This window comes from Hakea prostrata, chromosome 2, assembly GCF_041222555.1.
Source record: "Hakea prostrata isolate BN-2017 chromosome 2, UWA_Hpros_2, whole genome shotgun sequence".
NCBI lineage: Eukaryota > Viridiplantae > Streptophyta > Magnoliopsida > Proteales > Proteaceae > Hakea > Hakea prostrata.
The window spans coordinates 38198549-38270637 of NC_142601.1; the positions used below are offsets into that span (position 1 = coordinate 38198549).

At 39.8% G+C, this 72089-nt stretch overlaps 1 protein-coding gene across 4 annotated transcripts; it reads right to left on the reverse strand.

The window, feature by feature from the left end:
- Nucleotides 1-11452: 11452 nt before the first annotated feature.
- LOC149024311 (ADP-ribosylation factor 2-like) lies at nucleotides 11453-18541 on the reverse strand. Of its 4 annotated transcripts, none has more exons than XM_089144611.1 (7): nucleotides 18421-18541; nucleotides 18137-18294; nucleotides 17054-17124; nucleotides 16276-16395; nucleotides 15956-16074; nucleotides 12680-12761; nucleotides 11453-11846 (listed from the first exon to the last, which is right to left on the reverse strand). In XM_089144611.1, exons 2-7 carry the CDS (start codon nucleotides 18282-18284, stop codon nucleotides 11841-11843), a joined length of 546 nt encoding a protein of 181 aa, XP_089000737.1. In that variant the 5' UTR covers nucleotides 18285-18294; nucleotides 18421-18541; the 3' UTR covers nucleotides 11453-11840. The 4 variants fall into 4 exon arrangements, with proteins under 4 accessions (XP_089000737.1, XP_089000735.1, XP_089000736.1 ...); XM_089144609.1 differs by having other exon boundaries at nucleotides 18137-18318; XM_089144610.1 differs by having other exon boundaries at nucleotides 18137-18343.
- Between the last annotated feature and the right edge of the window lie 53548 nt (nucleotides 18542-72089).

Sequence of the window (72089 nt, forward strand, 5' to 3'; positions counted from 1 at the left end):
AAATCTAGACCCTTCGGCCTACATTGAAGAGATAACATTTCCAAGTTATCATGAGAAAGAAATTTCCTATATTGAAGCAGAGCGTTGTTGGATGGATCCGATAGTCGAATATTTGAGAGATGACAAACTACCCGAGGATCCGAAAGAGGCAAGATTGATCAAGATACGATCAGCAAGATTTGTCATTCAGAATGGAAGACTATACAAAAGATCTTATTCTGGACCTCTTATGAGATGTATAGGTCCCGAAGGAGCAAATTCAGCTTTGGCTGAAGTTCATGAAGGAATTTGTGGAGCTCATATGGGTGGACGAGCCCTGGCACACAAAATTCTAAGACTTGGTTTATATTGGCCTAAGATCCAAGAGGCTGCTATGGAGTATGTTCGTCGATGTAGCAATTGTCAAATTCATGCTACGGTATCAAAGCGCCCAGCGGAAACCATGACTTCAATTCTATATCTCATCCCCTTTGCGATGTGGGGAATTGATATCATGGACAAGTTCACCAAGGCATCAGGCGGACGGGAATATCTGATAGTAGCAATTGATTACTTCACAAAATGGGTTGAAGCCAGTGCCCTGGCAACAATTACTAAGAAAAAAGTGGAGAAATTCGTGCTTGAGTCAATCATATATCGCTTTGGGATTCCAAAGATTATTGTTACTGACCATGGTACTCAGTTCGACTGTCCACAATTTGAGCAATTTTGTGGAACTTATATGATCGAGCATTGTATGTCCTCAGTGGCATACCCCCAGAGCAATGGACAGGTAGAAGTTACTAACCGAACGCTGCTGGAAGGGATAAAGAGAAGACTTGAAGCTGACAAGGCCTTATGGGTCGAAAAACTTCATAATGTACTGTGGGCTTATAGAACTACGGTTCGAACACCGACATGAGAAACTCCATTCAAGTTAGCATATGGGTCCGAAGCGTTGGCACCTGTGGAGATAATGGCAGGGACATTACGGGATCGAGAGTTCGAGGAGAAAGCAAACAACCAAGGACTACATGATAGTCTTGATTTGTTGGACGAAGTTCGGGCAAAGGCAATAGCACGAACTTAACATTATCAAAGAAGGATAGCGTCACATTACAATACCCGAGTAAAGAATCGTCGGTACTTAGCAGGAGATTTGGTGTTGAGAAACACCTTAGCTTCGACCCGCGCCACCAAAGAAAATTGGACCCTTCCTGGGAAGGACCTTATATGGTTGTAAAACCAGTCGGTTCAGGAGCTTATAGGCTGAAGAACATCAACACCCAGAAAGAGTTGGATCTTTCGTGGAATGCCAGGCATCTCAAAATTTTTTATCCTTGACGATGATTTCAATTTTGTTTGTGATGTAACCATTTTCAACTCAATCAATGCAATTTTTGGCTTTCAACAAATTATCTTTTGATTGGGGGGCATCATACACCACATTCAAGAACAAGATCCGACTATAAGGCATCGGTTTAAAACCCGAGTGAGTTCCTTCAAGACTTATTGTATTTCTCTGGAAATCCTTGAGTAAAGGCATCAGTTTAAAACCCGAGTGAGTTCCTTCAAGACTTATTGTATTTCTCCGAAAATCCTTAAGTAAAGGCATCGGTTTAAAACCCGAGTGAATTCCTTCAAAGACTTATTGAATTTCTCCGGAAATCTTTAAGTAGAGGCATTGTTCTAAACAACTAAGACCTAGTGCAACAGCGATTTAAGTGACTAGCAAAGTTCAGGATGAAGTTAATTTCTTATTTCTTCAAAAGACCGAAAGAGGCCAATCTTTACATCAAACATGAGATTACAAGAGTTGGATACAATCTTCGGTCAGAAAAGAAAGTCATCATCGGTGATAATTAAGAAGTCATACAAGATCAGCACAACTTTGCTAGAACAAACACATGAGTCAGGCATCGGTATGGATTCAAGAAAAAGAAGGGGAGAAATGAGGATTGCAAAAAGCATTTCAGTATGTATAAAATCCTCTGCAATTTCATACTCTTTGTCCAGCTTGTCCAGAAGAAGTATGGTCCTCGACCAAACTTGCATTCAAGGCGATCTCTTCATAATTGAATCCTTTTAGGGGAGAATAAACAGGAGAATCTTCCAGGTAATGCATAATATCCGGATCAGAAGGTGGAGGATCAGTCTTATTTTTGGTCCAGTCAGGAGAAGGAAGACCCAGGTTGGTAAACACTTCAGGATGGCAAACAACACTGTGGGGAGTCGTATCAAAATGAGGATCTATCCTTAATATCGATTCCCATACTTCGTTATCACCATCCCGGTACGCCTGCAAGTTATAAGCATTCAGCATATCAACAAAGGGCTTACTGTGTAAATACTTGAAGATGCAGGCTCTGCGAACGTCAGTTGGAAGGGATTCGGGCAAAGGAATGACAGCTTGCCTTTGAGGTAACGCTTCAGATCCTTTGGCTCCTGACTTTCCAACCCCTCGCTCCAGTTGTCGGATCTTCTCCCTGGCATCATCCAAGTCCGACTGAAGACGCTCGATCACCGAATTCTTTTCTCCTACAACCTCCCAAGCTAATTTCCTAAGGCGAGCAATCTCAGCGTCTTTAGCTTTAGAGATTTCCCGAAGCTTGGAAACTTCATTGCTCAGCTTCCTGAGCCTAGAGGCTGCTTCCACTTGGTTGTGGAAGTTACCAGTAAGATTCTTGCAAACAACTTCCGAGTTAAACAGGAGCAGAAAAGTAACCTTCAGAATCAAAAGATATTGAAGAAAGACTTACATCACCATTGACTTCAAAAAGACCTCGTTTGGAAGTTTGGAAAGAACTGCGCTTTCAGAAGGCATTCGAGCAGCAGTGCACCATTCCAACACTTTGTCAAACTCGTTTGACACTAATTCAGGCGAAGGATGAGCTACATCAAGAAAAGGATGAGCTGCATCACTTGCCAACCGACGACGCTTCCTAGTGGCAAAATCCTCCGGCTCCAAAGGAGAGGTAAAGGATGCCAAACAAGCTCTAGAGTTGGAAATAGAAGCAGCACCTGCTGGGACCGCCCCTTCATCAGATGCCAACATAGTTGCCTCAGATGCCCGAAGAGTCTCCTTTGGGGATGCACAAACGGTCTCTGCAGCAGGGGCATCAGTAGCGCCATCAACGGCGCCATCAACAACGGAGTGATCAAGATCTTCCTGGGAAGAACGAGCGATCACTTCAGGCAGAAGAGACGTAGGGGTGACATCGGTAGAAGCTATGGGAATCTGACTTGAAAATTCACCAACAACAGTCGCCTTACGTCTAGAGGATTCACTAGATGAAACCACCTCACTGGCCCCAACCGCCGCCGATGGAACGATTTTCTTACAAGATTTCGCTGTGATAAAGTTCGGATCGATTCTGGGAGCCACTGTGTACACAGAAAGAGCCGTATCAGTACAAAACACCCAACAACACAAAACACGAAGGAAAACCCTAGTTCTCTGTCAGATATGAATTACTCAGAATACCCATTAAATAAACCCCAAGTATTACTACTGTAAAGTTTACTCGGGGGGCAGGAGAAGAGATTGGTGATAGCAAAAAGCTCACTTGTTTAGAAGCTGATAGAGTTATTGTTGGAGTACGAGGAATACGGAAGTAAGCAGGAGGACGGAATGTCGCTTTTGCAAATCTAACTTGTAGATAGCAGGATAGACGGAGAGTACCCTCGAAGGCCTTAAATAAGCCTCAGGTATTAAGACGACGGTTGAGAGCCAAAGGCAACCAATGGCCCTGATCGAAAAGATGCTTCGAAATCCTCAACAAGTGAGATCAACGATCAAAAGGAGGCCACGTGGAAATAGGCACCTGATACGAGAATACCTCCAATCGTCACACCGCCATTGGGATAATGGATGTATTACCAATTCATTGGAAACAGTAAATGGTATACCAAAGCAAGAAAACATTTGGACTTCGTAGGTAGCAGAAGGGAAACGTGTGGACTTTGCAATTAATGAAGGAGTAAGGAAGAATAAAGGCTAAGGCATCTTTCCAAAACATCTCTTCATGATATCTTTACAAGATTATCATTCGTCGAGGAATGCGAAGTTAAATGATAAGTTTTATCATTTATATTTTGATAATCAAGACAAGCTTTCAATAGGAGACGAGGAAGTATTACGGCAAACATGGAAGAAGTATCTATTCATTAACAAAGAGGGTCAATCTTTACAAAAAAAAAAAAAAGAAGAGGATAACTCCCTAAGCTTCTTCCCATTGTTGCCTGAGGAGTCTTGCACAGGAGAGCCTTTCTCAGGATCTTGAGAAGAGCCTTCCTCAGGATTGTCGTTGTCGGAGTCCTCTTCAGCAGCAGCTTGTGACTCGGCCTGTGACTTTTCCTCTTGGAGTGGCGGTTCATCAGCAAGATATTCCTCATATTCTGGGTCAGCTGGAAAAGGATCATCCTCTTCCTGAGCCCAGTCAGGGAGATCCATGTTTAACTTCCCGAAGACCTCTCTGTGACAGACCTCACGAAAGGGAGTTGTATCGAAGGAAGGGTTGGATTCAAGAATTTTTTCCCAGATGTCATTTTGCCCCAAACGGTAAGCTTGGATGTTGAAGGCACCCAACAGTTTGGAGAAAGGTACGTTGTTCAGGTACTTTCGAACACAATCCTTTCGAAGCTCCGGCTTGATATGCTCGGGTTTGCTAGGAATCGCCAACTTCAAGTATTCTTCGTTCTCTGCACACTTAAACTCAAGTCTGTCACCAAACAATGTGGCAGCTGCTTTCTGCTTCTTAGCCTCGCGCTCCGCAGCAACAGTGCGAGCCGTTGAGTCGAGAGCCTTCTTTAGGGAGTTCATCTCCTCTTCATGCTTTCTCTGCAGCTCCTTAGCAGCTGCTGACAGCAGGTCTATCTCAGAATTGGCCTTGGCCAAATTCTCTTCACAGGTTTGTAGCAAGGAGCCGTTGCGGCCAACCCGGCTCAATGCTTCCATGTGCTGATAAAAGCTCAACACAGCATTCCTGAGGAAGAGGAGATTATCAAAAGAAGTCATAAGAAATTATGAAAACATAAACAAGCAGGAAAATAGGTACCTGGTGGACTGACTAACAAGGGCATCATCGTCCAAGGCTTCAAATTCCCGACAATCAGAAGGTATAAGACTGAGGGAGCTCCATTTTGCAGCTTTCTCAGGGTCTTGTATCACCCTATCAGTCAGCTTTAAGGTCCACTGAGGGGTGAAGACCTCACAATCTTCGGAAATTTTGGATTTTTTATGGGAGGAAGCATCAACTATATCGTGCTTCCTTTTGGTTCGAGCGGAGGAGGAGACGTTTGTACTCTCCACCATCGGTTTCTTCCCTTTACCCAAAGCATCAGCCACGGGCCTGATGTTCTTGATACCCCTGTAAGAGGGGTCGGGAGAGGGAACAGAAGCTTCTTGATCGGTAGTTAAGGCTCTAGGCGACCGTTGCTCAGCTGTCACAACGGCCCTAGCGGCCTTCACTCGCAGGTTCTCAGGCTTCATTCTTGGAGGCACTGCAAAGAAGAACAAGAGTCAGAATTATGAAAAGACACATCACTTTAATTTTGAAGGATGGTGGTTAGAAGCTCACAATGAGCCAAGCCCCAGTACTGAAGGATGGAGTTATACTCCTCCTCAAGTCCATGTATCTCCTAATACCATGGAATCGATTTGATCTTCCTGACAGCCGCCTCGTCTTCTTTGGATAAGGGAAGGCCCCGGTTACTTTCAGAATAAGAAGTACACTGCCTCCAGGCGGTCGGGAAGTTGAGATCTGATTGAGGCATTCGACAGAAAAAGTATTTTTCGCGCCATCTTTTGTGGTAGGAAGGGCAAGTTCCTTTGGCAAGAATGTTGCCCCTCCAATCAAGTTCAGCCTTATTGCGTTTGGAAAGAAAAACCCAGCCGGGAGGATGGGAGACAGAAAGAAGATGAAAGTGCACAAAAAGAGAAAGAGATGGCGTAACGCCAAGTTTAAAACATAAACCCAAGAAGCCGACGATGAGACGCCAGCTATTGGGAAGGAGCATTCCAGGGCAAATGTCCCAGTGATTTAGAATGGCTGAAAACAAAGGATTGAAAAAAGGAAAGCGAACCCCGCTTTCCAGTGCATCTATGTACAGGGAAAACTCGCCCGGAAGGGTCGAATCAACCTTCTCATCAGAATGGGGAGCCCTAATATGATAAGAAGAAGGAAAATCAAAATCTTGGATTGCTGAAAGAAGGGTTTCCTCCTTGAAAGCGGAGGGGCCAGAGCCAGGTCCGCCATTAGACCTGGAGGTTTGCTTTGACTGCCTAGAAGACTCGACAGTCACCCTAGGAGTCTTGGAAGATCCAGACTCAGGAGAGGCGGAAGAAGTTTCGGCTTTTCTTTCTAAACTTTTTTGGGAAACTTCAGCAAATTCATGCTAGAGGACAGTTAGGGTTTTGTTATCACTATCCGACTGCTCGGAAGGAAGGGAAGCAAAAGCTTCGTTACCACTACTGACACTAGGTACCAGGGAAACCCTATTATCCTCCATTACTAGTTTCAGTAAGGTACAAAAAAAAAAATACTGGAGACAGGAAGTTTAAACTTTGCAAAAGGATCAGTAAACTTACTGATTCAGTGAAGCAAAGGCTCAAGAGCGAGAAGGCGCGAAGCAGACGACGAAGGTTCAAATTCCAGACAAGAAGAATGAAACCTACGAAGACAACGAACCGCTTTTAAAATACCCGCACGAGTGTTGGGGGATCTGAACGATCGAGATTGATTCAGCATCAACGATCGAGATTAGAAGACGTTTTGAAAGTTTGAACTCACGAATCCAAAACAGGCTTTCGGAAACCGTCGCTTGGGTTACGTGAGCCACGATAGATCGACTGCAAAGAGACGCGTGGCATTGCCCTCACAACGCTCGAGGAAAAGTGACCACCGCATTAAATGTGATATGACATTTATTGGGATACGCAGAGATTATTGCCTGACGAAGAACCCAGTTAAAAATCAAGCCCTCGGGATCGACCGAACGCTTGGTCTGGGGGGCTCGTGATACGGAGGAAATATGATCGAATCGGGTTCATACTCGGTTTGACCCTCGACGCCGGTCGAGACGGAGGGAATCGACTCACTTCCGAGCGAACTGGATCCAGAAGATAGCTTGCTGAGGAAGAAAACTAAAGCAGCTACAAGCACGCCCTAATCCGACTTATGGATTAGGTTAATTAACCTAATGACGGCATGCACAAATTGGCGGCTGTCACTTATCATTATCGAAGGGATAATCATCGGATAACCTGGAGGTTATCTCAGGAGTCCTCTACTAGTTCAAACTAGTAGAAGTCTATCGCTCAACGGATCTAACTGTTAAGATCCAACGACTACTCAAAGAAAGTTCGAGTGCATCCAACGAAGGAGATTCAAAGGTACACTCTATATAAACCTTACTTGCCTACGAGGTGAAGAGGACTCAGATCCACATACACACTGGTAGACGTAAACTATCAGAGGCTTACGATCTAGATCACTTTCCCCGTTCTTCATTCCTTAGCTCTGTGCTTCTAGCAGAGCCGTTTGTGATTAAGTTCATCAACTAACTTAGCCTTCGGAGGTGGACTACCGACCCCCTCTGTCGGGCCATGTCTGACGCTTTCGTTTTGCAGGTCATCACAAGGAGATCTAAGGGCTGAGCAGATTTTGGACGCATCAAGTAGAATCAAATTTTAGGAGAAAGAAAGAACAACTAAATAAAAAAGAAAAAAATTATACTTTATTAAATGAATATTAGAAAAATCGTGGTGAATGTGAGAGAGAGAGAGAGAGAGGAATAATTTGAGAAAGAGATAGTGAATACTGATAACTGTGGAGAAGATTTCGAAAAATTCCAATGTCTGCTAATTACTCCAATATTTTGTGAGACGTGTGAGAAAAAAAGAGAGAAGAAATATGAATAAAAGATGAGATTCATTAGAGAATAAATAGGAATGAAAATATGAGAGAGAATATAGGGAGAAATTCATGGAAAGTGAGTTAATTTTTAATTAGAATTTAACCCTTTATTCCTTAAAACTAGGGGTTTAATGATAACCATTTGATTATGATTAAGAATGACATTTGTACCCATCATCTATATCTTAGATTTTTTTAAAAAATTTTTGGAGGGGGCCAAATAGTGGTATTTCACACGTAAAGTGAGAAAAATTAGGAAAATATGTAGGCATTTTTAAAATTTCAAAAATCCGGGGGGGGGGGGGGGATGGCCCCCTCCGGTCCCTACGTGGCTCCGCCACTGGCCCTTGATTATACTTTAAGCATATATTTTTCCTAGTCCTGTGTGATACATTTTAAGCATGTACAATATAGAAACATAAATTAAAATGTAAGAAAGGATAATAGCAAACTATTAGATGCTACAGAAAAAATTAAAAATTGAAACCTTGAATCCTACACTATATCTTATGAATTTTTTATTATCACATCGAGGATTCATATGTTTTCAGCTTACCACTAAAATGAAAATTTTAAAAACATTATCAGTAAAATCTAAATTATTAAAAAAATGACAATTATCAATGAAATAATTAATAAATAAAAAAATCATTGATAAAACTTTCAAAGAAACCTATACTAATAACACTTAATAATATAATATCTTATCACTTGTTTAATTTTAAGATTCAATAAATCATATACCTTAATCACAATACACTTACATTGCAAGATGGACAAGACAGACTCTATTATTTATAGAAAGTAAGCGTGGGAATGTCGATTATCCTTTTCACCTTGGACTAGAAAGCATAATGGTATATAATTTGTCATATTTCATTTCAAAACACAATTACATTGAATGAAGTCGTGCTGATAACATATTATAAAATAAAGAAGATATATTAAATACAAAGAAGAAAATTAGGACAAGATGAATTAAACTCTTCTATTGAGTTTAGTGCATTGCATATTTATAGTAGAAGTAACATATTCTCTGATACGGAAATATTAGAATTTACAACGAAATACAATATATGACTTTTGCACACAATAAGATGATCTTGATATGGAATGATACATTATTGTGATATTCAGTTAATATGGGAATGTGAATCTCCAAGATTGTATGCTGAGGTGGCTGAGATTTTCATTTGGAAACATTTTTTTATATGATTCTTTGGAGATGATGGCATCCATAAATAAATATTATTCATAACAGATTTTTTTTTTTGTATTTTATATTTATGGGTATGGGAGAATCCTTTTGCCCATAGCTATCCTCACGTGACACAAAACATTAAAATCAATTTTCAAATCAACAATCAATAACCAGAATTCATTGACAAGATGACAAAATGTGTCTTGTTTTTCCCTGTATGGTATAAAACCGGTACACATTATCTGTGTAGCTAAATCCTTAATTTTACAATCAAGTAGATTAGAATCATATAGATTGAACCAAATCAATACAAATCCTATTGGAAGGGATAGTAGTTTTTTTTGGATGAAAACAATTTGTTGAGTTTTCCAGCAATGTGAAAATTGCCCTGCAATAACCAAATTGCTCAGAGTGTCAATTCTAGGACCTACCGGGCAGAACAGACCAAGCGTGCCAACCACAGCTTGGCCCAGCCCATTTATTAAATGTGTGATCCCATTGCGGGGACCTTCGAAATCTCTTTGGTACGAGTTTGAATATCAATAATTTTCTGCTCAAACATACCATTTTGTGTCTGTTGGTGTCGAATTTGCCGGAGTTGTAGACTGTGATTCACACCAAACTTTTCAAATCTGGTTCAACCTGATGCGAGATCCACTCACTTGCAAAACCATTGGAGAAGCGGTTAGAAACAGAGCCGATCAGCTGAATCGGTATTCCGTCTTCGATAGCCAAGTCAGTAAGAGCAAAGAATAATTGTTCTAGAGCTGGAGTGAGCTCTAAGCTTTTGATTATCTGAAAGTGGGAAGTTTGCCAGATTTGAGCGAATGAAAGAAAGTGTTACCTTTTGCTCGTGTTTAATCCCTACCCTATGTATAGATTCTTCTTACTGACCAAGCCTGACTGTAAATTGAGTGCCATGGAATCAATGGTTATGATTAGATTCTTACATGACCTGTGGTCTAACCTCATAAATGTTTGGACCGTCAGTTGGTCTAATGCAAACCCGTGATGGGTGATTTATCCACAACTATGTCAATTCATACCATATTCTCCCCCCTCACAAAAAATAAAAAAAAAATAAAAAAAATCATACCATATATGGTCTACCAAAACCAAACAGTGCCACAATATCGTATCATTCTATACAGAAAAGATATGATACGGCATCAGTATAATATAATTCTTAAATGGTACGATAATAGCGTGGACAATGATACAGAGGAACCATACCGCACGGATACCGTTCCAAATATCACAATCATTTTATACCGAATAAATATAATACAACAATCGTATAAAATACTTGCACCATTTGGAATTCGGTGTATGATAACAATATTACTAAGTATCGTATCGATACCATTATCAAATACCAATTCCATACTGAATTGACATATATAAATGGCTGCATGGCACTACACTTTTTCAAACGTATAAATTCCCATTGTCATTGAAATTAGGCCTGTAAACGGACCGGATTCGGCTCGGATACACCAGTATCCGAATCCGAATCCGATTAGCAAATCCGCTATCCGAATCCGAAACTTTATCGGATATCCAATAATAATCCGATCCGATAAAATATCCGATTATTGATAGATAATTGTCCCTTTTTTACATTTTTTATTATAAATTTATAATTTCCGATTACCGAATACCGGTATCCGAATCCGATTACCGGTATCCGAATCCGATTATCATCTATTTTTAAAGAAAAAATGTTAAATACTTTACTCTATCCGGATAAAAATTTATCCGGATATTATCCGATCCGATAAGCAAATATCCAAATCCGAATCCGGTTGCTTAGCGGACGGATACGGATATTTTCCGGTAAGAAAATTTTTGGATACAAATACCTTAAACGAATACGAATGCGAATGCGAATTCGGAGGCGGATTTCGGTTATCCATTTACAGGTCTAATTGAAATAGGGCTATAGCCCAATTTTACATTGCTTAAGCCCTGATTATAGCCTAACTGAGCCAGACCATGCCTGGCCCGAGGCCCAATATTTGAACAGTCAGGCTGTACAACAGTTATGAACCATGAGGCCCCAGGTAAGTCTCACCTAGTCCCACCAAGTCTGATCGGTTGATACACCTAGTCCTCTACCTAATTCACATCCCGAAAGTGGAAGTGCTTCATGTATAACGGTGCTAATAAACCTATACAAAGATAATAAGACCAATGAGATCTTAGGTTCAAACATCCGTCCCCCACACCTCCTCCCCATCCACCCTTTTACATAGGCCCCCACTCCTTGCAACTGGTTTAATGATGACAAAAAGGTGGGGGAGGGGGTATGGAATTTGACAGCCATAAACAGATTCAGGCAGGGCAGACTGAGCAGCAAACCAAAAACCAACAGGAACCAGATCAAGCTATTGATAGGATAAACCAACTTGGCCAAATTCGACAACAAATGGTTGAGATAGCATCCATTGATGGAAAAGCAAAGACTACCTATTTCATAAAACGTAGCTTAAATGGGCATCTGAAAATTCCAGCACAATAAGAAAACTAAGTACAAACTATATCTGAAAAATCAAAACAATTTCAGAGTAATACAGAATATGACCATGAATCCTGTTTGAGATACAAAAGGAATAGCACTGGAAAAACCCCCGGGGGGACGGTGAAGCAATTCAGCAATTCCTCAATAGAAGGTACGTGACCAGCAATCACATGCACGCAAAACCCCATGTAATTCCCTAATTTTCCACCAGCAGTGATAAAGTTCAGGCCTGGAAGAGATGAAGCAAGTGGTCAGTTAAATGAGTTCCCGATTGAAGAAGTTGAATAAACATGAGGTTTGCAATCTAAGCAATAATTCTTAACTTCTACCAAAACAGGTAGACAGATAGTCTATTACTGTTTAATTTTACCAAGTCAACAAAGGAGGACCCTAGAGCAAAGAAAGTAAAAAGAAGAGGTTAAACAGAATCTCCATTAGGTTGAACCTCAGGAGGTCCAAATGAAGAAAACCCAAAAGTAAATAGAAATCTAGTCCACTTGGATTTCCTGACTAAAAAGCATAAAAGAAACATCTAAAAGAACAAAAAGACTCCCCAATCCATCTACTTCCATGTACAAGTTAAATCCCAACTTTCGAGCTAATAAAAGAGGATCATTACATTAATTTTTATTTAAAAGTAAAAGCCTAAGTGCCATAGAACCAAGCACAGACCAAAACAGCATTGCCCAATGCCTAACTGGCATGATTGGACACTCTTAACAGCATCATATAATTGAGCATTTCAGATTTCTATCCGGTTTGGAGTAATCAGATTCCATATTCTCTTATTATGGAAATAAGTAACACCGAACTTATCAATACATGCTGGTGCCTCATAATATTGGGCACACATCATGACGTTCATGCCAGATCGGCTTAGTTCCATCCCATCTCCAATACTTTATAATTCTTGTCCAGGAAAAAGTGGATATCCACTAGTTAAGGATGCGAAGGCCTGCAGTTTTATTACCAAAAACAAAGACCTACGATATGACTCCCTCTTAACATCTTATCATTATTGCCTGTTTTATTTGTCTTTTTAATTAAACTTTTCATTCTTACCTTGTTGGCAATATTGCTGGAGAGCCAATCCAGTCCTTCATACAATCCCTCACCCGATGTAGCACAGGTGCTCTGAATGTACCTGGTAATAGAATAATTTTGAATCATCAATTAACAGATTACAAGTTCAAGATGTTGCCTACAGAATATCACATTCCACATTTTTCAAGCCAACATATTAAAAAGCCTCTTGTATATGTTGGATGCTAAGAGAGCACAAAGATACACAGAACAAGTCAATAACAGATTGATCGTTTAAATTCTTCCCATGTCCTCTTTGCTAACCAAGTTCATTATAGTAAATCATAATATCATCCAATATAAGCACGAAAAGGTTTCAGAGTGAAATTAATGAATTAGAACATTTGCCCTCCCCTCTGCTCCCCACACCCTACAAAAAGAAAAGGAAATAATAATAATAATAATAATAGTAATTGCATGTTTTCAAGTGAATGTCAAGGCAAAACTTAGATGCAAATGAATGATTTAAAATAGAGAAAATTGACATCAAATTCAAGTCAACTAGAAGAGAAATTTTACATCAAAATAGTCAGAATCACACATAGTATAAACTAGCCCTTGTTACAGTAGAATGGATATTCAGTTCAACAGATCCATGATTGCATTTATTTATTTTAATTTTTTAATTTTATGGTGGAGGCTTTTCTTTTTCTTTTCTTTTGGGGGGGGGGGGGCTATAGGATTAAATATCTGACTATTCAAGCACCAAGATGTATAGAACCTAAGATTCTCTCATAAGTTAAAGATTCAACCACGTAAGAAGTCAGCTATACAAATAATCACAGCAATTTTTGAGTTGTTTCATGATGTTCATCACTTTTTAAAAACAGTCAATGTATCTGATTGCATGGAGAATTGACTTCATATGCTTCACAGATAATCACTAACACCCCTTTGTACTTCACAAAATTATTGTCAGCCCCTGCCTTCACTTAATAACTAACAGAACCCCTCTAATTTGGATAGGCTTGCTGGTAACCCCTAAAGTTAACTTCCGTTGGTTACTTGAGGTGGCAATAAGAGATTTTCGTTTTTCATAATGCACAAATTAACCCTGGATATTATAATCCCTTCAGAAAAACACCCTTTGACCCTACTTCTTTCTTCAACTCTGCCCCATTATTGCTGCTGGTCTGACCTCCCATCTACAATCTCTGCAACTTCAGCGCCCCCAACCACCCACCCACCCCCCAAAAAAAAAATCTTCTTCTTCCTCCAGCAACCCTACAGTTTTGTTGACTTCATCTATCCCTGATCAACATTTTCATATCACAAAATTCAGAACGAGAATGAATCGCACTGCTGATACGAAAATGTCATCCCAAACTGCATTTTAAAATCAATAGTACATACAGGAGAATTTTCTCTTTCTTTTTTATTTTTTATTTCTTTATTTCGTTTTTATTTTTTTTTTTATTTTTTTGGGAGGAAGTTGGAGATGGGTGTGAGCCATGAAAGGGTTCATAGTAGAGGGAATTACTTTTTGTAGTCTCTAACAACTGTTTCACATGACACGATTTTTGAGAGGGTGGTTGAAGAAAGAGAGAGAGAGAGAGAGTTAGGAAGAGAATGTGAAAGAAAAGAGAGAGGTGACTTTTAGATGATAATCAAATGGTCTCCACAGGTTTTTCTAGAAAAATGAGAGAGAATGATATTGGTCTTCACTAAATGTCATCTCCTCCACCTCTTCTAATACTTCTTTTTTGGGGGCAACGTCTTCTAATACTCCACTGTGCTACATACCACTGCCTGCACTGCAGCTCTTCTGACTCTCCTGCAACCACAGCCCCCAGCCACTGAAATTCCCCACATCTGGGAAATCTGCCAGCAAAGCAATTTGAGAGTTTGTCCCAAAGCACCCAGCTTTGGGGTTCATCGACTTGAATGTTGGGAGAATCTCTACCAGGAGAAGCTGCTACACCATGGAGAACTTATGAAGCATGTCAACAGCCAGGTATCATTATGCCCTAGACTTGGTGATGTGGTGAGCCTGCACTAAGTTTTTCTTCTCCATTTTTAGCAGATATTATACAACACTTTTTAAGGAACTGACATTACATGGAGTGGCCAAAATAAAGGGTTTCTTCTTCCTCTTGGGAGTCTTGGAGGGGATAGGGATGGGGAAACACCGTCTGTGCAAAGAGTCGAAGCTAATATAAATTAGCTGAAGTAGAAATTGTCACAATACACCTAGTCTCTCAAAGGAGAACATCTCAATCTGCAAAACGACATTCCAGTTCTTATTCTTTGACTAGTTCTTTCCTTTGTTAACAAGGTAATTTCCCGAATCCCAACCAATCCCCCTCCCCAACTGCAGTCGTTGTGGTGTTTACACTGGAGGTGGTGATGGCAGCGACAGTGGCTGTGTGGTGCTTGTGGTGGAGGAAATATAGGGTGTTTCAGATTGGAGATGAAGGAAAGGGTAGTATTAAAATTTTGTAGTTTCAGTGGAAGGGTAATATTGTATTTTCAACCTCCATGTTGATGTGAAGAGTTTCTCAATCAGGCTTATATTATCAAAATAATGCAAGGTTTCTAAAACTGATTATGAATAAGAACTTGAGCCTATCTATTTCCTATATGAAATAATGGGTAGAAAGCTATAAAGTCTTCCTAGGTATTAAAAGATATTCACAAATCTATCTATTTTATTCTATTTTCAAAATTTTTATTACATGTACATGGATCAACATTAGGCAGGCCTGCCCAAAGAAGTACAGCAAAGTAAAGGTGTCATTTTGGGAAGGAACTAAGAACCATCCCAGATTTAACAAACCTACCCATTATTATACTGGAAGATTTCCCGAACAGATCCAAAACTGAAAGACCAAAAAAGAACAGGTCGAACTTGAACCACCCTGCTTAAGATGCATATAACCCTAATTAACACTTAATAGCTACAACTAGTGAGTGTTGGATCATAATTACTAAGAAAAGAAAGGATCAACATTCGATTATGCAAAAGCTTATTTATATTCAATTGTCTGGATGCTTCGGAAGTTAATTGTACTTGGAATTTTAAGCCTGTTAAAGTGATTGAATCGCAGAACCATTAGAAAACCAAAAGCAGACCATCCCACTATTAAACAGGACAGGTGCCTAGTTCTGGAACAAATAACAGGACAGTTATGGGATTGCCCCTTAGGACCAGAGCCGATTAGGAATCTTCCCACTTAGAATTGTCCCATTTGACACCCTTACAATTCAGCCCTTCCCATTTACTGCTCAATTATTAAGACATGATGTTAAACTTACCAGTGTCGCTGACGGAGGGAATGCAGACCAAGCTTATCAGTAATTTCTGCAGCATTCATTGCATTCGGCAGATCTTGCTTATTGGCGAAAACAAGCAAGACAGCATCTCGCAATTCATCCTGAATCAACATGTATATTTCTCATTATGATTACCAATAAACAATTGATAACAAGAGGACAGAACAGGGAAATAAAACAACATGAACAAGACAGTAGCACAAAGCACGAATAGCAGCTACTTCACACATGGTAAAGCCAGCAGAAAGGCTTTACTCATGTAACATTTTTGTAGAATAGATATACTCCTAAAATCATTTTACCTCATTTAGCATCCGGTGAAGCTCATCCCTTGCCTCAACGACACGGTCTCTATCATTGCTGTCGACAACAAAGATAAGACCCTGTGTATTTTGGAAGTAGTGCCTCCACAATGGTCTGATCTGTTACCAACCATCATATCATAATATCATAAGTTAAATAACATAATTAAAACTAAAAGAGGAATTCAAATGCAAGACAATAGGATTTTTTTCACTTCCAAAAAACATAGCAGGGGATCAGCACTCTCAGTTGACTCTAATGTCAACCAGCCACATAAGAGCTGAAATACTAGCTTCTTTCCTACAGCAAGGGGATGTCTCAACTGGATAAAGTAGACATTTGAATGATTGAGAGAGCAACAGTGTTGTTGATTGGCCCACAGCAGAGGCGATAGCTATGAAGACTTTTCTGTTTCACAAATGAGGTTTGTGCCACCTTGCATTTTCAGTGCACACACCTCCACATGAATTCCAGGTGACCTACAAGTGAGAAATTCCAGGATGATTGTACAGTGTGACAAACAATTCAGAGTATCAAGGGACATCCCTCAAATTGCAGTGTCCAGGTCCAACAAAATTCCTATTACGTCAGTCCAGTAAACCTCCTTATCCCAGGCCTCTTATGACTGTCAATCAATCAGATTCAAAATACAACCAATGCCCGGTAAAACTAATTTTTCACAACAAACGGGTGAGATAGAAGCATGACACAATCACTAGTTCCATTTCCACTTTTATTTTGATGGGTTGAATGGTTCCATGTTCCATCATTTCTTACCTTATCCTGACCTCCCACATCCCAAACAGTGAAGCTAATGTTTTTGTACTCCACTGTCTCTACGTTGAAACCTACAAACAAGAACATATTAATTTTCAAAAGGCATAATAACAAGAACAGTCAGCCAAACTCCATATCACAACCACCAAACACCAAGGTACATACATGAAACAAAAAAAGGTTTATCCTGGAGAATAGCTCAAATGTTTCTAATAACTCTCATCATATAAATTAGATGCTTAAAATTATTCACTCCTGCGTCCAGCAACAGCCCCAGTGTGGCAACCTTTGATATGCTGACCAGGAGAACAGTAACTTCTTAACAGTTTAGCACTTGATATTCCACAAAGATCTGATGATGGAATTGTGCTAGTATTCAACTAAAACATAAGGCTGAAAATGGATGATGAAGAAACCAACGTAAGACATGGTGCAAGAGGTCAAGCGAACCTCCAACTAGTTAGCGGTTTCTGCCAATAAATACCCAAAATTTGCAAAATCCAACACTCAGTTCAAATATCTAAAGAAGCAAATATTTCAAGGACAAAAAAGAACCTAATTCTCCACGTCCTTTTTTAAGAGAAATGACATGTTTTCATTTAACTGCATAGAGGTAGACCTCTTTTGCAATATTATATTTTACACTTTCTCATCCAACATTTGCACAACATGCAGACATGAAGGGAACCAAAATTTAGATGTCAGTAGCATAAAATCCTCATATGATCCAACAGTATACAAAAAGTAAGGGCACACGCAACTCCGCAAGCGCAATAAGGGAAAATCACCCCAAACAATACATAACCCCTCATGGAATCCAGGATCTTTCTCATCCATCCAAAAAATTGAACATAAAAGAATACAAATTTAGAACAAGAAACACTGAAACAATGCAATGCCGGTATGATTCTATCCTCAAAGAACCTAGATGAATGGATTAAACCAAGAAAGCTAATCATTCTGTCCTTTCCGAAGGGGGAAAAAAGGCGATCAACAAATTTACAAAACTAACGAAACAAAAAGAGATCAGAACATAGAGGGGAAATTCATGAACGGATACTGATAGAAAGATACAGAACTCACCAATGGTGGGAATGGTGGTAACGATCTCGCCGAGCTTGAGTTTGTAAAGAATGGTAGTTTTACCAGCCGCATCAAGGCCAACCATGAGGATTCTCATTTCCTTCTTCGCGAAGAGGCGACTAAAAAGTCTCGAGAATTGGAGCCCCATTGCTTCGAAGCTGAGAAATGCAGAAGAACCAGATCTGAAACGTCAACAAAAGACAGAAACTAAACCAACTATATCGAACTGAGTTCTGTAGAAACAGAGGAGGAAACGCTTATATAATGGAGGTTGGGGTCTTCACCAGTCAGATCTCCAAATGCAGATCAGCGAGAGGAAAAAATGTGAAGACGCAAGAAAACGTTTGAACTTTCAAAATAGGGAGGAAAGCTCAAAAGGCTTGCGGACAGAGGATCTGCAGGAATTCTCTTTTTCCTATATTACCCTTCAAAATTAATAAAATCAAAACTTCGTCACGAAGGCTGGAAAATCGGAAATAAATTAAAAAGATTATAGCGTTTTGCATTACTGGATTCTTTAAAGTTTAAAGTAAATAAATAAATATTTTGATAATATCAAAAAAATAAAAAATATATTTTGACCAACTAAAGAAGTAGTATTTTTTGGTAAAAAGGAACGATTTGATTGGGTGGATTGCGTTGCATCATATCTTGTTTAATATATAAGCTACTTTTTTCTAAGCTGAATTTTATTATTAAAGATAATAATAATAAAATAAAAGCTGAATTGCCACTAAAGAAAAACCATAATTTGACAGGTGTATTCATGCGGATCCTTGACCTCACTTTTCATATTTTTTTGTTATGTTTCTTTTGAAAGAAAAAAATTTGGGCCTCAAAACTATTACAAATTATCAATCACTCTTTTATGTTAAAATCATTAGCTGCTTAGAAGAAATTATGGGTACACCGTTAGTTTTTTTTTTCTTTTGATAAATGGTACACCTTTAGCTGTATTAGTTTTTTGATGAGTGTATTTTCTCTTTTGTTATTAGACACCGCAATACTTAAGCGGATCTTCTAGCCTAGAAGACCCAATTGGTTGAGGATGCCATTGTATAGCCATTTTCCACTCATTGGCTTTGTGATTCTTGTCATGCAATCTCGGCTAATTCTCAATAAGTTTGCTTTCTACAAAAAAATTTAAAAAAATAATAATAATGTAGATAGGAAGAAGGAACTCATGCAAGAAGAGAGAAGATACAATCTAGGATTCTATTTTACTATTGGCAACATAGTAAAGTCATAAAATAATAAGGGCAATTTATGAATTATGAGATTATCTAACCATTATTTAATAGATTTTGTTAACATAATGTAATGTTGTACAAATTTAAGAGACATTTTAAATGATCATTGCTGTTTTGCATGGTTTTAAAGTGCCTAATACCTTGTCTTCAATTATTTTGGGGGTGTTTATAAAATTTTCCCTATTTTCCTTTTGAAAATATTATTAGAACCATCTCATGAGTTAACCCCCTAATGATGGGTTCAACTTCAATACTGTGCACTAACCACGATCGAATCGAGTTGTCAAGGTCGAAATCCCAACTACTCATTTTGCATTTTTTTTCATTTTGTTACAAATAGGTAATGGTTGAAAAAAAAATCCCACATGATGAAAATGGGGCAGTTCGGTTTTCTTTTTTTTAACAAATAAGCGCTAATCACATCACATCTTGTTTGCTTCCAATCACAAGCAATCACCTACACCTCCACGTCCAAACCTAAAGTCCAACTCCCACATATCTCACTTTCCCTCAAAATCAAAACCACAAACCAGACATTGGCATCTTCCCTGAAGTCTTCTACTGCAATTGCTACTATAGTCCTTGCAATGGCTCCTCCATCAATGGACGAGGAGACGGAGAAAGCAACACTTGTGGACTTGAACTTGACATTACCACAGATCATGATTTTGGTTATTTTTTATTTTTTAATGTTTGGTGAAAGATAATGATCGAATTCTTGCAACTTATGGTAGTAGATGACAAGATCTGTTTCACCCCTCAGGTTTATGGATGGAAAAAGCATAACAGCGTGAAGGACAACATGACAGAGATTAAATAGTTAGAGGAGTGATCGAGCTAGGGCGGAGATATCTATGGCGCTAAACCAAATGAAGAAGGAGACGACGCTTGAGATGGCAACTAAGGGGAGGAAGAAGGTTGCGTTTGGGAATATAAAATCTAAAGAAACTAAGAACCTTGTGTTGGGTCCGGCCCATGGTCCATTAAAGCCATGTGGGGCCCAGCTTTAAGTGAAGCAATAGGGTTTCAAAAGAAACCCTATTGCCGCCTCACTCTCCTATATATATATGGTTGCCGCATAAGAAAGATGAGAAAAGAAAAGAAGAAAAAGCAGCATAAGAGAGAGAGAGAGAGAAAAATGTGAAAAAGAGGGAGAGAGAGCCGGAGCGGGAGAAGAAAGAAAGAGGGAGATTTTCTGGTTTCTTCGGCAAATCCGATGGTGATACGTTGCTGGAATGAAGTGAGATTTGAAGGGAATGGTCGTAGCACCTAGCTCTTCATATCCAACGGTCAGAATATCATTCTACCATAGTTCTTAGGAAGCCTCTCTGGTGACTTTTCTCCGTTCTATATGATTTCCAGTTATTTGATGATGTGCTTGTGATTTTGAGTTCCTCTAGTGTTATCTAGAGATGGGATATTGATTGTGTACTCATTATTATTATCATTTAGTGATAGTAGAAGTTTTGGGTGGACTCCGATAACGGTCCCGTGGTTTTTTCTCTTGCGGGTTTTTCCACGTTAAAAATTCTTGTGTGTCTATTATAGCTTGTGTGTTGAATGCTTGATCCATTACAGCTGTGTTTATTTCTTTAATTTACACTAGCATATTGTTTAGCCCCATCAAAGTGGTATCAGAGCTTGATCGATAGATGTGTAAATTAAAATAGAAAGTACCTCAAGTACTATGATTAAGCTTAATGGATCAAATTGGTTGATTTTGAAGCTTATGATAGAAGATCTATTATTTTATAGAGATTTATATGAACCTGTTGAAGGTAATATTAATCGACCATCAGAGATGTTTGAAGTTGAGTGGACCAAATTGAATAGAAAAACTATTGGCACGATCCGACAGTGGTTGGACATTAGTGTTTTCCATCATGTTGCAGATGAGACATCGGTGGAAGAACTGTAAAAAAAGTTAGCGAGTCTCTATGAAAGGAAAACAGCTGGGAATAAAGCTTTTCTGATGAGAAAGCTTGTTAATATGAAGTTGAAGGAAAATACTTCAGTTACTGAACACTTGAATGAATATCAAAGCATAGTGAATCAGTTGAACACAATAAGGTTGAAGCTTGAAGATGAGTTGCTAGCTTTATTATTATTGAGTTCCTTACCAGATTCTTGGGAGACTTTGGTTGTATCAGTTAGCAATTCTACTCCAAAGGGTAAACTATCATTGAGCATGGTTACCAGTGCATTGTTGAATGAAGAGACAAGAAGGAAGTCCATGGGTTCAAATGATGCACAAGCACTTGTCACAGAGAACAGGGGAGGAGCAAAGACAAGTTCAACAAAGGTCGTGATAAAGCCAAGAGTCGTGGTAAATCAAAAGATAGATCAAAATCTAGAGAAAAATTCAAGTGTTATCATTGTGGCAAAGAGGGGCATATGAAAAGAAATTGCAGAATTTGGAAAAGAGAGCAAAGTGAAGAGAGCAGTCAGAAGAAAGATGATGATAATAACACCACCTCTATAGCATTTGATGATGCTTTAGTTCTTTTTCCTTTTGGTGAGGATCAGTGTTTGCATGTGTCAGATCACCAAGTTGAGTGGATTATTGATACAGGAGCTTCTTATCATGCTACTCCTATTAGGGAGTCCTTCACTAAATACAAAGCAGGAGACTTTGGAACTGTGAAGATGGGGAACACTAGTGCTTGCAATATTGTGGGTATTGGTGATGTTTGTATAGTGACAAATATGGGCTACACACTCACTTTGGAAGATGTACGGCATGTTCCTGATTTGCGTCTCAATTTGATCTCGGGGATTGCCTTGGATAGAAAAGGATTTGAGAGTACCTTCAGTAATGAAAAATGGAAGCTCACCAAGGGGTCATTGGTGGTTGCTAGAGGAGATGTCTGTTGCTCTTTGTACAAGACAATAGTGAAAATATGTGAAGGTGGATTAAATGCAGCACAGGATGATTTCTTACCTGATCTATGGAATAGGAGACTGGGTCACATGAGTGACTAGGGGCTGCAAGTTTTGGCAAAGAAGTCATTGATTCCTCTTGCCAAAGGTATGTTTTTGAATCCTTGTGATTATTGTTTATTTGGCAAACAACATAGAGTTTCATTTCAAAAGCATTATGGTAGGAAGTCAAATTTATTAGAATTGGTATATTCTGATATTTGTGGTCCATTTGAGGTTCCATCGTTAGGAGGTAATATATATTTTATTACTTTCTTTGGTGATGCATCACGAAAGGTGTGGTTGTTTTTGTTGAAATCCAAAAACCATGCACTCCATTATTTTCAGCAGTTCCATGTCATGACCGAAAGAGAAATAGGAAAATTTTGAAGTGTCTCCGTAGTGATAATAGAGGAGAGTACACATCAAAAGAGTTCAAGAGCTATTATTCTAAGTATGGCATCAGACATGAGAAAATAGTTCCTGGAACCCCTCAACACAATGGGGTAGCAGAGAGATACAATCGAACCATTGTTGAGAAAGTAAGATGCATGTTGAAGAAGGCTATGTTGCCAAAAGCATTTTGGGGAGAAGCAGCCAACACTATTTGTTATCTGATGAACAAGTCTCCATCAGCTCCTTTAGAGTCTGATATTCCAGAAAGGGTATGGAGAGGGAAGGATGCCTCCTACTCTCATCTGAAGGTGTTTGGTTGCAAGGCATTTGCACATATACCAAAGGAGCAAAGATCAAAGCTTGATGACAAGGCGATTCCTTGCATATTCTTGGGATATGGAAATGAAGAGTTTGGGTACAAATTATGGGATCCAGAAAAGAAGAAGGTTTTCAGAAGTAGAGATGTAATATTTCGTGAAGCTGAAAATATTACACACTTTGAGAAGTCTGAGAAGCCTACTCATGTTGAGAATGTTATGTTTGATCCCACATCCGTTCCAGGAGGAGAACCTACTCATGAAGAACAGGTTGATCTTAATGATCCAGAGATTGTGACAGATGATTCTATGGATCATGGGGATATTGAGCAGGGGGAGCAACCCCCACAAGAAGAGGTTGTGGAATCTCAAGTGAGGCGGTCCACAAGAGAGCATAGACCAACACAAAAGTATCCCAGTTCTGAGTATATTCTTCTTACTGATGAGGGGGAGCCCGAAAGCTTTTAGGAAGCAGGATCCACAAGTGATAAAATTAGTTGGATGAAAGCTATGTAAGAAGAGATGAGTTCCTTGCATAAGAACCATACTTATGAGTTGGTAGCACTTCCTAAAGGCAGAAAAGCATTAAGGAACAAATGGGTATACAAGATGAAGAGAGATGCATCTTAGAAGCTAGTGAAACACAAGGCTCGTTTGGTGGTGAAAGGTTTCGGACAGAAGAAGGGCATTGACTTTGATGAGATCTTCTCTCTAGTAGTAAAATTGACATCCATTCGAGTCATTTTGGGTTTAGTAGCTAGCATGGATCTTGAGCTTGAGCAGTTAAATGTGAAAACTGTATTTCTTGATGGTGACTTAAATGACGAAATTCATATGATGCAACCAGAAGGGTTTGAAGTCAAAGGGAAGGAGCACTTGGTTTGCAAGTTAAAGAAGAGTCTTTATGGACTAAAGCAGGCACCAAGGCAGTGGTACAAGAAGTTTGACTTACTTATGGTTGCTATTGGGTATAAGAGGACTCAAGCAACTCATTGTGTATACTTCAGAAAATTTCCAAATGGTAAGTTCACTGTTCTTCTCCTTTATGTTGATGATATGTTGATCATTGGGCAAGATGCAGGTATGATTAAGAAGTTGAAAGAACAGTTGTTCAAGTCCTTTTATATGAAAGACTTAGGGCCAGCTAGACAAATATTGGGCATGCAGATTGTTCGTGACAGGAAGGCTAGGAAGCTATGGTTGTCACAAGAAAAGTATGTTGAACGGGTGCTTAAAAGGTTCAACATGTAGGGTGCTAAGCCTGTAAGCACTTGTGAAACCCGACCCTAACCTTAACCCGGATACTCTATTGTTTGTAGGTCCGAAGACCCGAAGTAGAAGTGAAAGTCAACTATGGGCCATATCACTAGAAGACATAGTGTTCGACTCCGAACCTATGGAGATTGGCAATGATGCCCCATACTTGAAGACAGTGTTGGATTTAGAAAAGAGACTACACCTTGATGAAGAGAAGATTGGTTGATGACCATAGAGCTTGGTTGGATATGATTTGAAGTCATTTTTCCATGCTAGGTAAGTTATAGTATATGTGTTTAAAGTTTCGTTTGATTCCAAGTAGTGAAAGGCCCTCAAATCCCTGATTCAGGCTTTGCTGTTAGCCTGGGTCGACTGGGCCAGTCTACCCAGCCAATCGACCCAAGGATGCTGAACTCGAGCAGAATCTGCTGTTTAGGTTATCTTGCTATATATACCTCATAACTTTGTGATTTTAGTATCCCTAGCCTCCAAAACACTTAGAGAACGAAGGGAATTCATCTCCAAGCCTCCAAAAGTGTTGAAGAAGACCAAACCTTGCAATTTTGCAAGTTCTCTCTCTTGTTCTTCAATCAAAGGTTAATAATTTTACTTCTATGATATTGATTTATTCTTTCCATGATCTTTCTCTTCTCTAATCTGAGATTATGAAGAAGATGTTGCATTGCAATTGTATCTTCTACAATCTCCATTCATTCTCATATTATGATCATCATAATCAATTCTTACCATGATTCTTATGTTTTCTACATGCATCTATGATCATATTCTTATTTTGATTTCTTCTAGCATTATAGATACCTCTCCATGATTATTCATACCTTTGATTTATTGTATTCATGTACTAGAATGAGATCTCATCATCTCTAGTTCATCTCTTTCATTCATAGCATGTTTTCAATGAAAACCATGATTTTTACCAAAATAGAAAGTATGATTTCAAATTAGTAAGTAATGGTTTTAATCGTTGTTTGATGTCTAAAATATGCTTTTTAGTCTTAGACTACTGTGTTAGACATTCTCTCCAAGTTTCGTAGCATTTTGGATTGTATAGAATAGGTTTCGGATCAAAATACTATTTTTGGATTCGGATTTCTCTCTGGGAAGATTGCTTGGGTCAACTGAACCAATCAACCCAGCCAATCAACCCGCAGTGACAGAATTGGATTTTTTCGTCCGTTTCAATTCAATTGATGCTCATTCTTTTAGGACTACTTCCTAATGATTGTGTGATGCTATTCTAGGGTTTGTTTGCTAACTTTGGATTCACCTCTTGTCCGTCCGGAATATATTCGAATCTATTTAAGGTAAGGAAAGTTGTTACTATATTAACATAGATTGCATAGATTTAATTTATAATTTGGGAACTACTTAGATTTGCTACTGTTATGATAAGGACATGCATTCTTATTTATATGCAATTACATATACATGATGATTCAGCTGTTCTATTTACTATTCTTTGATCATGTAACTTGCTGTAATTGTATAAAGTATGTGAATCTTATTGTATACTTGCTGTTAGTGGTGTTCTTTGATGTACTTCATCTTTTATGATATTGCACAACTGTTCATGGTATGATAAAGAGTGATTGTAGTGTAGTTGTGATGGAAGGGGTATTCCTTTGGGATATCTTAGCTTGGGATATCAAAAGGCTGTGGAATGGGACACATGCCTGCTGATGTCTCTAGCACTATCATGATTACTGGATGACATACTTAGGAGTGTCTAGAATTGCATGGCTAGGTACCCCACATGCTATTACCCTTTCGGCAGGGGAATTGAAGCCGGGTGACCCGTGACAATGGTGACGTGACTATGTTTCATCCTACAGCGGTAACCAGTCCGTGCGGAGACTCAGTAGTCCACTGTTGGTCATGTAATGGTAGGGTTGCATATGTTAGGGTTGGGCTCATGGACGTCCAAGGAACGGACCGGGTGTCGTGAGGAGTCATGAGAGCATCTGCCCCAATAATATGTGGATGACCATAGGGTTAAGGAGTGGAGTCCAATAGCGGTAGCCAGTCCGTGAGGGTTTTCACTCCTAGGTTGCGAAGGGTACTGAACCGAGTTGGTTGGTGCCATATGGGAAGTATCTGGACTCCATATAGTATGTTGCCATTATGACTTGCATTGGATTAGAAACCCCGACATGCGCCAGTACTCATTGCCAATGGTTGTGGTGAGAGAGTGTTGACTTAACCCCCAGCCATGGTTTGAGAGCTAGGTGTGGACTTACCCCTTTGCCCAGGATCCCTACAGAGGTAACCAGTCCTTGCTGGATCAGAGTGATAAGACTTACCCAGAGGAGGGCTGGTGTATATCTTAAAGCATGTCAGCTATTAGAGACTTGCATAGTTAGATCTTAGTAGCATTCATATTTCTGCATACCATCCATATCATTTCATCTGTGCATTCGTGGATTGTATTGACATATATATGAGAATTGCTTGTTCCTTACTGAGTTCGTTGGAACTCATTCCTTTCATTGTATGTATTATATAAACTGTACAGATGGTTGCACAATGTCGGAAGTTGGAGATGATTCATATGAAAGAGCCTTCTCGTATGAAGCTAATGTGGCACAGACATACATGAACTTGTAGAGCATGAAGCCTCCTGAAGATGAAGATTATTTAGTTATTTATTTTGCTTCCGTTGAACTCGATATTACTTTTGATTCTTGATTTTCCCTCTTTCGTTCGTTCTTGGATATTTATTGGAGTATTTGGACTCCTGTAACCTTTTTATTAATTATTGCACTATTCTTGCTCTTGATTATCTGTATTTGTATTTATTATTGTTGATAGACTAAAACCATGGATCCTGTGACGGTTCGCACCCACGGGTTGTCGGGCGATTAACCAGGCCCGGCAGGCGGGGTGTGACAATTACACTACTGTAATGACCTCTTCTCTAATTCTATTAGCCCTAGAGTGAATTCCCCAATTCACTTTATGATCTTGAAGCCATATGGCGATGATTCTTAAATTTGATTCCACCAAAGATCTTGATGACACTTTCCCTAATTTTCTACCTATCTTTATGATTGTGGGAAGGTCTCATATTATTACCATGACCTTCCCTTGTGTCCTCATGATTGAGGAGTTGATCCTTGATATTCCTTGGACCATTGAAAACTAGAAGGGAGAGATTTTGAGGGGAAATTCTTGGGTAACTCTCATGAGAGGGTAACCAATTGGGAACCTTTTTATTTCTTTTAATTCATTGGACCCACCCCAAAACCTTTCTTGATTGTAAATTCTTTGCCCTAAGGGTGAATCTTTATTCTCCTTAGTCTTTCCGTGGGATACACGGATTCTTGTTAGTAAATCCCTAATTATATGATTTGAATTTCTTTCCTTTCACTTTAATTGAGAACCTTATTTTCTCTCATTGGTAGACCCTTCCTAATTCCATTCTTTATTTTGAAATACTAATGAGATGTTCCTTTATCTATCTTGGGTTGTTTTTGTGAGAGTTAATTATGGGTAACTTTCATGAGAGGTAACCATATCTAAAACCTTAATGTTCTTTTATCTGTTGGAAACTCCCCAAAACCTTTTCAGATTGTGCATTCTTTGTTTCTCTTTCCCTTGGGTGATATTTGTGTTAACCTAAACTTGATCATCTTTATTTTCTTGTTTTATTGGCTATCAATTTTGTGAAACCCAGCCCTAACCTTGACCCGGAAACCTTGTTGTTTGTAGGTCCGATGACCCGAAGTAAAGTAAGAAGTCAGCTTTGGGCCATCCCAAGAGAGGACTTGGTGTCTGGCTTTGAATCCATGAAAGTTGATGATGAGGTTCTATTTATGGAAACTGAATCCTGATGAAGATCTAATTAGTTGATGGACTTGGAGTGCTCTCTATCTTGGTTTGAAGGCATTTCTACCTATTAGGTAAGTCACTTGACTTGTGTGCAAAACCCCTTTAGGTTTGGATTTGTTCTGGACCTTCAATTCCCTGTTTTGGCCTTGCTGTCAGCATTGGTCAACTGATTGGTCGACTGGGCCAGTCGACCAATCCACTCGACCAATGAGTGCTGTCTTTGGCAATTAGGTTGATTCTTGCTCTATTTAAGTCCAACCTCGAGTCCACTTCGTATTTGCTGCCTCCAAACCCTCTGGAACGAACCAAAGACCTCTGCAAGTCATCTCTCTTGCATCCTTGGTGTTTTCTTGACGGATCTTCGTCGGAACTCTTCTTTTTGCATCAAAAGGTATGTCTACTCTCTCTTTTTCTCCTCCATCTTTGTTTTTCTTTCCTTTTTGAGTTGAGACAGTAGAAGAGATGCCGCATCCTCTGTTGCAAACATCTCTGAACATATTCTCATGATCATCCTAAGGATTTAAGGCTAGAACAATGATCTTAACCATGATCATTGCAAGCTTTTGAAGGATTCATGATCAAACCATGATTTAATCTCTGTTAATCTTCTAATCTGAATTCCGATCTCTTTGGATCTTCTTTCATTGATCATGTTAGTGGTTAATGGTTGTGTTTTCTTTCCATGATCCATAATCCATAGAATTCTAGTTGTTCTCTTCTACCTTACTATGTGTTCTTCATGATGCATGATAGTTACATATATGGTAGGTTTTATTTCCTTATTTAGATTTATGCTTCTAAGCCTTATTCCATGAAGACCTATGCATGTTTTCATGTTTTCATTACCGAAAGCAATGATCCATCCTCCTATAGTTCTTGTCCTTGTTTTCTATTTCAAATTCATCAAGATCCATGTTTGAGTTAATTATGGTAACTTTTTGTTTCCTAATTTGGATCTTGATACCTTGATTTGATTAGTGTTTTGAGGTCCCCTATATGCTAGAATACTACTGATGTAGTCTACCCCTTGATTAGTACCCTTTTGAACCACCAAATTCGGATTTCATATCTTAAAACTCTGATTTTATAGGCTCTCGTCATCTGCATTGGTCGACGATTGGTCGACTGGACCACTCGACCAATCCACTCGACCAATGAGTACAACAACTCCAGAATTGGTACATTTCGGATGTTTTGATATATTTTCTGTTAGGGATCTTTCCTAATATGTTGTATATACTTGTTTAGGACCTTCTTCTCAAGTTTGCCAAGATCTTACTTGGTTTCTTAGGATCCTTTTGCGAGTTATAAAAGGTAAGGATGGTTATTTCCTTAATTACATAGATAGCATGAATCTAGTTTCTATATTTGAATATCATGAATATGTTTCCTAAATTAGATTCTTACAATGATATACTACTGTTGCATAACTTTGATTACGGTAGCATTACTTATTCATATTGAATTGATTCATGTATGATTTACTTACCAAAGTTATACAAGTGATTGGAATATCGATTTCTTTCCATATATGTAGTTACCATATATGTGATGATATGAATTGATGCATGTGTATGCTTACGTATGGTTTGGAAAGGAGAGGTGTCCTTTCGACACTTCTGTCCTTGGACTACTACGGGAATATTATGGGATGTTTCCGGAGATGCCCTCTGGACACCTTCCTAAACTGTTGGATGACATATCTAGGATTGTCTAGTAGTGTTTGGCTAGGATGTCCTGTTATGTCGGACCCTAATCGGAGGGGTATTGAGACCGAACGACCCGTGGTAGCAATGGGGATTCATGGGCGCTCAAGACCGGTAACCAACCCGTGAGAGGACAGGAATCACATTGTGGGGGCCATTTATTGGTAGGGTTGCATATGGTTAGACTTGGGCTCACGGGCGCTTAAGACCGGTAACCAACCCGTGAGAGGACGTGAGAGCTTCCCGTTTACCATATGTGGATGATCAATAGGGTTGATGAGTCCGTAGTCCGAGTTGGTCGGTGCCATAGGATACGCCGACTCTAGTGTGAAGGATACCGGAAAGGATCGTCGGGGACGAGGAATGGAAGTATCTGGATCTGACTTGATGTAACCAAGTAGAAGACTTGCATTTGGCTAGGTTTTACCCCGACATGCGCCGAGTACTTATACCAAATGGTTGTGAGAGAGTGTGTTGACTTAACCCCCTGCCAAGGTTTGTCTCGAGGGATGAAGGACCCATTACCAATCGGCTGCTCAAGACCGGTGAAATGATCCGTGAGAGAATCCAAGATATCTTAAATGGTTGAGGATGTGAGTGGACCTTCCTAAAGAAGTACGGTGCTATGACTTAAAGCATGTCCGCCAATAGAGACCAGCATCCATAGAGTTAGATTCATTCATTCATTGTTTGTCTCATATCATATTGCATTTATGTTTGTTACGGAATCCTGCCATTTATGTTATTATGGATTTTAAGCGCCTTCTTGGGTTTCTTTGAAACTCATTCCTTTATTGTACAATGTTGTTAGACTATCCTGCAGTCTTGAGTATTATGACGGTCCCTATGAAGAAGCGCAAGGCGAAGAGACATATCTCCGGGAAGGTGATTGCGGTTACCACAATTACTCTGAAGATCCCGCGAGTGGTTATGCTCCGTACGATGCTTAGTCCGACCATTGAGTGGAAGCGTCCTTGTGCTATTTATGAGATCTATACATACAAGGATGTCGTCTATAAAGTGGAGAATAATTTAGTTACCCAATGTACTTGCTACTGGGATTAGATTTTGTCTAGTTTATTCCTTAGAGCTACTTTTCCGCTGGATGTAAAGTGGGATTTTTGCTTCACTTTACTTATCTGTTTGATACTCTGATTATATCTATTATTCTGATTCGTTTATGATTCATTCTTTCATTATTGGATCTATGATTTATCTTCCGCACTCTTGTTATGATTGTTCATGATTATGTTATTGTTTATGTGGGAGGTTGATCACTCGATACCTGATCTTCGGGCTGTGGATCACACTCTCGGGTATGCCAGATAGGGTACCGGCTGGGAGGGCGTGACAAATTTACTTCCCTTCATCCGGTGCTCTCAACCTTTTCATTGGGAGCCAAAAAAAAAGGGTGAAACCCTAACCTCTTGGATCAAACCAAGAACCCTTAGTTTGATCTTGTTAACAGCCAATCAATGTGTTTTCTTTACTAAAATTGTAACCTATCATTCTCTAATTCTTTATCCTTGATCAAACTATATTTTCTTCATGATCCATGTTTAACCTAATTAGGATTTCTAATTATTCTTTCTTCGTTCTTGTTCTTGATTGAGATCAGGAAAAAGATGATGCATCCTTGCAACCATCTATTCCATGATCTCATTCTATTCTTTGAGATCTATGATCATCATCATGATCTTAACCCTAGCTAATAGATTCTTGAAACCTTAACCCTAACCCTTGAATGATCTTTCTGGAAACCTTTTGTAACCTTCCATGTGAGGGAAACCTCATGGGTAATGTTTCTATTAACCTAAACTAGATTTCCTATGATTTCTTGTTATTTTCTTGATAACAATCATTCCCTCTCTTTCCGTGATCATAACCTTTTCATGAGCCAAATGTTATGATGAAACCCTAACCCCTTTATTATTGACCTATTGAGATTGATTTTCTGGACTATGATCTCCCCCATGTCTTCATTTGGGTTAGGTTGTACTTGGTCTTCAACCCCATGAGCAAAGCACCCTTGTATAGCAATATACATGGGGGCGGTTGCTAGTGGCGGTCGATTGAACCAAGCGACCCTTTGGAGAGCGACCGCCCGGTTCTGTTTTCGGGGTTTTGCCCTATTTTGCCCTCTGTTCGTTATAAATAGCATCCCTCGCCCTATTAACGCATTATTATGTTTGGGATTGCTATTTTGGGCGATTAGGCGGCTGTGGAAACGTGCGGGATTCAGGTCTGAAGTGCTGTTAATGATATGAAACGTTTTCTCTTCTATTCTTGGTGATTCTGATTAAGGTAATGAATCTCCATCTGCAATTCTCTTCTTTTTAACCTCTGATTGATATGAACCCATCCCCTTTTTGTTAGTGGTTACCCATTTGATTTGTTGTACTCCCTTTCCAATGTTCTTGATGAGATCCTGTCCAGAAACCAATCCCTGCATTTGTTAATGGATAGATCTAGTCAAGGGGAGAGTTTTTGGGTAATCCATTTATGATGTTTGTTAGTTTTCCCTTCACCTATTGTCTTTAGGAGTGTTAGATTCGAGACTTAGGCCATGATCACTTGAAATCCGGATTGAAAATGGATGATCAAAAGCCTGAGTTTCGGATTTGAAACTCTCTTTTTTGGGGGCGGTCACTAGTGGCGGTCGCTCAACCTAAGCGACCGGCTCAAGCGACCGGCCGGTTTCCAGTGTCTGTGTAAGTTTGATTTTGGATTTGTTTTGACTCTTGACTCTTATATATTCTTGTAACCTTATGCCTATGTGTTCTCTGTTTCAAGTAAAAGTCTTATAATAGTTTCTGGAATTTAAGTTAGAGGAATTTTACATAATTACAGGTAAGGACATGCATTCTTATTTATATGCAATTACATATACATGATGATTCAGTTGTTCTATTTACTATTCTTTGATCATGTAACTTGCTGTAATTGTATAAAGCATGTGAATCTTATTGTATACTCGCTGTTTGTGGTATTCCTTGATGTACTTCATCTTTTATGATATTGCACAACTGTTCATGATATGATAAAGAGTGATGTAGTGTAGTTGTGATGGAAGGGGTATTCCATTGGAATATCTTGGCTGGAGATATCAAGAGGCTGTGGTATGGGACACATGCTCACTGATGCCTCTAGCACTATCATGATTACTTGATGACATACTTAGGAGAGTCTAGAATTGCATGGCTAGGTACCCCACATGCTATTACCCTTTCGGCAGGGGAATTGAAGCCGGGTGACCCGTGACAATGGTGACGTGACTATGTTTCATCCTATAGCGGTAACCAGTCCGTGCGGAGACTCAGTGGTCCACTGTTGGTCATGCAGTGGTAGGGTTGCATATGTTAGGGTTGGGCTCATGGACGTCCAAGGAACGGACCGGGTGTCGTGAGGAGTCATGAGAGCATCCGCCCCAACAATATGTGGATGACCATAGGGTTAAGGAGTGGAGTCCAACAACGGTAGCTAGTCCGTGAGGGTTCTCACTCCTAGGTTGCGAAGGATACTGAACCGAGTTGGTTGGTGCCATAGGGGAAGTATCTGGACTCCATATAGTATGTTGCCATTATGACTTGCATTGGATTAGAAACCCCGACATGCGCCAGTACTCATTGCCAATGGTCGTGGTGAGAGAGTGTTGACTTAACCCCCAGCCATGGTTTGAGAGCCAGGTGTGGACTTACCCCTTTGCCCAGGATCCCTATAGAGGTAACCAGTCCTTGCCGGATCAGAGTGATGAGACTTACCCAAAGGAGGGCTGGTGTATATCTTAAAGCATATTAGCTGTTAGAGACTTGCATAGTTAGATCTTAGTAGCATTCATATTTCTGCATACCATCCATATCATTTCATCTGTGCATTTGTGGATTGTATTGACATATATATAAGAATTGCTTGTTCCTTACTGAGTTCGTTGGAACTCATTCCTTTCATTGTATATATTATATAAACTGTACAGATAGTTGCACAACGTCGGACGTTGGAGATGATTCGTATGAAAGAACTTTCTCGTATGAAGCTGATGTTGACACAGACAGTGATACATGAACTTGTAGAGCATGAAGCCTCCTGAAGATGCTTGTGTGCACCTTTAGCACCCATTGATGGCTGACAGAGGCAGATTGCCAGGATTTTGATGATCGTATGGAGAAAGATTGGAGGACATCTTTACTTGTTAATTTAGATAACCCGTTTTTAGATTTATAAAAGAAAACCTGAGAGAAGATTATTTAGTTATTTATTTTGCTTTTGCTGAACTCGATATTACATTTGATTCTTGATTCTTTCCTTTGATTATTTCTTGGATATTTATTAGAGTATTTGGACTCCTGTAACCTTTCTTTTAATTATTGCACTATTCTTGATCTTGATTATCTGTATTTGTATTTATTATCGTTGATAGACTAAAACCATGGATCCTATGACGGTTCGCACCCACGGGTTGTCTGGAGGTTAACCGGGCCCGGCAGGCGGGGTGTGACATCTTCACCCAGAAAGAGCTGAATATGAGACAAAGAAGATGGTTGGAGTTGGTTTCTGACGATTGTGACATCTAGTATCATCCAGGTAAAGCAAATGTAGTTGCGGATGCTCTTAGTAGGAAAGGTCAAAGGAAGGATTTGGACTTGAATGCTTTGAATCGAACTTTGTTGTTGTCGATGGTAAGGTTTGGCTTAGAAGTGGTTCTTGAGGGTTTGGATTGTATTCTTTATGCCATGACGGCAAAATCCACCCTTAGAGACCAGATTGTTGCTTTGCAAAATTCTGATCTTGAGTTAAAAGAGAAGATTGATAAGATTGCCACAAATTCAGAAATGGACCCTGCTTTTAGTACATCTTTAGATGGTACCTTATTGTTTAGAGGTAGACTCTGTGTGCCTGTTGTTGATGAAATCAAGAAGGAAATATTGAAAGAAGCACACCAGTTGATCTTTACAATACACCCTGGAGGTACCAAAATGTATAAAGACTTAAGGGAACATTTTTGGTGGAATGGTTTGAAAGAGGATGTTGAAGACTTTGTTGCCAAGTGTGTGACTTGTCAACGTGTTAAAGCCGTTCGACAGCCTCCGTCCGGGTTGCTTCAGCCCCTTCCTATTCCTAGCTGGAAGTGGGAAGATATCTCCATGGACTTTGTGACTAGCTTGCCATGGACAAACAAGGGAAATGACATTGTGTGGGTGATTGTTGATAGGTTGACTAAATCAGCCCATTTCATTCCTATGAAGATCACTTACACTTTGGACAAGCTAGCTAGACTTTATGTGGACAATGTGGTTCGTCTGCACGGAGTGCCTGTGAGTATTGTTTCTGATTGTGATCCTAGGTTCACCTCAAGGTTTTGGAATGGTTTGCAGAAAGCCTTGGGAATCCAATTGAATCTGAGTACAGCTCATCATCCACAATCTGATGGATAATCTGAGCAGACAATTCAAATTTTGGAGGATATGCTTAGATCTTGTGTGGTGGATATGGGTGGAAATTGGGATGAACACTTAGCTTTAGTTGAGTTTGCCTATAACAACAGTTATCAATTAGCAATAGGCATAGCTCCATTTAAAGCTTTGTATGGTAACACTTGTAGGACACCTTTGTATTGGACTGAGACGGGTGAAAGAAAAGTCTTAGGTCTGGAAATGATTGAAGTTACAAGTGCGATGGTCGACATGATTAGAGAAAGGATTAAGTCTGCCCAGTCAAGACAGAAATCTTATGCCGACAAGAGAAGGACCGATTTGGAGTTTCCAATTGGAGAGAAAGTTTTCCTTTAAAGTGTCACCTATGAAAGGGGTGACGAGATTCAATGTGAAAGGAAAGCTTAGCCCTCCCTTCATTGGACCTTATGAAATCTTGGAGAAAGTTGGACCTGTTGCTTATCACTTGGCCTTGCCCCCATCTCTTGCTGGAGTTCACAATGTGTTCCATGTTTCGATGCTTCGAAAGTACATAGAGAACCCGGAACACATACTACAGCAAGCACCCGAAGGACTTAGTGCTGATCTTTCTTACGATGAAGGACCAGCCGAAATCCTAGATAAAAAGGACAAGCAATGCAGAATCACACCATCCCTTTGGTGAAGATTCGGTGGAAGAATCATACCCCGGAAGAAGCTTCATGGGAGAAGGAAGACGAAATGAATGAGAAGTTTCCTCATCTTTTTGGAAGCACAGGTACGCTTTCAATTTCAAGGACGAAATTTCTTTTAAGGGGGGGGGAGAATGTAAAATCTAGCTTTTACCTAACTTTGACCCGACCCGAAAATTGTTGTGTTTGTAGGTCCAAACACCCGAAGTGGTGGTAGGAGGGACTTATGGACCCTACTATTTGATGACGTGGTGTCGGAACTCCAGTCTATGGATATTGATGATGTTGCTCCTTCCTTGAGCACATTATCAGTGTTAAGTTAGAATCTGCGCACTGATGAAGAGTGAGACAGTTGAGACATCAAACGGACTCCTGTGCACAATCCGAAGGTACTCCCCGAAACTAGACTTCTTGTGTGAACTATAGGAGAAAACCCCATGCAATTTGACCTTGTATAGCCCTCCAAGTCCACACCTAAAGTTGCTAAACTATTCTGAAAAATTCTGCAGAAACATGTATTGGTCGATACTATTGGTCGATACCATCGACCCAATGTATCGACCAACAGTGTTGCTGAACCTAGGTTTAAATTCTTTGGAATATTCTTCATTCTATTTAATCATTCCTCGACGCTGGAGCCCTATTCCAATGATTGCAACTCCTGAGAACGTGGAAAAGCCTCTCAAGAACTCCTCCTTGGTAATGGTGAAGCATCTTCCCCATTAATCATTGTCAACTACTCACTTCCACTCTCTTGCTCTACTCTCAAGGTATGACTCTCTCTCCTAGTCACTTTCTCACTCATCTTTACTCTTATTTTACTGTTGGGACCATGGCCAAGGTGCTGCAACCTTGCAAACACCTTGCCATAAGTCTTCTTTACCTATTACATTAATGTTTTCCCCAATCTTGCTATGATTCACTTACCTCTTGATCATTAACTATGCATTTCCATGATTCGTTACTCACCAACTTGCTTTATTTACCAAAACTGAGTTAAAGCCTATGATTAACCTAATCTATACCTTGCATATGATCTCAATATTGATCCTAAGTGATTCCCTACCTAATCCATTATGTTTTCCCCCAATTTGCATTAAGCAATAACCAATGCCATGATTTCCAACTCTTGAACTTGATATGCCAATTTGGGGATTTCTAAATGGACCATTAGATTATGTTAATTCCTTGATAATTAGTGTCCCTATGTTGTAGTTGAACTGTTCCCCAAGTTTCGTATCGATCTGAGACCCGAAAGACCAAATTTGGGCCAAAACCCAAAAACCCAGCTTGTTGTTCGAGACTCTTTGGGTCGATGCTTGTTGGTCGATACCATCGACCCAATGTATCGACCAACAAAGTTGGTGTCAGCAACTTTTGCCTAGTTTTGATTCGTTCGATCTCCGATTATTCTAATTTCTTATCTAATCCTTCATATATGTTTGTTTAGGGTTTTAAGACTAATTGGGCCACTTGCTTATGATCTTGGACCATCTTCTTCCCCAACTCAAGGTAAGGATAGTTATTGCTATAATTACATAGGATGTGAAATTTTGACTTGGTGTTCCTAACCTAGTGAACATAGTCTCTATTTCATATTCTTACCATGTTAGACTTGTTACATATGTCTTTTAACAGTAGCTCTGTGTTTACATTAGTTTTGTCTCAATGTCTTATTATGATTATCAATTTCAATATATGATAAATTATGTCAATGTCATGAATAGAATGTTTACTATGATGTTGTATCTTGTGAATTGATATGATGAACTTGGGCATGTGATTGCTTAAGTATAAGTTGGGATTGAGGAGTACCCTACTGGTACTTCTGTCCTTGGACATCAGAGGGAATAGTATGGGATGTTCTCCAAAGATGTCCATCGACGCTTTCCCGGGTTATTGGATGACATACATAGGACTTGTCTAGTGGTGTTTGGCTAGGATGTCCCTATCATATCAGACCCGATTCGGAAGGGCATTGAGACCGAACGACCTGTGGTAGTAGTGTGGATTTGTGGGCGCTCAAGACCGGTAACCACTCCGTGAGAGGACATAAATTGCATTGCGGATACCCGAAAGGGGCCATTTATTGGTAGGGTTGCAAATGGCTAGACTTGGGCTCACGAGCACTCAAGACCGGTGAAATGATCCATGAGGGGACGTGAGAGCTTCCCGTCTACCATTTGTGGATGACCAATAGGGTTGATGAGTCCGGTGAGTATTATCCGTGACTCTAGTGTGAAGGATACTGGAAAGGATCTCGAGAGGGGAGGAATGGACGTATTTGGAACTGACATGATATGATTAAGTAGATGACCTACATTGGGTTAGGCTATACCTTGACATGCGCCAATACTTAGACCAAATGGTGATGTGAGAGAGTGGTGACCGAAACCCCAACCATGGATTTGTCCGAGAGGGATGCAGGACCCAATTCCCCCCGGTGATGAGTGACTGAGACTACCTAAAGAAGTATGGTGCTACGGCTTAAAGCATGTCTACCATAGATGACCAGCATACTTAGAGTAGAATCATATTGCATCATATGTCTCATATCATTTGCACTATTTCATTATTGTTATCATGTAGCTTATGTGTTGTGGAATAACTACCTTTTGTTGCAATATGTTGCTAGACTACTCTACAAGTGATTACTCTGATGGCATGTTCCCCGAGGCGGACCCGGATACCCCATACCACTATCCGGAGACTAGCTACAATGAAGACTTCGATTAAGGTATCAAAGAAGATCCTTCGGTGTATCAGGGTTATCCCTTGGATAGTTTGGGAGCAGCCATGTTGGATCTCTATGGTCTTCACTTTTGAAGAGAACTTATTTATTGTGGAGGAGACTTATGCGTAGCTGCCCACCCCCCTCTTTTGTGTCAGTTAAACTTGGAAGAATTGTAATAACTTTTAATTTATCTTCACAACTTGAGATTTGTAATTAACTAGTTTTGACCTCACTTTCCGCTTGATTGAAGGAGTGGATTCCACCCACTGCCTTCTTGTTTTTATTTCAGCACTCTGATTATCTTTGGTATCTCATTTCCAAATTTTATTATTATCGATTTTTTAGTTTAATATTGATTGTTCATGATTGTGTTATCGTCGATGTGGATGGTGTGGTCCCTGGACTATGGATCTTCGGAGCTGTGGATCACATACCGGGTATGCCAGATAGGGTACCGGCTGGGTGGATGTGACAATTCAAGTCCAGTACTTTCTTCTGACTTTTCCTGCTAAGAGCATCAGCACCACATTCGCCTTACTAAGGTGATACTGAATGTCACAGTCATAATCAGAGACCAATTCCAACCATCTTCTTTGTCTCATATTTAACTCCTTTTGGGTAAAGAAGTATTTCAAACTTTTATGATCCGTGAAAATGAAAATTTTCTCACCATAGAGGTAATGTCTCAAAATCTTCAAAGCGAAGACAATAGCGGCAAGCTCTAAATCGTGAGGGGGTAATTTCGCTCATAATCTTTCAATTGCCGAGAAGCATAGGCTATGACCTTACCATGTTGCATCAGCATGCAACCCAAACCAATCTTCGACGCGTCGGTGTAGACTGTCAAACCGCCGGAACTATCAGGTATAGTCAAAACCGGGGCACTTGTCAATCTATCCTACAATTCTTCGAAATTCTTCTCACACGCGTCAGACCAAACAAACTTCTCTTCCTTTCTAGTCAGCTTAGTAATGGGAGCAGCCAACCTAGAAAAGTTCTCAATAAACCTTCTGTAGTATCTTGCCAAACCAAGGAAACTTCTTATTTCCGTCATAGTCTTTGGTCTTTCCCAATCAGCAACTGCTTGCACCTTTTCGGGGTCAACACGAATACCTTCATCTGAAACCACATGTGTCACATCCACCCAGCCGGTACCCTATCTGGCATACCCGGGAATGTGATCCACAGTCCAAGGATCAAGCATCGAGGGACCATGCCTCCCACATTCGCGATAACACAATCATGAACAATGATAATCAAGGTAAAAGCAATAAATAATAGATATCATGAATAAGATAAGATCAAATAATCAAAGTGCGAAAATAAGTGATACCAAATGTATAAGTTTAATCATAAGAATGAGAAAATGAGTGAAAGTCACTCTCTCAAAGGCAGCGAAAAAGTAGTAAAATCAAGTTAAGTTACAATCCCATGTTTAAAGAGTAACTCAAGAAAGTTAATTACATATCCCAAATGTTTAACAAAAAATCGAGGGAAATGGGGCACTAAGCAACGGTTTCTTCTATCTTGATAATTGTCTTTTCAAAAGTGTGAACAAAGAAAGCCCAGCACAGCCGCTCCCTCACTACAGTAGGCCTAACCCTGGTACGTAGAGTAATCCTCTTTGGCACCATAACTCTGATCTTCACCGTAGCTGTCACATCCACCCAGCCAATACCCTATCTGGCATACCCGAGTGTGTGATCCATAGTCCACAAGATCCAATAGTTAGTAAAATCAACCTCCCACATTCACAACAATATAATCAAGAACAAGACTAAATCAATGTTAACAATATTATTCAAATGAATCATAGTTAAGTAACGAGATAATCATCAGAGTGCGGAAATGATACCAATAGATATATAAATCAAAAGTAGAGTGAGGCGGAATCTCAGTCCACGAGTACAACGGAATGTAGTTCGAAAATCAAAGGGATCACAACTGATTCTAAAGACAAGAAAAAAAAAAATATTCTAACTAAGCTAGAGTATTTTCTACTTTATAAAGGATGTCTTCATAAACATGGACTTCATCGATTACGCTCAGACGCTCCCACTCTACAGTAGGGCTAATCTTGGTAACAAGAGAGACCACTCGAGGGATCCTCAATGTAATCTTTGTAGTCGCCAACACTTTGCGTATGGTACGCTTCTTCATCTTGAACTTCCTCATATTGTGCTTCATAGCCATCAAGACTTGTAGAATAATCTAACAAACGATATTGTACAAAAAGGAGTGAGTTTCAAAAGAAACTCAGCAAGGCAAGTTATTCAATAATAGCATAAATAACATAGTAACACAAACAAAGCATAAGATGATATGATATAAGACAAACAATGTATGTATGAGTCTAACTCTATGTATGCTGGTCTCTATAGGCAGACATAGTCATAGCACCATACTTCTTTGGGTAGGTCAATCTCTCCACCTCAGCCATCTTAGCATCTTGGGTTTGCCGGTGGTAGTTGGGTCTTGCATCCTTCTTGGACATTCCTTGGTTGGGGGTTAAGTCACCTCTCTCTCACATCACCATTGGTCTAAGTATTGGCGCGTATCAGAGTAAAGCCTAACCCAATGCAAGTCTTCTACTTAGTCATATCAACTTAGATCCAGATACGTCCATTCCTCGCCCCTGGCGATCCTTTCCGGTATCCTTCACACTAGAGTCAGCAAAGTCTCAGACTACGGACTCATCAACCCTATAGGTCATCCACATATAGTAAATGGGAAGCTCTCATTTCTTCTCATGGGTTGGTTACCGATCTTGAACGCCCATGAACCCAAGTCTATCCATATGCAACTCTACCTATAAATGGCCCCCACAATGCGATTCATGTCCCCTCATGGGTTGGTTACCGGTCTTGAGCGCCCATAAATCCCCATTGCTACCATGGGTCGTTCGGTCTCAATACCCTTCCAAATCGGGTCTGATATAATAGGGGTATAACCTAGCCAAACACTGCTAGACAAGTCTTAGGTATGACAACAAATAATCCGGGAAAGCGCCAAAGGGCAACATTGGAAATATCCCATACTACTCCCAATGAGGTCCAAGGACAGAAATGTCAAAAGGACATTCCCCAATCCCAAATCATACCTAAACAATCACAATTATAATTTAGTCATATCATCCACGACAGATATCTCATCATATGAAAGAGTATAATATGACAGATTAAATAAATAAGAAACATACATGAGTAAGTATTCATACATAATCAAGTACATAAAGTAAATAAGGAAATAAGATCCTAATGTACTTGCAGCATTCATATCATAATAGAAACTAACATAACAGTAGCAAATCTAAGTAGTTCCCAAATTAGAAACTAAATCTATGCAATCTATGTTAATATGGTAACAACTTCCTTACCTTAAATAGATTCGAATATATTCAGGACGGACAAGAGGATGAATCCAAAGTTAGCAAATAAACCCTAGAATAGCATCACACACTCATTAAGAAGTAGTCCTAAAAGAATAAGCACCAATCGAATCGAATCGGACGAAGAAATCAGATTCTGTTCTTGCGGGTTGATTGGCTGGGTTGACTGAGCCAGTTGACCCAGGCAGTTTGCCCAAGAGCAAATCCGAATTCAAGAATAGAATCTTGATCCGAAACTTATGCTACACAATCCGGAATGCGACGAAACATGGAGAGATTGTCTAACACAATAGTCTAACACTAAAAGGCATAATTTAGACATCAAACAACCATTAAAACCATTACTTACTAATTTGAAATCATAGTTTCTATTTTGGTAAAAATCATAGTTTTCATTGGAAACATGCTATGAACAAAAGAGATGAACTAGAGATGATAAGATCTCATTCTAGTACAAAAACACAGTAGATCAGAGGTATGAACAATCATAGAGAAGTATCTATAATGCTAGAATAAATCAAAATAGGAATATGATCATAGTTTAAGAAGAAATCATAAGAATCATGTTAAGAATGAATGAGATGATCATGGCATAAGAGAATGAAAAGAGATTGTAAAGATATGACTACAAGGTTGCAGCATCTTCATCATAATCTCAGTTCAAAGATGAGAGTGATCATGGAAAGAATAAATCAATAACATAAAAGATAGAATACTAACCTTTAATTGAAGAATAAGAGAGAGAGTTTGCAAGATTGCAAGATTAGGTCTTCTTCTTCACTCTTGGAGGCTTGGAGATGGTTTCCCTTCGTTCTCTAAGTGTTATGGAGGCTAGGGATACTAAAATCACGAAGTCATGGAGTATATATAGCAAGATACTCAAAACAGAATATTCTATTCGAGTTCAGCATCTCTGGGTCGATTGGCTGGGTAGCCTAGCCCAGTCGACCCAAGTAGTTGACCCAGCAGACAAGCAAATCCAAAGACAGAGATTTGAGGGTCTTCCACTACTCGGAATCTGACGAAACTATAAACACACATTCTATAACTTACCTAGCATGGAAAAATGGTTTTAAATCATAGCCCACCAAGCTCTAAGGTCATCAACTAATCTTCTCTTCATCAAGGCGTAGTCTTTTCTCTATATCCAACATTGTCTTCAAGTATGGGGCATCATCTTAAAATCTGATCTTCTTCTATCAGCATAAGATTTTTGTCTTGACGGAGCAGGCTTAATCCTTTCTCTTATCATATCTACCATCGCACTTGTAGCTTCAATCATTTTTGGGTCTAATACTTTCCTTTCTCCAGTTTCAGTCCAATACAGAGGTGTCCTACAAGTGTTTCCATATAAAGCTTTAAAAGGAGCCATGCCTATCATCGACTGATAACTGTTATTATAGGCAAACTTAACCAAAGATAAATGTTCATCCCAATTACCACTCATATCAACAACACAAGATCTAAGCATATCTTCCAAAATCTGAATAGTCCGCTTAGACTGTCCATCAAACTGAGGGTGATGAGCAGTACTCAAATTCAACTAGGTTCCCAAAGCTTTCTGCAAACTATTCCAAAATCTTGAAGTAAATCTAGGGTCACGATCAAACACAATACTCACAGGCACTCCGTGTAGACGAACAACATTGTCCACATAAAGTCTAGTTAACTTATCCATAGTGTGAGTGATCTTCATAGGAATAAAATGGGCTGATTTGGTCAATCTATCAACAATTACCCACATAGTGTCATTACCTCTACTTGTTCGAGGTAAGCTAGTCACAAAGTCCATAGTAATGTTCTCCCATTTCCAACCAAGTAAGGGTAGGGGCTGCAATAATCCAGACGGAGGTTGTCGAACAGCTTTAACACGTTGACAAGTCTCGCACTTAGCTACAAAATCTTCTAAATCAGCCTTCAATCCAATCCACCAAAAATGTTCTTTCAAATCCTAATACATTTTTGTACCTCCTGGATGTACGGTAAAGATCGACTGGTGTGCTTCTTTCAAAATTTCCTTTTTAACTTCTTCAACTGCAGGCACACAAAGTCTTCCTCTAAACAATAAGGCACCATCCATAGATATACTAAAATAAGGGTCCAAATCAGAATTTAAAGAAATCTTCTCTTTCAATTCCGGATCCGAATCTTGCAAGGCAACAATTCGATCCCTAAGGGTGGATCTTGCTGTCATGGCTGAAAGCACAACATCTGAACTTTGCGAAACAACTTCCAATTCAAAATCTGAAATTGACTTCAACAACGACTTGCTCAAAGCATTCAAATCTAGTTCCTTCTTGTTACTTTTTCTACTAAGAGCATCCGCAACAACATTTGCTTTACCAGGATGATACTGGATATCACAATCATAATCATAGACTAATTCCAACCATCTTCTTTGTCTCATATTTAACTTCTTTTGGGTAAAGAAGTACTTTAAACTTTTATGATCTGTGAAAATAGCAATCTTCTCACCATACAAGTAATGTCTCCAAATCTTTAGGGCAAAAACAACGGCTGCAAGTTCTAAATCATGAGTGGGATAATTCCGCTCATATTCCTTCAATTGCCTTGAAGCATAAGCTATCACCTTCCCTTGTTGCATTAAAACACAACCCAAACCAATCTTAGACGCATTAGTATAGACTGTCAGACCACTGGAATTATCGGGTATTGTCAAAACCGGGGCACTTGTCAATCTATCCTTCAATTCTTGAAAATTCTTCTCACATGTGTCAGACCAAACAAGCTTCTCCTCTTTCCTAGTTAGCTTAGTCATAGGAGCAGCCAACTTAGAAAAGTTCTCAATAAATCTCTTATAATAACCAGCCAAACCTAAGAAACTTCTTATTTCTGACACCGCCTTCAGTCTTTCCCACTCGTAAACTGTCTTAACATTGTCTGGATCGACACGAATACCTTCGACTGAAACAACATGACCAAGAAATACCACTCTTGGAAGCCAGAAATCACACTTACTAAACTTGGCATACAACTTCTTCTCTCTTAGTCTTTGCAAAGTAATACCAAGATGCTTCCGATGCTCTTCTTCGCTCTTTGAGTAATTCAAAATGTCATCGATAAAGACAATAACGAACTTATCTAACACATCATGAAATACTCGATTCATCAAGTCCATAAACACAGCAAGAGCATTAGTCAAACCGAAATGCATGACTCTAAACTCAAAATGACCATATCTTGTCCTAAAAGCTGTCTTACAAATGTCACTAGCTTTCTCCTTCAACTGATGATATCCGGATCTCAAATCAATCTTCGAGAACACTGTTGCACCTCTTAACTGATTGAAAAGATCATCAATCCGAGGCAGGGGATACCTATTCTTAATGGTCAATTTGTTCAACTCACGGTAATCAATGCACATACGCATACTACCATCCTTCTTCTTAACAAACAAAACCAGGGCTCCCCAAGGCGATACACTAGGCTGTATATAACCTTTATCTGAGAGTTCATTTAGCTGGTCTTGTAGTTCTTTCAATTCAGTAGGCGCCATTCTATATGGAGCTTTAGATACTGGAGTGGCTCCTGGAATTAATTCAATCGAAAATTCCAACTCTCTATCCGGAGGTAATCCTGATAAATCATCCGGAAAGACATCCTTGAAATCACAAACAACTTCAACTTCTTCATGTTTCTTCTTCACTTCCTTGACTTCACTTTCAGCTGTAGCACTTTCCACTAGTGCACAAACTTGCATCAAAGCAGACAAAGTCTTCTTACTAACTCTTCCTTTATCACCTTGAAATTCAAAGGCTGAATTACTACTAATCTGAAATTGAATTTTCCTCGAAGAACAAACAATTACAGCCTTATGGGCTGTCAACCAATCAATTCCAAGAATCATATCAAAATCTTTCATGTCAAGAATCACTAAATTGGCTTTCAATTTCTTCTCGCAAATCAAAATGGGACAATCTTCTATCATTTTATCTAGTTTCACCACTGATCTAGTAGGAGTACTAATCATTAAACAACTAGACAAATTCTTAGGTAACAAGTCAGTCTTCCTAACGAATGCAGACGAAATAAACGAATGAGATGCACCCGTATCAAACAATACAAATGCAGGAATAGAAGCGATTAACAAAGTACCTGTCACAACTTCATGGCTTGCATCTTGTTCTGTACCAGATATACTAAACACTTTTCCAGGCACAGGGGTAGATACACTCTTCGCTACAGGAACATAGGGCTGATTAGGTTCTTGGGACAAGTACGACCAAAATGACCGAGCTGCTTACAAACAAAACAAACTGGCTGTCCAACTGAAGGCACTACAACTGGAGGCTTCGGACCCATAGGTCTAGGGTTCACACTCACTGGCCTAGCATTTGGAACATTCACAATTGGCCTGTTCCCATTGAATTGACGCTGCTGTCCGGCCGGTGCAAAACTAGAATGGCTTTCACTTCTAGGTTGAAAACTAGGAGTAGGATACGGTGTAGGTCTAATGAATCTTCTTTCCGTTCGGTCAACCAAACCATTGTTCCTTGGCTGCCACGTCCTTTGCACACGTGCACTTTCCTTTTCAGTTTCTTCGTTTTTCTTCGAAACTTGAACTACCTGAGCGTAGCTCTCAATCGGAATCACAATAAGATAAGCCTTGATTGCAGGATGCAATCCCTTGAAAAACTTGTTTGCCTTGGCACGATCAGGTCTTACAGAATCAGGGGCAAAGTAAAATAATTCCTCAAACTTTTGTTGATATTCCAACACAAACAAAGGTCCTTGAGTAAGGGCCATGAACTCAGCTTCCTTAGCGTCAGTCACTGCTTCAGGGAAATAGTTCTTACAAAATGCATCCTTGAAAATTTCCCAAGTTAGTCCACCAACAATCACTCAACCTTAGTCTTAGCATATCCAAATAAGGCTAAAAATCATCACTTTAATCATCAAAAAGTCACCGAAGAATTATATATCAAAATCCCCAAAATTATCCAAAATTCAAAAATTTTACTCCTTGGGTCGAGTCATCCAGTCAACCTAAGCAGTCGACCCACGAAAACAGTGAGCGAAAAACACCTTAAAAATCACATTTTTCATTTCATACTCATTCCAAAACACAAGGCTTCGTGAGAGAGCTCTAGGGCAAGGTTCTCTAAGGTCTTCAAGAGTCATTCTAGTCCATCTAACTTCAAGAACAAGTCTCCAACATTCTTGCAACATCATCTAAGGTAAAATTTCTCTTTTCCTTGCTTTACAACTCCAAAACTGAAATGTATTCTTCCAAATATCATGATTTACTTGCTATAATTGCTAGGAAACATGTCTAGGAACATATAGGAATGTGTTCTAAGTGATCTTAATACAATGCCATGTCTTTATAAATGCTTGTTATCGATTTCATGGTTTCTTGCTAACGATTTCTCAACCGAAAACCCTCTTTTGAAAATCTTCTCTCATTTTCAAACCGCAAAGAGTTTCGTCTTCAAATCAATTCCTACATTCTTGCAATGATATGATGAACATGTGTATGTAAATTGATTGAGCCAATTCCAAACTTCAAAAATCGCATTTTGACATAAATCGAGAATTTTCCCTTTTTCTATGCTTGCTAAATTTTTTACCTTTAATTCATCAAATTGAGATTTTTTTCTCCAATAAAAAATGCTAACACACTATTCTAAGTACCATGTACATGCTAGTATGCTCAAACTGAAAATTCGCCAAAATCGAAAATTTTCGAAAAATTTTGAAAGTACCCTTCATGCTAAATTTTGAAATTCTACTAATGTCAAGTCTCTTTTTGTCTTCTTTACAGCTATACAGACATCATGCCTCCTCGCAGACGACACATGGGTGGGAGGAGAGGCAGAGCCAGAGCCAGAGGTCAGGTTCCACTTTTGGAGCCAAGAGATGTAGTCAACTTGTTTAGTACACCCTGAGCGGAGTACTTATATGAGGCCTTCTTCGAGCGTTGCCGTATTGAGTATGGCCGAGTCCTTAGACTACGACAGCTTAGCACTTTTCGGATCCGTCAGAGATTCGATACGATGGAGTGGACGCATCTTTTTACTGAGGATCTTCCGGTCTATCCGGAATTAGTGAGGTTGTTGTTCAGCAACCTTACATCAGTCGAGGAGGGTCGGAGACGAGGTCCATTCGAGTTGATCTTAGAGAGTCGAGTTCGAGAGACACGGATTCGATTTTCTACTAGCACACTGGCCGAGATTTTTCGGGTACCACACTATCCTCATGAGTGTGTATGGATACCGACTGGGGCAGAGATAGATGCTTTCCTACTACCACATGAGCTGCATGAGGTTTGCATCACACTTTGGAGAGATGACAGATGCTATACACCATGGACTAGTGCACAGATGACAGATTCGGCTAGAATCATAGGTCGAATTGTGGGCCGCAACATCATCCCGAAGGCAGGGCATCATGAGAGAGTATCAGTGATGGATGCTCTACTGATTTACCGCATATACCGGGGTTTCGAGATTGATCTTTCCTTCATCATCCAGAACGTAATGCTAGAGGTCGTGACGTCACCCGGCGTACGGAACCTTTGCTTTGGACATCTACTCACACTTATCTTCTGGCATTTAGGCGTGAGGCTGGAGGATACACCGATGTAGACACGGTTGCTTGGCTATGACATCGGGACTAGGACTATCGGTAGATGCAGATTACTCAGACTGAGAGATCAGATGATGAGGATGGTCTTGAGACTGATGAGGATGATGATGAGTCGGATGGTGGTGACCACGATGTTGGTCCAGATACAGATGACCAGGTAGGAGATGACATTGAGATGCGTGAGGCAGATCAGGGTCATCAGAATATTCCCACATCATCACACTTTGAGACCGGAGGCCCTTCACTAACAGTTCTAGAGACTGCGGAGCTGTGTGCACAGATGCGTTCTATGACTTCCATGTTAGGGAGGATAGAGGCGAGAACGGAGAGGATGGAGTCACAGTTGACATAGGTTGTAGAGGATGTTAGAGTACTGAGAGAGCAGAGACAGTAGTCTAGATAGATTGTACTAGGATCTCCTTTTATGTTTCTCAAATGTAACTTGTTGTAGAACTTTCCTAAAATTAATGAAGTTCACTTTTGTTTCACCATCTTATTGTGTATTATGTATTCTCTTTTATTGCATTATGTGATGTTGTTAAATCATATTTATTGTGTATTATTCAAAGTATATTATGCTTCACTTTTAAGTTTCTAATTCAAGTGTTCTATTATTCAATTCTAAGAATACTTGAGTCACTTTTGGATTTATGACTCAGGAATGTTCTATCATTGTTTATGTGGTTAGGATTTCACTTGGAATTGTGGGCTCTGATACCACTCTGTCACATCCACCCAGCTGGTACCCTATCTGGCATACCCGAGTGTGTGATCCATAGTCCACAAGATCCAGTAGTTAGTAAAATCAACCTCCCACATTCACAACAATATAATTAAGAACAAGACTTAATCAATGGTAACAATATTATTCAAATGAATCATAGTTAAGTAACGAGATAATCATCAGAGTGCGGAAATGATACCAATAGATATATAAATCAAAAGTAGAGTGAGGCGGAATCTCAGTCCACGAGTACAGCGGAATGTAGTTCGAAAATCAAAGGGATTACAACTGATTCTAAAGACAAGAAAGAAAGATATATTCTAACTAAGCTAGAGTCTTTTCTACTTTATAAAGGATGTCTTCATAAACATAGACTTCATCGATTACGCTCAGACGCTCCCACTCCACAGTAGGGCTAATCTTGGTAACAAGAGAGACCACTCGAGGGATCCTCAATGTAATCTTCGTAGTCGCCAACACTTTGCGTATGGTACGCTTCTTCATCTTGAACTTCCTCATATTGTGCTTCATAGCCATCAAGACCTGTAGAATAATCTAACAAACGATATTTTACAAAAAAGAGTGAGTTTCAAAAGAAACTCAACAAGGCAAGTTATTCCATAATAGAATAAATAACATAGTAACACAAACAAAGCATAAGATGATATGATATAAGACAAACAATGTATGTATGAGTCTAACTCTATGTATGCTGGTCTCTATAGGCAGACATGCTTGAAGTCATAGCACCATACTTCTTTGGGTTGGTCAATCACTCCCCCTCAGCCATCTTAGCATCTTGGGTTTGCCGGTGGTAGTTGGGTCTTGCATCCTTCTTGGACATTCCTTGGTTGGGGGTTAAGTCACCTCTCTCTCACATCACCATTGGTCTAAGTATTGGCACATGTCAGGGTAAAGCCTAGCCCAATGCAAGTCTTCTACTTAGTCATATCAACTCAGATCCAGATACATCCATTCCTCACCCTTGGCGATCCTTTCTGGTATCCTTCACACGAGAGTCAGCATAGTCCCAGACTACGGACTCATCAACCCTATAGGTCATCCACATATAGTAAACGGGAAGCTCTCATTTCTTCTCACGGGTTGGTTACCAGTCTTGAACGCCCATGAGCCCAAGTCTATCCATATGCAACTCTACCCATAAATGGCCCCCACAATGCGATTCATGTCCCGTCATGGGTTGGTTACCGGTCTTGAGCGCCCATAAATCCCCATTGCTACCACGGGTCGTTCGGTCTCAATACCCTTCCGAATCGGGTCTGATATAACAGGGGTATAACCTAGCCAAACACTGCTAGACAAGTCTTAGGTATGATAACAAATAATCCGGGAAAGCGTCAAAGGGCAACATTTGAAATATCCCATACTACTCCCAATGAGGTCCAAGGACAAAAATGTCAAAAGGACATTCCCCAATCCCAAATCATACCTAAACAATCACAGTCATAATTCAGTCATATCATCCACAACAGATATCTCATCATATGAAAGAGTATAATAAGACAAATTAAATAAATAAGAAACATACATGAGGAAGTATTCATACATAATCAAGTACATAAAGTAAATAAGGAAATAAGATCCTAATGTACTTGCAGCATTCATATCATAATAGAAACTAACATAATAGTAGCAAATCTAAGTAGTTCCCAAATTAGAAACTAAATCTATGCAATCTATGTTAATATGGTAACAACTTCCTTACCTTAAATAGATTCGAATATATTCCGGACGGACAAGAGGATGAATCCAAAGTTAGCAAATAAACCATAGAATAGCATCACACAACCATTAGGAAGTAGTCATAAAAGAATAAGCATCAATCAAATCGAATAGGACAAAGAAATCAGATTCTATTCTTGCAGGTTGATTGGCTGGGTTGACTGAGCCAGTCGACCAGGCAGTCTGCCCAAGAGCAAATCTGAATTCAAGAATAGAATCTTGATCCGAAACCTATGCTACACAATCCGGAATGCGACAAAACTTGGAGAGATTGTCTAACACAGTAGTCTAACACTAAAAAGCATAATTTAGACATCAAACAACCATTAAAACACTACTTACTAATTTGAAATCATAGTTTCTATTTTGGTAAAAATCATAGTTTTCATTGGAAACATGCTATGAACGAAAGAGATGAACTAGAGATGATAAGATCTCATTCTAGTACAAGAACACAGTAGATCAGAGGTATAAACAGTCGTAGAGAAGTATCTATAATGCTTGAATAAATCAAAATAGGAATATGATCATAGTTTAAGAAGAAATCATAAGAATCATGTTAAGAATGAATGAGATGATCATGGCATAAGAGAATGAAAAGAGATTGTAAAGATATGATTACAAGGTTGCCGCATCTTCATCATAATCTCAGTTCAAAGATGAGAGTGATCATGGAAAGAATAAATCAATAACGTAAAAGATAGATACTAACCTTTAATTGAAGAACAAGAGAGAGAGTTTGCAAGATTAGGTCTTCTTCTTCACTCTTGGAGGCTTGGAGATGGTTTCCCTTCGTTCTCTAAGTGTTACGGAGGCTGGGGATACTAAAATCACGAAGTCATGGGGTATATATAGCAAGATACTCAGAACAGAAGATTCTGTTCGAGTTCAGCATCTCTTGGTCGATTGGCTGGGTAGCCTGGCCCCATCGACCCAAGCAGTCAACCCAGCAGACAAGGAAATCCAAAGACAGGGATTTGAGGGTCTTCCACTAGAAGGAATCAGACGAAACTGTAAACACACATTCTATAACTTACCTAGCATGGAAAAATGGCTTTAAATCATATCCCACCAAGCTCTAAGGTCATCAACTAATCTTCTCTTCATCAAGGCGTAGTCTCTTCTCTATATCCAACATTGTCTTCAAGTATGGGGCATCATCTTCAATCTCCATAGGTTCGGAGTCGAACACTATATCTTCTACCAATATGGCCCATAGTTGACTTTCACTTCTACTTCGGGTCTTCGGACCTATAGACAAAAGAGTATCCGGGTTAAGGTTTGGGCCGGGTTTCACAGTAGCTACCACTCGGAGGGTAGTATGAGGGATCAAAGTCTGTCTCGTAGAATGTGCCATCAGAGTCTTCATTACTTGCGGGAAAATCTAACAACATTTGCACAAAAGGAATGAGTTCAAAAGAACTCAACAAGATTGTTATTCCATAATTTATAATCATGTAAATACAAATCATAACATGATGCAATATGATATGAAACATATGATGCAAATATGACTCTAACTCTATGAATGCTAGTCTCTATGGTAGACATGCTTTAAGCCATAGCACCATACTTCTTTGGGTTGTCAGTCACTCTCCCTCAACCAACTCCGTATCTTGGGACTGCCGTAGTAGTTGGGTAAAGTCCTCTCAAACCATGGTAGGGGATTTGGTCACCACTCTCTCACATCACCATTTGGTATAAGTATTGGCGCATGTCAAGGTAAAGCCTAGCCCAATGCAAGTCATCTACTTAGTTGTATCAAATCAGATCCAGATACGTCCATTCCTCGCCCCGGGCGTTCCTTTCCGATATCCTTCACACTATAGTCAGTGTAATCCCGGATTACGGACTCATCAACCCTATTGGTCATCCAAAAATAGTAAATGGGAAGCTCTCACGTCCTCTCACGGGTTGGTTACCGGTCTTGAGCGCTCGTGAGCCCAAGTCTAGTTATTTGCAACCCTACCAATAAATGGCCCCTTTCGGATATCCGTAGCATGGTTTATGTCCTCCCCCGGGTTGGTTACCGGTCTTGAGTGCCCATCAAACCATACACTACCACGGGTCGTTCGGTCTCAATGCCCTTCCGATTCGGGTCTGACACCACAAGGACAATCCTAGCCAAACGACTAGACAATCCTATGTATGTCATCCAATAACCCGGGAAAGTGTCGATAGGCACCTTTGGAGAACATCCCATACTATTCCCTCCAATGCCCAAGGACAGAAGCGTCAATAGGACATCCCCAATCCCAAGTTATACCTAGGCAATCACATAACCAAGTCCATCATATATCATACATTTGATACATCATCATGATAAAATTTAAATCATAACATCGAAGTGATCCATCATATGTACAAGTACAAGAATAATAAATCATTATAACAAGAGAGTATGAAATCACATTACTGCAGTTCTAAAACATGTATAACAGTCCTATAATATTCGAGAGTAATTAAGAGACTGTGTTCACTAAGTATAAGCACCAAAACATAAGTTCATAGCCTATGTGTTTATGGAGATAACCATCCTTACCTTAGGTTGAGTTGATGATGAATCAAGAATTACCAAGGAATGATCCAAAAGTAGTGTTAAGACCCTAAACAAACATAAATAAGAGATTAGAGAAGAAATCGGGAAGATCGGATGTTGAACGGGTCAAAACTGGCTGAGGTTGCTGTCAGCAACAAGTTTGGTCGATGGTCTTGGTCGATGGCATCGACCAAAATGGTCTTCGGGGCTACATAATGGGTTTTGGGGATTTTGGTCCGAAATTGGTCTTCTGGGGTTCAGATCGATCCGGAACTTGGAGAGATGCTTAAGAACAGTATGAGGACACTACAAATCAAGGAATTAACATAATCTAATGGTCTAAATAGAAATCCCCAATTTAGACTACTAAGTTCAATAGACAAGCATCATAGCATGGATTGAAATTGAGTGCATTTGCATTGGAAAGGCATGCATTAGCTAAGGGAACTTATAGGAATTTGATTAGGATCATATGTTAGTGATAAACATGTACATAGCACACTATATACCTCAGTTTTGTACAAGAAGGCATGAAGTTAAGAAGAAATCAAGGAATGCATATGCAAGGCTTGAATGAGAGCATAGCATCAATGGACAACGGAGAGAATCATAGGTTACGCAAGAGTGGACACTTGGAGTGATGGTTGCAAGGTTGCAGCACCATCTCCCAGGTCTCAACAGCAATAGAAGGAGTAGAAAAGAGTAGAGAAGAATAGAATAGAGAGTGGGAGTGATGAATCATACCTTGTAGTTGTTGATGGAGACAAGGAACAATGATTAGCAATGATTTGGGTGGAATCTTCTTCACAAATGCCTAGGAGGTGCTTTGGGAAGCTCTCCCCACGTTCTCAAGAGTGATAATGATTGGAATAGGGCTCAAAACACGAGGCTAGTATAAATAGAATAGTAAATTGTCACGTCCTCCCAGCCGGTACCCTATCTGGCATACCCGAGAGTGTGATCCACAGCCCGAAGATCAGGTACCGAGTGATCAACCTCCCACATAAACAATAACATAATCATGAACAATCATAATAAAAGTGCGGAAGATAAACCATAGATCCAATAAAGAAAGAATGAATCATAAATAAATCAGAATAATAGATATAGTCAGAGTGTCAAACAGATAAGTAAAGTGAGGCAAGAATCCCACTCTACAACCAGCGGAAAAGTAGCTCTAAAAGAATAAACTAGACAAAATCTAATCCCAGTAGCAAGTACATTGGGTAACTAAATTGTACTCCACTTTATAGACAACATCCTTATAAGTGTAAATCTCATAAATGGCACAAGGACGCTTCCACTCAATGGTCGGACTAAGCATCGTACGGAGCATAACCACTCGCGGGATCTTCAGTGTAATTGTGGTAACCGCAATCACCTTCCTGGAGATATGCCTCTTCGCCTTGCGCTTCTTCATAGGGACCGTCATAGTACTCGAGACTGCAGGATAGTCTAACAAACATTGTACAATAAAGGAATGAGTTTCAAAGAAACTCGGTAAAGGCAATAAAAATCCATAATAACATAAATGGCAGGATTCCGGAGACAAACATAAATGCAATATGATATGAGACAAACAATGAATGAATGAATCTAACTCTATGTATGCTGGTCTCTATTGGCAGACATGCTTTAAGTCATAGCACCGTACTTCTTTAGGAAAGTCCACTCACATCCTCAACCATTTAAGATATCTTGGATTCTCTCATGGATCATTCCACCGGTCTTGAGCAGCCGATTGGTAATGGGTCCTTCATCCCTCAGGACAAACCATGGCAGGGGGTTAAGTCAACACACTCTCTCACAACCATTTGGTATAAGTACTGGCGCATGTCAAGGTAAAACCTAGCCAAATGCAAGTCTTCTACTTAGTTACATCAAGTCAGATCCAGATACGTCCATTCCTCGTCCCTGACGATCCTTTCCGGTATCCTTCACACTAGAGTCCTCATAGTCCCTGACTACGGACTCATCAACCCTATTGGTTATCCACATATGGTAAACGGGAAGCTCTCACGTCCTCTCACAGGTTGGTTACCGGTCTTAAGCGCCCGTGAGCCCAAGTCTAACCATATGCAACCCTACCAATAAATGGCCCCCACAATGTGATTCCTGTCCTCTCACGGGTTGGTTACCGGTCTTGAGCGCCCATGAATCCCCATTGCTACCACGGGTCGTTCGGTCTCAATACCCCTCCGATTAGGGTCCGACATAACAGGACATCCTAGCCAAACACTACTAGACAATCCTAGATATGTCATCCAACAGTTTAGGAAGGTGTCCAGAGGGCATCTCCGGAAACATCCCATAATATTCCCGTAGTAGTCCAAGGACAGAAATGTCAAAAGGACACCTCTCCTTTCCAAACCATACTTAAGCATACACATGCATCAATTCATATCATCACATATATGGTAACTTCATATATGGAAAGAAATCAATAATTACAATCACTTGTATATAATTGGTAAGTAAATCATACATGAATCAATTTAATATGAATAAGTAATGCTACTGTAATCAAAGTTATGCAACAGTAGTATATCATTGTAAGAATCTAATTTAGGAAACATGTCAATGATATTCAAATATAGAAACTAGATTCATGCTATCTATGTAATTAAGGAAATAACCATCCTTACCTTTTATAACTCGCAAAGGAATCCTAAGAAATCAAGTAAGATCTTGGCAAACTTGAGAAGGAGGTCCTAAACAAGTATATACAACATATTAGGAAAGATCCCTAACAGAAAAGATACCAAAACATCCAACATTGACCAATTCTGGAGTTGCTGTACTCATTGGTCGAGTGGATTGGTCGACTGGTCCAGTCGACCAATTAGTCGACCAATGCAGACAGTAGCCTAAAAAACAGAGTTTTAAGATATGAAATCCGAATTTGGTGGTTCAAAAGGGTACTAATCAAGGGGTAAACTACATCAGTAGTATTTTAACATATAGGGGACTTCAAAACACCAATCAATTCAAGACTTCAAGATCCAAATTAGGAAACAAAAAGTTACCATAATTAGATCAACCATGGATCTTGATGAATTCGAAATAGAAATCAAAGACAAGAACAATAGGAGGATGGATCATTGCTTCAGGTAAAGGTATCATGAAAACATACTTAGATCTTCAAGGAACAAGGCTTAGAAGCATAAATCTAAATAAGGAAATAAAACCTACCATATATGTAACTACCATGCTTCATGAAGAACACATAGTATGGTAGAAGAGAACAACTAGAAATTGATAGATTATGGATCATGGAAAGAAAACACAGTAATTAACTACTAACATGATCAATATAGAAGATCCAAAGAGATCAGAATTCAAATCAGAAGTTTAACAAGATTAGATCATGGTTTGATCATGATTCCTTCAAAAGCTTGCAATGATCATGGTTAAGATCATTGTTCTAGCCTCAAATCCTTAGGATGATCATGAGAACATGTTCAGAGATGTTTGCAACAGAGAATGCAGCATCTCTTCTACTGTCTCAACTCAAAAAGGAAAGAAAAACAAAGATGGAGGAGAAGAAGAGAGAGTAGACATACCTTTTGATGCAAAAGGAAGAGTTTCGACGAAGATCCGTCAAGAAAACACCAAGGATGCAAGGGAGATGACTTGCAGAGGTCTTTGGTTCGTTCCAAAGAGTTTGGAGGCAGCAAATACGAAGTGGACTCGAGATTGGACTTAAATAGAGCAAGAAAAACCTAATTGCCAAAGACAGCACTCATTGGTCGAGTGGATTGGTCGACTGGCCCAGTGGACCAATCAGTCGACCAATGCTGACAGCAAGACCAAAACAGGGAATTGAAGGCCCAGATCAAATCCAATCCTAAAGGGGTTTTGCACACATGTCAAGTGACTTACCTAATAGGTAGAAATGCCTTCAAACCAAGATAGAGAGCACTCCAAGTCCATCAACTAATCCGATCTTCATCAAGATTCAGTTTCCATAAATAGAACTTCATCATCAACTTTCATGGATTCAAAGCCAGACACCAAGTCCTCCACTGGGATGGCCCAAAGCTGACTTCTTACTTTACTCCGGGTCATCGGACCTACAAATAACAAGGTTTCCGGGTCAAGGTTAGGGCTGGATTTTACATAAATATTCCAAAGAATCATTAACTTCGAGTCTGGGAAACGTTGGTCGATGGTCTTTGGTCAATGGCATCGACCAAAGAGGATCGACCAAAACAGAATTCAACAGAAAATCAGATTTAGTTCAGCAACTTTGGGAAGGGATTTGGAGGGCTATGCAGGGTCAAATTGAATGGGATTTTCTTCTACAATTCAATCAAGAAGTCTAGTTTCGGGAAATACCTTTGGATTGTGCACGGGAGTCCATTAGGTACTTCAACTAATTCACTTTTCTTCGATGCGCGGATTCTCACTAAACACCGACAATGTACTCAAGTAAGGGGTATCAACGTCAATGTCTATGGGCTCGGACTCCGGCTCATAATTATCAATCAAAAGGGTCCACAAGTCTCTTCTACCACTGCTTCGGGTCTTCGGACCTATAAACAACCGTGGATCTGGGTTAGGGTCAGGGTTAGGATAGGGCTGGATTTTACAACATGGCCGAGAAATACTACTCTCTTGAGCCAGAATTCACACTTGCTAAACTTAGCATAAAGCTTCTTTTCTCGCAGTCTTTGCAAAGTGAGATCTAGATGCCTTGCATGCTCTTCTTCATTCTTCAAGTAAATAAAGATGTCATTGATGAAAACTATCACAAATTTATCAAGCACATCATGAAATACTCGGTTCATGAGGTCCATGAACACAACAGGAGCATTAGTCAAACCGAAAGGCATGACTCGAAATTCATAATGCCCACATCTAGTTCTAAATGTCGTCTTGAAAATATCACTTGACTTCACTTTCAACTAGTGATCCAGACCTCAAATCAATCTTCGAGAACACTGCTGCACCCTTCAACTGATCGAAGAGATCATCAATTCTGGGCAGCGGGTATCTATTCTTGATGGTCAGCTTATTCAACTCATGGTAATCAATGCACAAACGCATACTACTATCCTTCTTCTTGAGAAACAAGATTGGGGCTCCCCAAGGTGATACACTAGGCTGAATGAAACTTCTATCTAAGAGTTCTTTCAACTGTTTTTGCAACTCTTCCAACTCGGTAAGAGCCATTTTATATGGAGCTTTAGATACTGGGGCAGCTCCAGGGATTAGATCAATAGAAAACTCCACTTCTCTATTAGGTGGCACTCTTGACAGATCACCAGGAAAGACATCAATGAAGTCCCATACAATCCTAACTTCTTCTACTTTCTTTCCTTCCTTAACCTTTCCTTCAGATGGCATCCCTTCTACTAATGCATAGACTTGCATCAGTGCTAACAAGGTCTTCTTACCAATTCTTCCCTTCTCGCCTTGGAATTCAAAAATTGAACTTCCATTAATCTGAAACTGAATTCTCTTTGAAGAGAAAAGAATTACAGCATTATGGGCAGTCAACCAATCAATACCCAAAATGATGTCAAAATCCTTCATATCCAGAAGTACCAAATTGGCTTCCAAGTTCTTCCCACCAATCAAAATAGGACACTTAACTAACCATTTATCTAGTTTCACAACAAGTCCAGTAGGTGTACAAATCAATAAACGACTTGATAAATTCTCAGGTGTTAAGTCAGTCCTCTAGATGAATGCAGATGATATGAACGAATGGGAAACACCCGTATCAAATACGACAAATGTAGGAATAGAAGCAACAATCAAAGTACCTATAACCACTTCATGATTCATATCTTGTTCAGTACCAGAAATACTGAATACTCTACCAGAAGGAGGGGCAGGAGTACTCTTCACTATAGGAGCTGGCTGCTGAACTGGCTTCTTAGGACAGGCACGAGCAAAGTGACTAGTCTACTTATAGTAGAAGCAAACAGAGTTACAAGGTCCAACAGGAATAGGTGCAACTGGAGGCTTCTGAACCAAAGGCCTAGGAATAGCATTCACAGGCCTAGCATTCTCATTCATCGGTGGTCGATTCCCGCCATACTGACTATACTGGCTTGGCTGCTGAAATCTAGAACTCTAACCTACACTCCTAGGCTGAAAAGTAGGAATAGGGTATGGCGTAGGTCTCACAAAGCGCCAATCAGTACAGTCCGCAAATCCAGGATTCCTTGACTACCAAGGTCTCTGCACTCTAGCATTCTCCTTCTCAGTTTCTTCCAGCTTCTTAGCATTATGCACCACTTGGGCATAGCTTTCAATAGGCTGAACAGTGAGATATGCCCTGATTGCAGTCGCGCAATCCCTTAAAGAACTTCTTCGCTTTGGCACGGTCAAGCTTCAAGGAGTCAGGAGCAAAGAAGAAAAGCTCCTCGAACTTCTGTTGGTACTCCAACATAGACAGAGGTCCTTGCGTAAGAGCCATAAATTCAGCCTCCTTTGCATCTTTCACTGCTTCCAGAAAATAGTTCTTGCAGAAAGCCTCCTTGAACAAATCCCATGACACAACGTCCGCATGCAAACCTTCCAAAATAGGCCGGGTGGAAGTCCACCAAGCATTAGCTTCATGTTACAGCTTCTGCTCAGCAAATAGAGTTTTCTGGGCCTTAGTACATTGCAGGTGTTGGAAAGCTTTCTCCAACTCACGCAGCCACTTGTTAGGAAACAAGGCATCCTTGGACACTTCGGTGAAGTTGGACACTTGCAGCTTCAAGAAATTCTCCATCAAGCGGGTATGAGGAGTTCCGGCCAGCCTTTCCGCATTCAGAATTGCGGCATGAGGATTTTTGTTGGCACCGGCACGAGTCTCATTGTGTAGAGTCATGAAACCTGTCAACATCTGATTGAACTGGGCTGCTTGTTGCTGCATCATATTGCCCATGATGTTGGCAATATCGCAGAAACTTCCGATGTTCAGGGCACCAGGTACATCATGGGTACCTTGGTCACTAGTGTTGGTCTGCTGATCATAACCATCGATTGGTATCTTGCCACTTCCGTGACCACTGGATTCACCACGTCCACTTCTTAACATAACCATTCTGAAAATCGAAATGTCAAAAACACCAAATTTCGAAGTTTCAACATAATCCACAAGTCCAAATGATTAAAAATCTTAAATCATGCTCAAATATATCCATTTAGTCGTTAAACAAATAATCATAGGACAAAAATCAATTTTTCCAAAATTCAACAGAAATTGGAGCTACTGGGTCCATTGGTCGATTGACCCAGTCGACCAATGCTCACAGCACGCGAAAATAAGGGTTTTAAGTCACAAATCCTCATTCAAACTCATTCCAAACCTTTCAAACTTGAGAGGGAGTTATAGGGAAGAAGTTCTAGAGCATTTCTAAGTGTTTCATGAGTAGATCAGTGCTTCAACAACAACTCTAAAACACTCACTCATCATCATACAAGGTAAACCATCATCTACTCTCTCAAATGCATCTTCTCATGTTACAATTTCATTAAAATCCATGTTTTACTTGTGTCTATAGTTATAAATCATGCTTAAGAACACTTAGAAACATGTTCCATGAGTTTTTAGCACAATGCCATGCTTACTAACACAATCTTGCATTTTCACATTGCTAACGCAACCAAAATCACTTATCTTTAGAAAAATTTCGATTTCTCACAAACCACTTGGATTTTTCACACGAAATAAAATGCTACATGCTTAAAATGATATTGTGGATGTGTACATGTAGTTTGATTCCACCAATTTCAGAATTTTCAAATATCCAATTTTGACCTAGAATGCAAAATCCCCAAATTCTTCTTACTGAATTTTTTACTTTAAACCAAGTTTTCAATCTATTTTCTTCAAATAAACATCATAATCATGAAATTCCAAGTATTGCGCACATGCTAGTATGTTCAATTTGCATTTTCCCCAAATTTTCAGTTTTGATGAAAATTGTGAAAATGCCCTTCTAGCTGAATTTTCGAATAATACTAACAAACAAAGTCTTTTGTCTTTTCCACAGGCATTCATCATGCAGAGAGGAGGACGCGGTCAAGGCTGTATAGTTGGAGCTCTGAGGGGTAGAGGTGGAGTTCCAGCTCAGTCGAGAGCAGAGGTACTTCGGCTCGATAGATTCGATACGCCGCAGGCAAAGTTCCTGTATGAGGCGTTCTTCGAGTACTGCCATATAGAGTATGGGTGACTGCTTCACTTACGAGAGCTGAGGGTGTTCAAGATCCGACAAAGATTCGACACCTTAGGGTGGACTCATTTCTTCACGGCGGACTTGCCCATCTACCCGGAGCTAGTGAGGTTGTTTTTCAATAACCTCACGTCTATCGAGGAGGCCAGAGGATAGGACCGTCCTTTCAAACTGATCCTTGAGAGTAGGGTCATGGAGACATAGATCCAGTTCTCTACTAGGACACTGGCACAGATTCTCCAGGTGCCTTATTATCCACATCAGTGCTTATGGATACCCTCAGAAGCTGAGGTGGATCGTTACTTATTGCCCTATCAGCTTCATAAGATATGTGCCATTCTTTGGGATGACTCAGAGTGTTACCTTCTACGGAACAATGGCCAGATGACAGATTCGGCTCGGATTATCGGTCGCATTGTGGGCCGAAACATCATGCCGAAGGCCAAACATCATCATAGGGTTACAATGATGGAGGCCGTAGTCATCTACCATATCTACATGGGATTTCAGATTGACTTGTCCTACATCATACAGAACGCCATGATAGACCTAGTGGCGTGTCCGAGTATGAGGAACCTTTGCTTTGGGAGATTACTGACATTAGTCTTCCAGCACTTCGGGGTGGATCTAGAGGGAGCAGATACCGTCACTGGAGCACTGGGGTATACTATCAGGACGAGGACCATCAAACAGATGCAGCTTACCCAGACTGTGAGATCTCCAAGTCCAGAGGGTGAGGAGGACAATACTAAGGTGGATGATGAGGAGGAGGTTCCAGCAGATGAGGGTGATGCTAGTCCAGATTCTGATGATCAGCCAGAGGAGGATACAGAGATGCACGAGGCTGATCCAAAGCATCATGAGATTCCCAGATCATCACATTTTGAGACTAGAGGCCCTTCATACTCAGTTCCAGAGACTTCTGATTTAGGTGCACAGATGAGATCGATGACTTTCATGCAAGAGAGGATGGAGGTCAGACAGGAGCAGATGTACAGTGCTATGGAGTCACGGCAGGAGCATATAGAGTCTCAAATTACTCAGATGGCCAAGGACTTTAGAGCATTCAGAGATTAGAGTAGAGCACCTAGATAGATTGTACTTAGGATTTTCTATTATGCTTTATCAGATGTAACCGTTGTAAAATTTTCTTAAAATTAATGAAGTTTATTTTGTTTCTCTTTATTATTGTGTATTATGCACTTTCCTTTATTGCATTATGTGACATTCATTAAAATATAATTATTGTGTATTATTCAAAAGATTCAGTTATGCTTCATTAAGTAAGTGTCTAATCCAAGTTTTCTATTATTCACTTCTAAGAGTAGATGAGTCATTTTGGATCTATGACTCAGGAATGTTCCGTTATTGTTTTTGTGGTTCGGATTTCCTTGAACTTTGGGCTTTGATACCACTCTGTCACATCCCCCCAGCCGGTACCCTAACTGGCATACCCGGCTGTGTGATCCACAGTCCCAAAGAACAAGTATCGAGGAAATCATCCTCCCACATAAGCAATAACATAATCATGAACATAAATAATCAATGTGCCAATATAAATGAGAGATCCAAATAATGAAAAAAAGATCATATATCATCAGAGTATGAAAAGATAATAAGATAATGTCATGTCAAGGAGTAAAGTGAGGCGGAAACTCACTCTACCAAACAGTGAAAAAGTAGCTCAAAAAGGAAAGAAAAGAGATTACAACTAATCCCAAAAAGAAGTAACAGAAGTAACTAAATTGTTTTCAACTTTGTGAAGAATGTCTTTGTATGTGTAAACTTCAGGGATAAGGCAAGGATGCTTCCACTCCATAGATGGACTAATCATGGTACAAAGCATGACCACCCGAGGGATCTTCACAGTAATCATCATAACAGCTATCACCTTGTGAGAAATATGTGTCTTCACCATATGCTTCCTCGTACGTACCGTCATGTAATCCGAACCTGTAGAGAAGTCTAACAAAAGATAGGGTACAAAAGGAGTGAGTCTCGAAAGAAACCCAGTAAGGCAGGTTAAATCCAAAATAACATAAATGGCAGGATTATAAAGCAAAGCATAATGCAATGTGATATGAGGCAGACAATGTATGTATGAATCTAACTCTATGTATGCTAGTCTCTATACATGCTTTAAGTCATAGCACCATACTTCTTTGGGTAAGTCTCAGTCACTCGGCTCTGGTTGGTAATGGGTCCTCCATCCCTCGGGACAGTCCATGGCTGGAGGTATAGGTCACCACTCTCTCACATCACCATTGGTCTAAGTATTGGCGCATGTTAGGGTTAAGCCTAGCCAAATGTAAGTCTTCTACTTATTCATATCAAGTCAGTTCCAGATACATCCATTCCTCCCCTCTCGGGATCCTTTCCGGTATTCTTCACACTGGAGTTCTCATAGTCCCGGACTACGGACTCATCAACCCTATTGGTTATCCACATATGGTAAACGGGAAGCTCTCATGTCCCCTCATGGGTTAGTTACCGGTCTTGAGCGCCCATGAGCCCAAGTCTATCCATATGCAACCCTACCAATGAATGGCCCCCACAATGTGATTCCTGTCCTCTCACAGGTTGGTTGTGAAACCCAGCCCTAACCTAACCCTAACCCTAACACAGAAACTCGGTTGTTTTTAGGTCCGAAGACTCGGAGTAAAGGAAGAAGCCAACTATGGGCCATCTCAGTAGAAGACATGGTGTTTGACTCTAAACCCATAGATGTTGATGATGATGTTCCATACTTGGAGGTCTGTGTAGATTTAGAAGGGAAGCTGCACCTGTCTGAAGATGAGATTAGTTGAAGGACTTAGAGTATTATCTGACTTGGTTTGAAGGCATTTCTACACACTAGGTATGTCACTTGATGTGTGTGCAAAAGCCCTTGAGGTTTAGTGCCCATTTGATCCTTCATTCCCTGTTTCAACTTTGCCTGACTGATTGGTCGACTGATTGGTCGACTGGGCCAGTAGACCAATCAATCGACCAATGGTATGTTAAATCCGAGAAACTCCAATTTTAGGGTTTTTCACTCTCTATTTAAACACACTTCGTGTTTCATAGTATCCTCTGCCTCCAAAACACCTTGAGAACGTGGGAAGACTCATTTGAAACTCTTTTCGGTGATTTCGAAGATCCCTCTGCCAGATCTAAAGTCTCTCATCTCCGATCTGCCAATCTAAGGTTAGTGTCTCTTCTATTCTGTAAGTTATTCTTTCTTCGATCTTGTTCTTGACAGAGATTAGGAAGAAGATGCTGCATTCTTGCAACCATCTCTTCCGTAATCTGATTGTTTTCTTTAGGGTTTATGATCAGCATAGAGATCTCAACCCTAATTCTTGTCAGATCCGTTTGAAAACCTAGTTTTTCTTATGGATCTGATTTTGTAACCATTTGAATCTAATTTTCATGGTGTACTTGAATCTAATTCTGATTACCTTTTTCTTGGATGAGATCTAAATCATCCTTTGCCTTTGCTGTGATTTCCATAGTGTATTTTCATCGAATTCTGGATTTTTCTCCCAATTGGGGAAAACCATGATTTTAATTGAAGGTAATGTTTTTGATCACTATTAGTGCCCGATCTTTATTCCCTTAGTGTTAGAATACTATCATATAGTTTTCCTTCAAGTTTCGTGAAGTTCCGAACCTTGTAGATTGAGTTTCGGATCAGAATTCTCATACTTGCTTAGTACTAACTCTGTTGGTCGACTGATTGGTCGACTGGGTTAGTAGACCAATCAATCGACCAATGAAGACAGTAGCTACATTTTTCGCTCTGTTTGATTCGTTTTCTCTCTGATCTTTTAGGCATCTTTCCTAATGTTGTATCTATGATTGTTAGGGGTTTATTTGCTAAGTTTGGAGTCTCTCTGTTTGATCTTTGGATTATCTTCAACGATAATGAAGGTAAGGACAATTATTTTATAATAACATAGATCACGTACTCTTTGGTTTCTACTTTAAGAAACTCTGAGATTAACTACTGTTCTTGTGAAACCCGGCCCTAACCTTAACCCGGATACTCTTTGATTGTAGGTTCGAAGACCCGAAGTAGAAGTGAAAGTCAACTATGGGCCATATTGGTAGAAGATATAGTGTTCGACTCCGAACCTATGGAGATTGAAGATGATGCCCCATACTTGAAGACAGTGTTAGATATAGAGAAGAGATAGCACCTTGATGAAGAGAAGATTAGTTGATGACCTTAGGGCTTGGTGAGATATGATTTAAAGCCATTTTTCCATGCTAGGTATGTTATAGAATATGTGTTTACAATTTCGTTTGATTCCGAGTAGTGGAAGACCCTCAAATCCCTATCTTTGGCTTTGCTGTCAGCTTGGGTTGAGTGCTTGGGTTGACTGGGCCATGCTACCCAGCCAATCGACCCAAAGATGTTGAACTCGAACAGAATCTTCTGTTTTGAGTATCTTGCTATATATACCCCATGACTTCGTGATTTTAGTATCCCCAGCCTCCGTAACACTTAGAGAACGAAGGGAAACCATCTCCATGCCTCCAAGAGTGAAGAAGAAGACCTAATCTTGCAAACTCTCTCTCTTGTTCTTCAATTAAAGGTTAGTATCTATCTTTTACGTTATTGATTTATTCTTTCCATGATCACTCTCATCTTTGAACTGAGATTATGATGAAGATGCTGCAACCTTGTAATCATATCTTTACAATCTCTTTTCATTCTCTTATGCCATGATCATCTCATTCATTCTTAACATGATTCTTATGATTTCTTCTTAAACTATGATCATATTCCTATTTTGATTTATTCTAGCATTATAGATACTTCTCTACGACTGTTTATACCTCTGATCTACTGTGTTCTTGTACTAGAATGAGATCTTATCATCTCTAGTTCATCTCTTTCGTTCATAGCATGTTTCCAATGAAAACTATGATTTTTACCAAAATAGAAACTATGATTTCAAATTAGTAAGTAGTGTTTTAATGGTTGTTTGATGTCTAAATTATGCTTTTTAGTGTTAGACTACTGTGTTAGACAATCTCTCCAAGTTTCGTTGCATTCCGGTTTGTGTAGCATAGGTTTCGGATCAAGATTCTCTTTTTATTTCCGGATTTGCTCTTGGGCAGATTGCCTGGGTCGACTGGAGCACTCAACCCAGCCAATCAACCCGCAAGAAAAGAATCTGTTTTCTTCGTCCGATTCGATTCGATTAATGCTTATTCTTTTAGGACTACTTCCTAATGATTGTGTGATGCTATTCTAGGGTTTATTTGCTAACTTTGGATTCATCCTCTTGTCCGTCCGGAATACATTCGAATCTATTTAAGGTAAGGAAAGTTGTTACCATATTAACATATGTTTGCATAGATTTAGTTTCTAAATTGGGAACTACTTAGATTTTTCTACTGTTATGTTAGTTTCTATTATGATATGAATGCTGCAAGTACATTAGGATTTTATTTCCTTATTTACTTTATGTACTTGATTATGTATGAATACTTACTCATGTATGTTTTCTTAATTATTTAATCTTGTCTTATTATACTCTTTCATATGATGAGATATGTGTCGTGGATGATATGACTGAATTATGATTGTGATTGCTTAGGTATGATTTGGGATTGGGGAATGTCCTTTTGACATTTCTGTCCTTGGACCTCATTGGGAGTGGTATGGGATATTTCCAATGTTGCCCTTTGACACTTTCTGGATTATTGGCTTTCATACGTAGGACTTGTCTAGTAGTGTTTGGCTAGGTTATACCCTTGTTATATCAGACCCGATTCAGAAGGGTATTGAGACCGAACGACCCGTGGTAGCAATGGGGATTCATGGGTGCTCAAGACCGGTGAGTTATATCCGTGAGGGGACATGAATCACATTGTGGGGACCATTTATGGGTAGAGTTGCATATGGATAGACTTGGGCTCATGGGCGTTCAATACCGGTAACCAACTCGTGAGAAGACATGAGAGCTTCCCGTTTACTATATGTTGATGACCTATAGGGTTGATGAGTCCGTAGTCCGAGTTGGTTGTAGCCATAGGATACGCTGACTCTAGTGTGAAGGATACCGGAAAGGATCACCAGGGGCGTGGAATGGACATATCTGGATCTGAGTTGATATGACCAAGTAGAAGACTTGCATTGGGCTAGGCTTTACTGTGACATGTACCAATACTTAGACCAAACGGTGATGTGAGAGAGAGGTGACTTAACCCCTAACCATGGATTGTCCAAGATGGATGAAGGACCCTTTGCCAACCGGTGTTGTGAGATGAGACCTACCCAAAGAAGTATGGTGCTATGACTTAAAGCATGTCTGTCTATAGAGACCAGCATACATAGAGTTAGACTCATACAGGCATTGTTGTCTCATATCATATCACTTTATGTTTTGTTGTGATACTATGTTATTTATGCTATTATGGAATAACTTGCCTTGCTGAGTTTCTTTTGAAACTCACTCCTTTTTGTACAATATCTTTTGTTAGACTATTCTACAGGTTTTGATGGCTATGAAGCGCAATATGAGAAAGCGCAAGATGAAGAAACGTACCATACGCAAAGTGTTGGCGATTACGAAGATTAATGTGAGGATCCCTCGAGTGGTCTTTCTTGTTACCAGGATTAGCCCTACTGTGGAGTGGGAGCGTCTGAGCATAATCGATGAAGTCTACATTTATGAGGACATCCTTTATAAAGTAGAAAGACTCTAGTTTAGTTAGATTATATATTTCTTTCTTGTCTTTAGAATCGGTTGTAATCCCATTTGATTTTCGAACTACATTCCGCTGTACTCGTGGAGTGAGATTCCACCTCACTCTACTTTTGATTTATATATCTATTGGTATCTTTTCCGCACTCTGATGATTATCTCGTTACTTATCTATGATTCATTTGAATAATATTGTTAACATTGATTTAATCTTGTTCTTGATTATATTGTTGTGAATGTGGGAGGATGATTTCACTAACTACTGGATCTTGTGGACTGTGGATCACACACTCGGGTATGCCAGATAGGGTACCGGCTGGGTGGATGTGATAGAGTGGTATCAGAGCCCACAGTTCCAAGTGAAATCCTAACCATAGAAACAATGATAGAACATTCCTGAGTCATAAATCCAAAAGTGACTCAAGTATTCTTAGAAGTGAATAATAGAACACTTGAATTAGAAACTTAAAAGTGAAGAATAATATACTCTAATAATACATAATAATTCTGATTTAACAAACATCACTTAACACAACAAAAGAAAATGCATAATGTACAATAAGATGGTGAAACAAATGTGAACTTCATTAATTCTAGGAAAGTTCTACAACAAGTTACATTTGAGAAACATAAAAGGAAATCCTAGTACAATCTATCTAAGACTACTGTCTCTGCTCTCTCAGTGCTCTAACATCCTCTACAACCTGAGTCAACTGTGACTCCATCCTCTCCTGTCTCGCCTCTATCCTCCCTAACATGGAAGTCATAGAGCGCATCTATGCACACAGCTCCGCAGTCTTTGGAACTGTTAGTGAAGGGCATCCGGTATCAAAGTGTGATGATGTGGGAATATCCTAATGACCCTGATCTACCTCACGCATCTCAATGTCATCTCCTGTTTGGTCATCTGTATCTAGACCCGCATCATGATCACCATCATCTGGCTCATCATCATCCTCATCAGTCTCGGGACCATCCTCATCATCTGACCTCTCGGTCTGAGTAATCTGCATCTGCCGAATAGTCCTGGTCCCGATGGCATAGCAAAGTAATCGTGTCTACATCGGTGTATCCTCCAGCCTCACGCCGAAATGCCGGAAGATAAGTGTGAGTAGACGACCGAAGCAAAGGTTCCATACGCCCAGTGACGTCACGACCTCTAGCATGACGTTCTGGATGATGAAGGAAAGATCAATCTCGAAACCCTGATATATGCAGTAAATCAGTAGAGCATCCATCATTGATACTCTCTCGTGATGCCCCGCCTTTGGGATGATGTTGTGGCCCACAATGCGACCGATGATTCTAGCCGAATCTGTCATCTGTGCACTAGTCCATGGTGTATAGCATCTGTCATCTCTCCAAAGTGTGATGCAAACGTCATGCAGCTCATGTGGTAGTAGGAAAGCATCTATCTTTGCCCCCAGTCGGTATCCATACACACTCATGAGGATAGTGTGGTACTCTGAAGATCTCTGCCAGTGGCTAGTAGAAAATCGAATCCATGTCTCTCGAACTCGACTCTCTAGGATCAACTCGAATGGACCTCGTCTCCGACCCTCCTCGACTGATGTAAGGTTGCTGTAGAACAATCTCACTAAATCCGGATAGACTGGAAGATCCTCAGTGAAAAGATGCGTCCACTCCATTGTATCGAATCTCTGACGGATCCGAAATGTGCTAAGCTGTCGTAGCCTGAGTAATCTACCATACTCAATGCGGCACCGCTCAAAGAAGGCCTCATATAAGTACTCCGCTCGGGGTGTACCGAATAAGTCTCTGCGGTTAACTACATCTCTCGGCTCCAATAGTGGAACCTGACCTCTAGCCCTGCCTCTGCCTCTCCTCCCACCCATGTGTCGTCAACGAGGAGGCATGATGTCTGTATAGCTGTAAAGAAGACAATAAGAGAATTGACATTAGTAGAATTTCAAAATTTAGCATGAAGGGTATTTTCGTAATTTTTTGATTTTGGCGAAATTTCAGTTTGAGCATACTAGCATGTACATAGTACTTAGAATAGTGTGTTAGCATGTTTTATTGGAGAAAAACATATCAATTTGATGGATTAAAGATAAAAATTCAGCAAGCATAGAAAGGGGGAAAATTCTCAAATTAGGTCAAAATGCGATTTTTGAAGTTTGGAATTGGCTTAATCAATTTAGATATGCATGTTCTCCATATCATTGCAAGTATGTAGGAATTGATTTGAAGGCGAAACTCTTTGTGGTTTGAAAATGAGAGAAGATTTTCAAAAGAGGGTTTTTGGTTGAGAAATCATTAGCAAGAAACCATGAAATCGATAGCAAGCATTGTAAAGATATGGCATTGTATTAAGATCACATAGAACACACTCCTATATGTTCCTAGACATGTTTCCTACCAATCCTAACAAGTAAATCATGATATTTGGAACAATACATTTCAGTTTTGAAGTTGTAAAGCAAGGAAAAGAGAAATTTTACCTTAGATGATTTTGCAAGAATGTTGGAGACTTGTTCTTGAAGTTAAATGGACTAGAATGACTCTTGAAGACCTTAGAGAACCTTGCCCTAGAGCTCTCCCACGAAGCCTTGTGTTTTGAAGTGAGTATGAAATGAAAAATGTGATTTTTAAGGTGTTTTTCGCGCACTGTTTGCGTGGGTCGACTGCTTGGGTTGACTGGAAGACTCGACCCAGCCACTCGACCCAATGAGTAAAATTTTGAAGTTTTGGGATAATTTTGGGATTTTTATATATAATTCTTGGGTGACTTTTTGATGATTAAAGTGATGATTTTTAGCCTTATTTGGATATGCTAAGACTAAGGTTAAGTGGTTATTGATGGTATATTGGAAATTTTCGGTGTTTTTGACTTACTTTGATTTTTGCACAATGGTTGTGCTAAGGAATCGCAATATTGGTTCTAATAGTACTGAAAATGAGGAAGAAGTGTTTCATGAAGATATTCCTAATGGTAGCATTGGTCAGCGTACTAATGTGAATGGTGATAATACGACCGTTATACCTAATGCTCCGGAAGTGAACAGTTTTCGTGATATTGCCAATATCATGGGCAACATCATGCAGCAGCAGACGAATCAATTCAACCAGATGATGACGGGTTTCATGACTCTTCATACTAAGACTCGTACTAGTGTGAATGGAACTCCTCATACCGTAGTCCCTAATGCAGAAAGGTTAGCTGGAACTCCTCATACTCGTCTGATGGAAAGTTTTCTGAAGATGCAAGTGCCTTCTTTCACTAGTGTTACTAAGGACACTTTGTTTCCTAACAAGTGGCTGAGGGAATTAGAGAAAGCATTCCGTCACTTGCAGTGTTCTGAAGCACAGAAGATCTTGTTTGCCGAACAGAAGCTTGAGCAAGAAACCGATGCTTGGTGGACCTCCACTCGTCCTATTTTGGAAACCTTACATGTTGGTGGATTAACCTGGGAAATTTTCAAGGATGCATTTTGTAAGAACTATTTCCCTGAAGCAGTGATTGACGCTAAGGAAGTTGAGTTCATGGCCCTTACTCAAGGACCTTTGTCTGTATTGGAAT

Coding starts and splice junctions, on each gene's coding strand:
- LOC149024311 (XM_089144611.1), bottom strand. CDS start 18,284: ATGGGGCTCCAATTCTCGAGACTTTTTAGTCGCCTCTTCGCGAAGAAG. Junction 16,396..17,053: donor ATGTGGGAGGTCAGGATAAG/GTAAGAAATGAT, acceptor GGTTGGTAACAG/ATCAGACCATTGTGGAGGCA. Junction 16,075..16,275: donor TTCACCGGATGCTAAATGAG/GTAAAATGATTT, acceptor ATGTTGATTCAG/GATGAATTGCGAGATGCTGT.